Below are 72,089 nucleotides of genomic sequence, written 5' to 3' on the forward strand. Positions count from 1 at the left end.
CTTGACTTTGTTGTCCTTAAGCCATTTTGCCACAACTTTGGAAGTATGCTTGGGGTCACTGTCCATTTGAAAGACCCATTTGCGACCAAGCTTTAACTTCCTGACGGATGTCTTGATGTTGCTTCAATATAGCCACATCATTTTCCTTCCTCGTGATGCCAACTATTTTGTGAAGTGCACCAGTCCCTCCTGCAGCAAAGCACCCCCACAACATGATGCTGCCACCCCCGTGCTTCACGGTTGGGATGTGTTCTTCGGCTTGCAAGCCTCCCCCTTTTTCCTCCAAACAAACAGTTCTATTTTTCTTTCATCAGACCAGAGGACATTTCTCCAAAAAGTACAATCTTTGTCCCCATGTGCAGTTGCAAACCGTGTTCGGGCTTTTTTGTGGCGGTTTTGGAGCAGTGGCTTCTTCCTTGCTGAGCGGCCTTTCAGGTTATGTCGATATAGGACTCGTTTTACTGTGGACATAGATCATTTTGTACCTGTTTTTACATCCACAGGTACACCTCCAATTGACTCAAATTATGTCAATTAGCCTATCAGAAGCTTCTAAAGCCATGACATAATTTTCTGGAATTTTCCAAGCTGTTTAAAGGCACAGTCAACTTAGTGTATGTAAACTTCTGACCCACTGGAATTGTTATGCAGTGAATTATAAGTGAAATAATCTGTCTGTAAACAATTGTTGGAATAATTACTTGTGTCATGCACAAGTAGATGTCCTAACCGACTTGCCAAAACTATAGTTTGTTATTAACAAGAAATGTGTGGAGTGGTTGATAAACGAGGTTTAATGACTCCAACCTAAGTGTATGTAAACTTCCGACTTCAACTGTACATAAGTATTCACACCCATGAGTCAATACTTTGTAGAAGCACCTTTGCTGGCGATTACAGCTGTGAGTATTTTGGGATTAGTCTCTATTTCAAGTTGATTGTTGATCATTGCTAGACAGACATTTTTAAGTCTTGCCATAGATTTTCAAAGCCGATTTAGGCAACAACAAAAAATGTACTAGACCACTTATGAACATGCAATGTCATCTTTGTAAGCAACTCCACTGTAAATTTGGCCTTGTGTTTTAGGTTATTGTCCTGCTGCTCTGTGAATTTGTCTCCCAGTGTCTGTTGTAAAGCAGACTGAACCAGGTTTTCCTCTAGGACTTTGCCTGTGCTTATAGCTGTATTTCATTTATTATTATACACAATAACTCCCTAGTCCTTGCAGATGACAAGCATACCCATAACATGATGCAGCATGCACACCATGCTTGAAAATATGAAGAGTGGTACTCAGTGATGTATTGTGTTGGATTTGTCCCAAACATAACGCTTCGTATTCAGGACAAAAAGTGAATTTATTTGCAAGTTTTTGCAGTATTACTTAAGTGCCTTGTGCAAACAGGATGCATGTTTTTGAATATTTGTATTCTGTACAGGCTTCCTTCTTTTCACTGTCATTTAGGTTAGTATTGTGGAGTAACTACAATGTTGTTGATCCATCCTCAGTTTTCTTATATCACAACCATTAAACTCTGTAACCGTTTTAAATCCCCATTGGCCTCATGGTGAAATCCCTGAGCAGTTTCCTTCCTCTCCGGCAACTGACTTAGGAAGGATGCCTTTATCTTTGTCGTGACTGGTTGTATAGATACACCATCCAAAGCCTAATTAGTAACTTCACCATGCTCAAAGGGATATTCAGTGGCTGCTTTTTATTTTGTTTTATTTTTAACACATCTACCAATTGATGCCCTTCTTTGTGAGGCATTGAAAAACCTCCCTGGTCTTTGTGCTTGAATCTGTGCTTGAAATTCACTACTCGATTGAGGGAGCTTACATATAATTGTATGTGTGGGGTATAGAGATGGAGTAGTCATTCAGAAATCATGTTAACCACTATTACTGAACACAGAATAAGTCTATGCAACTTATTATGCAATTTGTTAAGCACATTTTTACTCCTGAAATTATTTAGGCTTGGCATAACAAAGTGGAATAATTATTGACTTAAAAAAAAAAAAAGATCTACAAACAAAATTCCTCTTTGGCAAGATGGGGTATTGTGTGTTGATCAGTGACAGAAAATGTCAATTTAATCCATTTTAAATTCAGGCTGTAACACAACATAATGTCTAAAAAGTAGAGTGGTGTGAACACATTCTGGAGGTGCTGTAAATAGCAGAAATAGGAAGTTGACGCTATAAGTAAGACGCTATGTCAGAGAGGAACAGGCTCCATTTTAAAAGTCCTGTTGAAGATGATACGTGTAGAACTTTTAGTTCTCTCTCTCCTAACAGTCTTATCAGGTAGGCTGCTTACTGTACTTTTCCATTTTGCTTGGTAGTGTTGAGGGCCACTCTAAATGTCTGTCGTTGTTGATATTGTCTGTCATCTTTGAGAAATTAGCTACAAGAGGCAGGATTGGGGTGAATTCCATTTCAATCTAGGATGTCAATTGAAATTATATTACTGGAATTTAAAGAAAATCTTTGAATTGGACTTTTAAATTATCTTCTGAATTTAAATGGGATTGACCTCAAACCCTGACGAGGGCACTTGCCATGATGTCATCCTTATCACTTTAAGAAATCTAATGGTGTGCAGTGGTGTAAAGTACTTAATTAAGTAAAAATACTTTAAAGTACTACTTAAATCGTTTTTTGGGGGTATCTGTACTGTACTTTAATATTTATATTTTTGACAACTTTAACTTTTACTCCACTACATTCCTTATGAAAATGAAATCATTTTATTCCATACATTTTCCCTGACACCCAAAAGTACTATTACATTTCAAATGCTTAGCAGGACAGAACATTATTCCTACTGCCTCTATAGTCAATTTGAGCAATTACATTAACTTTTTGTACTAAAGTATATTTAATTAAAACCAAATACTTTTAGACTTTTACTCAAGTAGAATTTAACTGGGTGACTATAGTTTTTCTCAATTGCGTTTAACGTACTGTATCTATAGCAGAACAGCAATGATCAACTGATCAAATACATGTATAGAACTTCTGATCAGTTTCTTGCCTTCGTACCTGACTTGCATATCTTAGACCACCTTTTCCAAAATATTAAATGCAAATGTCATAACTGAATACACAATTCACTGCTAAGTGTTTTGTTCACAGAACATAAACACATTGTTTTCATCAGAAGAGAAATGTCTGCAATTTTGTTCACTGTTTCCGTCAATCAGTAAATACTACAGCACGGAATTGTAAATCCTCTCATCAGCGTCAAACCATGTACAATATATGTAAAGATCTAGGCATGAAGAGATGCAGAGACTCAAGTTGTGTTACCTATATGTAACTTTGGGTTACTCCTAAGTGTCCAACATTGTGAGCTTCCATTATAGAGCTTTGCTTTGGTGTGGATCGAGGCCTCTGTTGTGTTGCTCCAGTCTATTCACCTCTCCTTTATTTCTATTGTGGATTGTGTTTCCGTATGCTAATGGAAAGTCTACAAAACTATGAGAAAACCAACCTTTGTTTTGAATACATGGAATTTAATTGTGATGATACCGATGAATGAATCCTGCACACAATGTTCTTATTTTAATACGTAACAAAAAAAATCTGTAATAATATTTGATTTGATGTGTATGAAATTGTTTGGTGATCTATGCATAAAATGGAGAAAAATTTCCCATAATGTTGCACCTTTGAATAGTTATACTTCCAATTTTGAACATCATGATTTAGTGACTGCAAAATGTTTTTATTGATCTAATGGGATTTTTAAAACATACTGTTTTGTCTGCTTGGACTCAAGAGATAAGTATGGTTGCATTCATCTTGTTGCAGGGAGTCGTGTTCTTTTGATGAATGTATTTGCAATTTTGAAGTATAATATAGTTTGGAGGAATGCATTTAGGTTTTGAGAAGGCAAATACATTTTGAAAAATGTGTTTCCTGTTTTTCAAAAGGCCACAGAGTTCTGTGTCTTGACAACATTGTTCTAGCTTTGATACAATGTGTTTAAGGTTAAGATACCAAATCCTCCATTTGATATGTATTGCGAAAGTCTCACCACATGATCGAAACAGAAAAAGGAAACTCAGAGAAAGTTCCAAATTTAAAAAACATGGTCATGTGAATGATGTCATATGTGTCCTAAATCTATACTTTTCTTGTTTCAATTAATGGACAGTTATCATAAAACCTGCTATGCAGTTTTTTCTGCTGATTAATAATTAATTTAGCTAATAATGTATATAGTAATTTATGTTGATACCATCAGAATATTGATGATTATTATTTTATATCCAAAGAGAAACATATACTGTTATATTACTATTATATAAATGATGTGTTTCATCTAGTTATTCCTGTAAACATTACCATCACCATCAGAACAGACATTCTAGTACAGTAACAGATTGGTTGTTATGTTTCAGTGGTGATGGGAGATACCATTGGTTACCTGGGAGAGTCTGTCACCTTATCCTCTGGAGCCAATCCATCCTGGCACATCACCAAGATAACGTGGTCCATATACAACAACGACACCTGGATCGCAACATTCAAGGGCAAAAATAGCAACACAGAATGGTTCAGGCAGTTTAAGAGTCGACTGAGTCTCAACACCTCGTCTGGTGACTTGGAGATCAGAGATGTTCAGAGAGGGGATGAACTGGTCTACTCTGTCCTCCTCACACACAGTCAGGGGGAGCAGCAGATCAGTAAGGTACCGCTCACTGTGACAGGTAAGGGTCTCAATCACAACTGTACCCTGTTTTAAAGGTGTACTCTGTAAGATCTATACAAGATTTGCCTCTAGGGGCGCAAAGTGAGCAAAAATGTCAAGGGTCCCCAAAAATGTAACTCATTGGACATAAATCACCCTCCACAGTTTGGGAATTTTACATTTTGTACATTTCACTAGTTTGCCAGCCTATTATAGGCAAAACTGTTCTTTAAAATAATTTCAGTGTTCATTTTTATCTCTACTTTATTCAAATTTGCTTGCCAGTTTTGTGTATATAAAATGTGTGATCTATTTACATGACCTTCCTTTGTTTCTCTTCAAATGTCCAGAGCGTCTCGTTGAGCCTAGTGTTCGAAAGGTCTTCAGCGTTTTGAAGGACGGACACTGTGTGATGGCTCTTCAGTGCTCCTCTTCGGTGAAGGACACCAGCTTTTCTTGGGAACCAGAGGCTTCGTTTGACGGCTCCTTCTGGAGGGGGAGTCCCAATGTCTCTGTTGTCTGGACGTCTTACAGCCCCAACAGAAATGTCACCTTCATCTGTACTGCCAGCAACGGGCTCACTAACGCATCTAAGGTTGTGAGGGAGATATGCCAAGGTACAGTCATTTCTAGGGCCAGGATTTATTTCAGTAACACATGACCTGACCAGGAAAAACTGGTTTATTCATCAACCTTTGGGCGGGGAATTCTTACGCCAGCCAGCTATGCAGTGAGACAGGAAGGAATTATTGTAGATGCTTGTCATGCTTGCGGTTGAATTTTTGAACAAAGTGAGTCCTTACTTGTGTTCTTACCTTGCTACCATACTATTTTTTCTCTCCCTATGTCTTCAGATGAACAGCCCAAGCCTGACGTGGTGGTGGAGGGGGAGAACCGCGTCCCCGGGATCGTAAAGTTGCTCTTAGGATTTCTGTTCGGATGTCTTTTAACATATATTTTCAGAGGTGAGTGGGAATTAAATGACAACACATTTTAATTTCTATCAAATTTCACAGTGCCTTGTGTATAAATATATGCTCCCTTAATTTAAATTCAAGCTGAAATGAAGACGTAATCTTTTGTGTACTAGGTGCAAAATAGAAGATATCACTGACTGCCTTGTTTTATGTCTATCATAGAGTCCCTCACATGCTTATCAACCAGGTTCAACAAGTAAGTAGCTTTTCTTTAGAATCTACTTCGCACTGGGCACAGACATCAATCAGTTGTCAACTAATGTGAATTCAACATGAAATCAACCCCCAAAAATCTGCATGTTATTGGATTTAGGTTCAAACTTAGGCGGGAAAAAAAGATGAAATGCCCTTACGTTGATGATTTTTTGCAAATCCAATCACTTTTCCACATTGATTCAATCTCCTCACACATACTGTTTTGGAAACAATGTTGATTCAACCAGTGTTTGACCAGTGTTTATGTACATCACATGTCTGTACCAAGGTGTGTTGGTGTTTTGGGGCGTTTTTACAGGAGTCAAAGCATCAACAAGGTGGGTCCTACACTTTCGGGAGTTGAAAAAGACTCCAGCCTACCTATAGAGAGGAGGTGAACATTGTAGCCGTCAACCCAAAACTCCAGCCTACCAATAGAGAGGAGCTGAACATCGAAGCAGTCAAACCAAAACTCCAGCCTACCTATAGAGAGGAGTTGAACATCATAGCTGTCAAACCAAAACTCCTGCCTACCTATAGAGAGGAGTTGTCAAACCAAAACTCCTGCCTACCTATAGAGAGGAGTTGAACATCGAAGCTGTCAAACCAAAACTCCAGCCTACCTATAGAGAGGAGTTGAACATCGAAGTAGTCAAACCAAAACTCCAGCCTCTGTCACATGATCTTTTTAGTTTTTTGCAAATTTTCAGGAAAGTTAGGAACCAATATGCACAGGCAGTTAGGAAAGCAAAGGCTAGCTTTTTCAGAATTTATTTTGCATCCTGTAGCATAAACTCCAAAAAGTTCTGGGACACTGCAAAGTCCATGGAGAATAAGAGCACCTCCTCCCTGCTGCCCATTGAGGCTAGGAAACACTGTCACCACCGATAAATCTACGATAATCGAGAATTTCAAGAAGCATTTTTCTACGGCTGGCTCCAGGTCATCTATACGTCTTTGCTCGGTGAATCCCCGCCTTATCTCAGCTCACTGGTCACAATAGCAGCACCCACCCGTAGCACGCGCTCCAGCAGGTATATTTCACTGGTCATCCCCAAAGCCAACTCCTGCTTTGGCCGCTTTTCCTTCCAGTTCTCTGCTGCCAATGACTGGAACAAATTGCAAAAATCCCTGAAGTTGGAGACTCATATCTCCCTCACTAACTTTAAGCATCAGCTGTCAGAGCAGCTTACAGATCATTGCACCTGTACATAGCCCATCTGTAAATAGCCCACCCAACTACCTCATCCCCATATTGTTATTTTTTCGTTGTTGCTCCTTTGTACACCAGTATTTCTACTTGCACATTCATCTTCTGCTCATCTATCACTCCAGTGTTGAATTGCTAAATTGTAATTATTTTGCCACTATGGCCTATTTATTGTCTTACCTCCCTAATCTTACTTCATTTGCACACACTGTATATAGACTTTTCTATTGTGTTATTGACTGTACATTTGCTAATTCCATGTGGAACTCTGTGTTGTTTCTGTCGCACTGTTTTGCTTTATCTTGGCCAGGTCTCAGTTGTAAATGACAACTTGTTCTCAACTGGCCTACCTGGTTAAATAAAGGTGAAATAAATAAAACATTTATAAAAATAAATATACACCTCTTCTGAAAGGCCCCAGAGTCTGCAACACCACTAAGCAAGGGGTACGACCAAGCAAGCGACACCATGAAGACCAAGGAGCTCTCCAAACAGGTCAGAGACAAGTTGTGGAGAAGTACAGATCAGGGTTGGGTTATAAAAAAAATCAGAAACTTTGAACATCCCACGGAGCACCATTGAATCCATTATTAAAAAATTGAAAGAATATGCCATCACAATAAACCTGCCAAGAGAGTACCACCCACCAAAACTCACGGACCAGGCAAGGAGGACATTAATCAGGAAAGCAAAGGCTAGCTTTTTCAATCAGAAATTTGCATCCTGTAGCACAAACTCCAAAAAGGGGAGACTCCCCAAACATATGGAAGAAGGTACTCTGGTCAGATGAGACTAAAATTTAGTTGTGCAAACCCAACACCTCTCATCACCCCGAGAGCACCATCCCCACAATGAAGCATGGTGGTGGCAGCATCATGCTGTGGGGATGTTTTTCATCGGCAGGGACTGGAAACTGGTCAGAATTGAAGGAATGATGGATGGTGCTAATTACAGGGAAATTCTTGAGGGAAACCTGTTATAGTCTTCCAGAGATTTGAGACTGGGACGGAGGTTCACCTTCCAGCATGACAATGACCTTAAGCATACTGCTAAAGCAACACTCGAGTGGTTTAAGGGGAAACATTTTAATGTCTTGGAATGGCCTAGTCCAAGCCCAGATCTCAATCCAATTGAGAATCTGTGGTATGAGTTAAAGATTGTTGTACACCAGCGGAACCCATCCAACTTGAAGGAGCTGGTGCAGTTTTGCCTTGAAGAATGGGCAAAAATCCCAGTGGCAAGATGTGCCAAGTTTATAGAGACATACCCCAAGAGACTTGCAGCTGTAATTTCTGCAAAAGGTGGCCCTACAAAGTAATGACTTTGGGGGGGGGGTGAATAGTTATGCACGCTCAAGTTTTCTTTTTTGTGTGTCTTATTTCTTGCTTATTTCACAATAATAAAAAAAATTGCATATTCAAAGGGTTAGGCATGTTGTGTAAATCAAATGATACAAACCCCCCAAAAAATCTATTTTAAGCAACAAAATACAAAAAATGCCAAGGGGGGTGATACTTTCGCAAGCCACTGTATGTTCCCCCACTCAAGCTACTGCCTACCCATACTAGCTCAATGCCTTATCATCTGATGCTGTTGAAGCCAATCGCCCAAGAATCTACCAGATCCTTTTGTTTTTGTGTTTGTTTTTTACAGTGACTTTGAGGTTCTTAAATGAAAGTGCAATATATAATACATATATTATTATTATTCACACACCTGAAAAATTGATTTTTTATTTCTGTTGTATTTCATGTGTTTCTATCACTTGAAGGTAGCTTTTCTCAAATACTGCACTTTTTTCTTTACTGTGAATCATTATGTGATTTATGCGTTATGATTGCTACAAATCGTTATATTTATTAGGATGTTCTCTCCCTTTTCTCAATATGTAAAGATGGTATTATTGTATTATTAAGGTCTATTCATTGTCTGATTTCACACAACAACAAAAGATAGTTTGTGAGTATATGATGAATTGATGTGAATATGGCCTATGTGATTTCTACAAAGCATGTCTGTGGAATGTAAAACGTTTTACTGTACAATAGGCACATCGAAACTAAAATACATACAAACATAAATAACTTGTTTTCAAACAGAAACACCGGTCATCTTTAAGAATATAGTTTTGAATTGCCATTAGTCGTTATTACACAAATATAAACAGTTAATGCAACAATAGAATGCAATAGAACCTAACAAAAAGTTATGTAACTCTGAATATCTTGAAAATAACAAGTTGTACCACACAATGACCATGAACAAGGTTGCAGTTCTGAACAAGTAAGAAAATAAAAACAGAGATGTGCAGGTTGTGATGAAATGAAACATCTGTTACAGAAGGTACACATGTAGGATGCAGAGGATGCAGAGGGTTCTATATCTATAGAACCCCAGCTTATGACCACATCCTGTTCAGCTCACAGTACTTCCTGGTAGGAAGAACAGGGGGTTTCTGGCTGGCGTCCAAATGTGATCTTGTCATACAGAGTCTGCGGCTAAATGTTAAAAGCAACCAAGAACAAACTGTTTCAGCATTATGAAATGTAGACAATTTCCAAGTAGACTACATAGTCTCCCTTTCACAGAGACTGTTTTATTTATGTTCAAAGATATCAGGTATGACCATTCATGTCTCGCTCTCACCATGTTCAGTATTGGGACAGCCAGATCTTCTACGGTCTCATAGATGGACATTACCTGACTGTTTGATCTTGTCTGGAATAAAAACAGCAAAAGGTACTTAAACCCATAAACAAAATGGATGAATATTGCACAAAAACATAAAAATACTGCTAAAAAATACACAGCAATCAACAATTACAGTACACAGTATAGTGTAATACAGTACACAAACATGGGTCGTTCCACGAAGAGTGCCTGGACATCAGAGACAGTCTCCATAGTTACCAGTTGATACATACAGTTGAAGTCGGAAGTTTGCATACACCTTAGCCAAATACATTTAAACTCAGTTTTTCACAATTCCTGACATTTAATCCTAGTACAAATTACCTGTCTTAGGTCAGTTAGGATCACCACTTTATTTTTAGAATGTGAAATGTCAGAATAATAATAGAGAGAATGATTTATTTCAGCTTTTATTTCTTTCATCACATTCCCTGTGGGTCAGAAGTTTATATGCACTCAATTAGTATTTGGTAGAATTGCCTTTAAATTGTTTAACTTGTGTCAAATATTTCGGGTAGCCTTCCACAAACTTCCCACAATAAGTTGGGTGAATTTTGGCCCATTCCTCCTGACAGAGCTGGTGTAACTGAGTCTGGTTTGTAGGCCTCCTTGCTCTCATTCACTTTTTCAGTTCTCCCCACAAATTTTCTATAGGTTTGAGGTCAGGGTTTTGTGATGGCCACTCCAATACCTTGACTTTGTTGTCCTTAAGCCATTTTGCCACAACTTTGGAAGTATGCTTGGGGGCATTGTCCATTTGGAAGACTAATTTGCGACCAAGCTTTAACTTCCTGACTGATGCCTTGAGATGTTGCTTCAATATATCCACATCATTTTCCTCCTTCATGATGCCATCCATTTTGTGAAGTGCACCAGTCCCTCCTGCAGCAAAGCACCCCCTCAACATGATGCTGCCACCCCCGTGCTTCACGGTTGGGATGGTGTTCTTCGGCTTGCAAGCCTCCCCCTTTTTCCTCCAAACATAACGATGGTCATTATGGCCAAACAGATCTTTGTCCCCATGTGCAGTTGCAAACCATAGTCTGGCTTTTTATGGCGGTTTTGGAGCAGTGGCTTCTTCCTTGCTGAGCGGTCATTCAGGTTATGTCAATATAGGACTCGTTTTACTGTGGATATAGATACTTTTGTACCTGTTTCCTCCAGCATCTTCACAAGGTCCTTTGCTGTTGTTCTGGGATTGATTTGCACTTTTCGCACCAAAGTACGTTCAACTCTAGGACACAGATTGCGTCTCCTTACTGAGCGGTATGACGGCTGCGTGGTCCCATGGTGTTTATACTTGCGTACTATTGTTTGTACAGATGAAGGTGGTACCTTCAGGCTTTTGGAAATTGCTCCCAAAAGATAAACCAAACTTGTGGAGGTCTACAATAGTTTTTCTGAGGTCTTGGCTGATTTCTTTTGATTTTCCCATGATGTCATGCAGTGAGTTTGAAGGTAGGCCTTGAAATACATCCACAGGTACACCTCTAATTGACTCAAATGATGTCATTTAGCCTATTAGAAGCTTCTAAAGTCATGACATCATTTTCTGGAATTTTCCAAGCTGTTTAAAGGCACAGTCAACTTAGTGTATGTAAACTTCTGACCCACTGGAATTGTGATACAGTGAATTATAAGTGAAATAATCTGTCTGTAAACAATTGTTGGAAAAATTACTTGTGTCATGCACAAAGTAGATGTCCTAACTGTCTTGCCAAAACTATAGTTTGTTAACAAGAAATTTGTGGAGTGGTTGAAAAAACAGTTTTAATGACTCCAACCTAAGTGTATGTAAACTTCCGACTTCAACTGTATAATCCAGAGGAACATCCCATTAATATTTTATGTAGAAATTGTAAATCTTAATTTTTAAAAGGCTGTCATATTACATGAAATACCCTTTAGACTATGTGGAGAATTCCATAAATCTGCATTTTTATATGAATACAAATTTGCTAAAGTGGCAAAATTGAAAATGTCCCTTCGTGCACCCTGTGACTTCTAGGAAGATTTCTTTTTTTCTTTTTTACGTTTACCCCCTTTTTCGTGATATCCAATTGGTAGCTACCGTCTTGTCTCATTGCTGCAACTCCCATACGGACTCTAGAGAAACGAAGGTCGAGAGCCATGCGTCCTCCAAAACACGACCCTGCCAAGCTTCACTGCTTCTTGACACACTGCTCGCTTAACCCGGAATCCAGCCGCAACAATGTGTTGGAGGAAACACAGTTAATATGCACTTACTATGGTATTTTTTTTTTTTTAAATACCTCTTGAGATTGGAAAACATGTTTTTCAGGGAGTTGAACATGCTTTTTATGACAGAATGTAAAAATGTTGTGAAATCTACAACTTTCTTTTGACCAAGATACGCTTTCTCAAAAGGCACTGAATTGGTAGAACTAGGGTTACAAAACTACCGGTAATTTACCAAAGCTTTCTGAATCTTCAGTAATTTTGGTAGTCAACAGAAAATATATGTCAATCGATGGTAAATTTGGTAATTTAAATTTGAATAACTTTAAAAAAGATATATTACATATAGTATTCCTTTTTATATATATATCTGTGTCCCAGTGGTGGAAAAAGTACCCAATTGTCATACTTGAGTAAAAGTAAAGATACCTTAGTAGAAAATGACTCAAGTAAAAGTGAAAGGCACCCAGTAAAATACTACGATAAAAAGTATTTGGTTTTAAATATACTTAAGTATGAAAGGTAATTGCTAAAATATCAAATTGCTAATTGCTAAAATATCAAAATTCAAAGTATTAATAATTTCAAATTCCTTATATTAAGCTAACCAGATGGCACAATTTTCTTGTTTTTTAAATTTACTGATAGCTTTGGGCACACTCCAACACTCAGACATAATTTACAAGCAAAGTATTTGTGTTTGGTGAGTCCCCCAAATCAGAGGCAGTAAGGATGACCAGGGATGTTCCCTTGATAAGTGCATGAATAGGACCATTTTCCTGTCCTGCTAAGTATTCAAAATGTAACGAGTACTTTTGGGTGTCAGGGATAATGTATGGAGTAAAAAGTACATTATTTTCTTTAGGAATGTAGCGGAATAAAAGTAAAAGTTGTCAAAAATATAAATAGTTAAGTAAAGTGCAGATACCCCAAAAAAACACTTAAGTAGTACTTTTAAGTACTTTACACCTCTGCTGTGTCCATATTGTCTGTGAGTTTCTAATGGATAGACCATATGGTTCAAGAGAAAATAGAGTAATTAATAAAAAAATAGCAATTAACTCTAACTCTTCTATTAACATTTTTCACAACAGACAACAGTATGACCCCATTATTTTTAAAGTGTGTAAAACAAATATAATGTCACGCCTGCTCCAGCTCCCCCTCTCTGGTGCTCGAGGGTGCCAGGCGGCCCATCATTACGCACACCTGTCACCATCGTTACTCGCTTCAGTGTTTCATGGGACTCCCCTGGACTTTATTACTTATTGATTGCCTCCCCTATATCTGTCACTTCCTCAGTTTCTTCCCGTGTCTGCATTTACTTCGTTCTGTTATTAATTAAATATTCACTCCTCACATATAAAGGATATTTCATGCTGAAACCCTCATATTAAACATCAATGTTATTCACTAAGTTGATGGTTTATATTTCAGATACATTTTTACAGCTTTGTGATTCGATTTTTATATTTTAAAATCATCTTATTTAATTATTTCATACCTTTTACATGTGATAAGGCCACACAGGGGGCCAGAGATAATTACAGACACATGTGAAAATCTGAAATACCCAAAAGGGGCACTAGTTACATAAATTACATAAAAATCTTGAAAGTGACCAAAATTCTGGTAGTTTACTGGTTAACTTCGAAAGTTTCCAGCAATATTCCCTCCCTTTGCAACTGTGGGTGGAACGACCCACATGGGCTTAGACACATTCAGATACATAATAACGGCAATGCATACTCACATCTTTTATTCTTGTGTCGTCAGTTAGATCAGCTGTGTATGACAAGAACAAAATATCAAACAATCAGATAGATACCAATACCATATCTACAAACATACCCAAGAATGAATAAATTACACACTTATGAGGTTCCACACTCTTTTTCCGATATCCATAATATTCCCAAGGCCAACATTTTGGGTTAAGGGATACTAAGAATACTTCCAGAGCCTTAAATGTCACTTTAAGTATAGATGAGACCCCTATGCTGTACATACCCGTGTTACAGCTCCCCCTGCAGTAATACACTGCCACAGCTACAGTGAGGATCAGCACCACAGCGACGCCTACTGGTACCACGATGTAGATCCTATACCACTTCATCCATGTATCATACTCTATAACACAGATGTGATTAGACTGGTGTTTCTGAAACCTGCTCATGGAGACCCAAAGGGGTCCACGTTTTATTTATTGCCCTAGACATGATTCCACTAATAAACTCATCATCGTACCTTAGTGGAATCACTCCTGTAGTGTTAGAGCATTAACCTAAATGTGCACCCCTTTGGGTCCCCAGGACAAGGATCAACACTGACCAGTGGTTCCTAACTCCAGTCCTCTAGTACCCCAACAGCACACATGTTATGTTGTAGCACCAGAAAAACAAGTCCTTAATTAACTAACTGAGGGCCTGATGATTAATAACGTTTCAGTGATACCCATCCCGGATCCGGGAGCATCCTCATCAAAAAAGCTGACTAGCAAAGCCTAGCCTAACGGGACAGGGATATCATATAATATAATTCAATATAAGTCCAATACAGAAAATGAAAGATAAACATCTTGTGAATCCAGCCATCATTTCCGATTTTTAAAATGTTTTACAGCGAAAACACAATATGTATTTCTATTAGCTAACCACAATAGCCAAAGACTCAACCGCATATTTTCACCATGTTTCTACCGCATAGGTACTTACCACAAAACCGACCAAATAGAGATATAATTAGTCACTAACCAAGAAACAACTTCATCAGATGACAGTCTTATAACATGTTATACAATACATTTATGTTTTGTTCGAAAAATTTGCATATTTGAGGTATAAATCATAGTTTTACATTGCAGCTACCATCACAAATAGCACCGAAGCAGCCAGAATAATTACAGAGAGCAACGTGAAATACCTAAATACTCATCATAAAACATTTATGAAAAATACATGGTGTACAGCAAATGAAAGATAAACATCTTGTGAATCCAGCCAATATTTCAGATTTTTTAAGTGTTTTACAGCGAAAACACAATATATATTTCTATTAGCTCACTACAGTAGCCAAACACACAACGCAATTTACTCCCCGCAAAAATAGCTTTCACAAAACCGACAGAATAGAGATAAAATGAATCACTAACCTTGAACAAATTCATCAGATGACAGTCTTATAACATCAGGTTATACAATACACTTATGTTTTGTTCGAAAATGTGCATATTTAGAGCTACAAATCCTGATTATACATTGTGAATACGTAGCATCGATTCACCAGAATCTCCAGAGATATTTTGGACACTCACCTAATCTGACCAAAGAACTCATAAACTTTACATAAAAATACTTGTTGTATGGCAAATGAAAGATACACTGGTTCTTAATGCAACCGCCGTGTTAGATTTAAAAAAATAACTTTACCATAACAAACAGCTTGCGTTATTGCGAGACAGCGCTCGCCAAAACGGCAGAGAATAGGAATCAACATTTTCCACAGAAATACGAAATAACATCATAAATTGTTCTTACTTTTGCTGAGCTTCCATCAGAATCTTGTACAAGGAGTCCTTGGTCCAGAATAAATCGTTGTTTGGTTTTAGAATGTCCTTTTCTTCTGTCGAATTCGCGCCACAATGCTAGCCAAGCTTGATAACGTTCCCACCCTCTCTTGACGCAAAGAATGGAAAACTCCAAAAGTCCCAATAAACGTTGAAAAAACATACTTTACGATGTTATTATCACATGTATAAAATAAAATCAGAGCTGGAGATATTCGCCGTGTAAACCGGACGCTTATCAGAAGACAATATCGAGGTGCTTCCTGCGCCTTGGTAGAGAAAGGAAATTCCTGACCTGCCACTCCAAAAGCTCTTGTTCGACCTCAGATCAAGCTAGACACCCCATTCCACCTTCCACTGTCTGTTGACATCTAGTGGAAAGAGTATGAAGTGCATGTATATCGATAAATATAAGCCAATTGAATAGGCAGGCCCTGAAACAGAGCCCCATTTTCAGAATTTTCACTTCCTGTCTGGAAATTTGCTGCCAAATGAGTTCTGTTTTACTCACAGATATAATTCAAACAGTTTTAGAAACTTGAGAGTGTTTTCTATCCAATAGTAATAATAATATGCATATTGTATGATCTAGAATAGAGTACGAGGCCGTTTAAATTGGGCACGATTTTTTCCAAAGTGAAAATAGCGCCCCCCTATTGACAAGAATTAATGACAAGTAGAATCATGTGTGCTTGTCACCGGAGCTTCAATAAAAATGTGTACTGTTGGGGGTACTGGAGGACTGGAGCTGGAAACCACTAGATTAGACTATGCAATATGCTAAAGCCTACAGAGTTCCATATTACATCTAACCAATGTCATCACATGTACTACATAATACTGTATATTATGTCTATCCAATGTTATCACATTTACCACATAATACTGTATATTATATCTACCCAATGTCATCACAAGTTCTACACAATACTGTATATTATATCTACCCAATGTCATCACATGTATTACATAATACTGTATATATTATCTACCCAATGTCATCACATGTATTACACAATACTGTATATTATATCTACCCAATGTCATCACATGTATTACATAATACTGTATATATTATCTACCCAATGTCATCACAAGTTCTACACAATACTGTATATTATATCTACCCAATGTCATCACAAGTTCTACACAATACTGTACATTATATCTACCCAATGTCATCACATGTATTACATAATACTGTATATTACATCTACCCAATGTTATTATTATGATATTTAGTTACCTGGGGTGGTATTACTACACTTTACTGTTGCCGAGGCAGATTTCTCACTGACTAGGTTGGAGGCGTTGCAGGTTACACTGATGTCTCCGTCTGCAGGTGACAGAGAGAAGTGTATCTGCTGGTCATCCCTGTACGTCTCATTCCCTCTCTCCCAGGTGTAGGAGAGGTTGGAGCCGACTGACACGTTGCACAGCAGCCACACTGAACAGGACTGGTTGGCAAATAGCGTGATCTCCTTCTGGATCTCCACCTTGGATATAGGCTCTGAGAGGGAGAGAGAGATAGAAACAGAGAGAGAAACAGAGAGAGAGAAAGAGAGATAATCATTCTAAATGGACCATACCTTCAGGAGAAAGATTATACAAGATAAAACCTTGAGAAAGCACAAAGCATTCTACCATGGACTTGAAGATGGATGGTCTTGGTTGGAATCTGGCTTCTGTTTGATGCGGCAGAAACTAGAAATTCCCCTGAGTCTTGCAGTGTCAGCTCTCTTATTATTAAACTGAAGTTACTGTCGTTCATCTCTAGCCTCCCCTCAAACTGTGATCTTGGTAAGGAAACGTACCCATCAAATTCTACAATGACCATTTTTTTATACTTCCACTCCATTGACTTGATAGCTTCCCTTTCTAAGCCCGAGGGCAGCTCCACTGAGTCCCCCACTGCTTTGTTGAACAGAGAAATACCCACACCTGAAACACACAAATACACAACATGACATTCTGACATTGATCAATGGTTACACTTTACACTACAGGGCTCTTATTACTGTGTAATTATTGTTAATGAAAGTAGAGTGTAGAAAGTATTGTAATTACTCATGTTACACTATACACAGTGTACCTACACAAATAATGACACAATAATAGACTGCAATGTAAAGTCTTACCCCATCACTGAATAGATAATAATGGATTTCATTATTTAATGGGTTTCATACTTTACTTTATTCAAGTCCACTCCTCCCCCACATTCAGCAGAACAGGATGAGATTACAGGAAAAGAGAAGTGGGGGTGGATCTTTATAAATATATGCTCCTCTGCTCACGTACAAATCAACTAAACTCAGCATAAAAATAAACTTCCCTTTTTCAGGACCCTGTCTTTCAAAGATAATTAGTAAAAATACAAATAACTTCACAGATCTTTAAACACTGTTTCCCATGCTTGTTCAATGAACCATAAACAATTAATGAACATGCACCTGTGGAACGGTTGTTAAGACACTAACAGCTTACAGACGGTAGGCAATTAAGGTCACAGTTATGAAAACGTAGGACACTAAAGAGGCCTTTCAATTCACTCTGAAAAACACCAAAAGAAAGATGCCCAAGGTTCCTGCTCATCTGCGTGAATGTGCGGATTTGCGTTTATCGTTGAAGGAATGAGCACTACACCGAGGCCTGTACTCTGGAGCGGGATCGATTTGGAGGTGGAGGGTCCGTCATGGTCTGGAGCGGTGTGTCACAGCATCATCAGACTGAGCTTGTTGTCATTGCAGGCAATCTCAATGCTGTGCGTTACAGGGAAGACATCCTACTCCCTCATGTGGTACCCTTCCTGCAGGCTCATCCTGACATGAACCTCCAGCATGACAATGCCACCAGCCATACTGCTCGTTCTGTGCGTGATTTCCTGCCAAACAGGAATGTCAGTGTTCTGCCATGGCCAGCGAAGAGCCAAACCCATTGAGCACGTCTGGGAGCTGTTGGATCAGAGGGTGAGGGCTAGGGCCATTCCCCTCAGAAATGTCCGGGAACTTGCAGGTTTCATTGTGGAAGAATGGGGTAACATCTCACAGCAAGAACTGGCAAATCTGATGCAGTCCATGAGGAGGAGATGCACTGCCGTACTTAATGCAGCTGGTGGCCACACCAGATGCTGACTGTTACTATTGATTTTGACCCCCCCTTTGTTCAGGGACATATTATTCAATTTCTGTTAGTCACATGTCTGTGTGAACTTGTTCAGTTTATGTCTCAGTTGTTGAATCTTGCTATGTTCATACAAATATTTACACTTGTTAAGTTTGCTGAAAATAAACGCAGTTGACAGTGAGAGGACGTTTCATTTTTGCTAAGTTTATGTGGAAATGCAAACACCACATGTAAGAGACTTTGGATCCTTGAAAAGCGCTACATAAATGCCAAAGTTTATTATTATTATTGTTATTATTAGAATTGTTATTATTATTTGAACTATTATTATTATTACATAATGTGTTTACACTGTAATTATGCACCAGAAATGCATCATACACTGCATGGGCAACATTATAAATACATGGCAGTCTACAATCAATCATATATTATTAACCTTTAAACAATGTTTTCTTTCATTAAGTAAGAATTAAAGAATACAGTTACAATGAAGCAAACTTTAGTATGTAGGACATAACAGCAGTTGTTCTTGTCCTGCTGTGTAACTTATTATGCAAGAGTTATTTGGTCACACTTTATTTGGATAGTCCCAAATACAGTGCATTCAGAAAAGTATTCAGACCCCTTGACTTATTCCACACTTGTTACGTTACAGCGTTATTCTAAAATGGATAAAAACATGTTTTTCCCCTCATCAAATCTACACAATACCCCATAATGACAAAACAAACAGGTTTTTATAAATGTGTATAAATTTATATATAAAAAAAAAAATATTACATTTGCATAGGTATTCAGACCCTTTACTCAGTACTTTGTTGAAGCACCTTTGGCAGCGATTACAGCCTCGATTCTTTTTGGTTTTGACTCTGAAATCTTGGCACACCTGTATTTGGGCATTTTCTCCCATTCTTCTCTGCAGATCCTCTCAAGCTCTGTCAGGTTGGATGGGGACAGCTATAAACAGGTCTCTCCAGAGATGTTCGATCGGGTTGAAGTCCGGGCTCTATCTGGGCCACTCAAGGACATTCAGAGACTTGTCCCCAAGCCACTCCTGCGTTGTCTTGGCTGTGTGCTTAGGGTTGTTGTCCTGTTAGAAGGCGAACCTTCGCCCAGGTCCGAGGTCCTGAGCGCTCTGGAGCAGGTTTTCATCAAGGATCTCTCTGTACTCTGATCTCTTTATACTTTGCTCTGTTCGTCTTTCCCTCGATCTTGACTAGTGTCCCAGTACTTGCCGCTGAAAAACATTCCCACAGCAGGATGCTGCCACCACCATGCTTCACCGTAGGGATGGTGCCACATTTCTTCCAGATGTGATGGTTGGCATTCAGGCCACAGAGCTCAATCTTGATTTCATCAGAACAGAGAATATTGTTTCTCATGCTCTGAGAGTCCTTTAGGTGTTTTTTGGCAGACTCCAAGAGGGTGTGCCTTTTACTGGGGAGTGGCTTCTGTCTGGCCACTCTACCATAAAGGCCTGATTGGTGAGGTGCTGCAGAGATGGGAGAAACTTCCAGAAGGACAACCATCTCCACAGAGGAACTCTGGAGCTCTGTCAGAATGACCATGGGGTTCTTTGTCACCTCCATGACCAAGGCCAGCTCTAGGAAGAGTTTTGGTGGTTGCAATCTTCCTCCATTTAAGAATGATCGAGGCCACTGTGTTCTTGGCGACCTTCAGTGCTGCAGACATTTTTTGGTACCATTCCCCAGATCTGTGTCTCGACACAATCCTGTCTCGGAGCTCTACGGACAATTCCTTCGACCTCATGGTTTGGTTTTTGCTCTGGCAACTGTGGGACCTTATGTAGACAGGTGTGTGCCTTTCCAAATTATGTCCAATCAATTTAATTTACCACAGGTGGACTCCAATGAAGTTGTAAAAACATCTCAAGGATGATCAATGGAAACAGGATGCACCTGAGCTAAATTTCGAGTCTCATGGCAAATGGTCTGAATACTTATGCAAGTAAGGAATCCGTTTCTTAATTTTTTATATATTTTTTTTTAAATTCTAAAAACCTGTCTTCACATTTTCATTATGAAGTATTGTGTGTAGATTGATGAGAATTTGTATTTATCTTTTCAATTTTAGAACAAGGCTGTAACTTAAGAAAATGTGGAAAAGGGGAAGGAGTCTGAATACATTCTGAATGCACTGTAGATGATCTACAGATGGTCATACTATCAACAAAATATAATTTGATAAGCATCTGCTTGCTAAGGTTAAGTTAAGGTTAGGTTTAAAATAATGTTTAGGGTAAAGGTTAAGGTTAGGATAAGGGTTAAAGTTAGTTAAAACCAACAAGGAAGTTAACCGTTTAATCCTAACTTTATCATGAAAGCAAGCAAATGTTATTGATACAAAACATGAGCAGCAGAAAGTAAAGATTCCATACAATACTAACCATAGTGGAGGACAGAGAGTAGGAGTATTCCCTGTTTGGAGAAGGAGGAGAGGGGTCCAACAGACATCTCTGTTAGGAGTTGTATGTCTGTTTCCTCTGGCTGTACGTCCTCCCTATCTCTCTGTGACTGACTGGTAGCAAGAGACCCACAAACACACACTGAGAAGAGTAGAGAAGAGATTTCCTTTGACGAGCGCTGCTGTTCTAGAATACTCCCGGTATGTTAGTTGAAAAGGAAGTCACACTCTATAGTCGTTCTCTGAAAATCCCCCTTCACTCAGCTTGAGAGTTAGACCATCAGGAGTGGGTGTGTTTGGGGTCTGTTACTGAGCTGATCAGTCTGATGGTATCAGAACAGTGTCTGTGTGTATTTTCATGTAGGTGTTGCATGCCTGCAGAAGGGTTTGCATGAGTTATCTTCCATGCTCATTGTTCAGTGTGGCTGAGTTACATGAAAAACTCGGCAACTTGTGTGTTTTTGGGAGGAAGTGGGTCCCAGCTTACTGACAAAGGTCCCCTTCTACGTTTCAGGTAACATCTTGTGTCACTTCCTGTCTGGTGATATCCGTGACACACACACACAGACACACTGTCAGACAGTCAGTCTGTCTGTCTGAATGTAGAAAGTATTCAGACCCCTTGACCTTTTCCACATTTAGTTACATTACAGCCTTATTCTAAAATGGATTAAATACATGTTTGACATTTCTCTTCTAGTCTATCTATAATAGTATATAATATTCTATTCCGTTTCATTACCAGGGCTATTCCAATGTAATGCCAGACATTCAATTATAGAGTTTTGTTATCAGATATGTGGTTGAAACTGAAATGTTGCCACCCCAGCACTTTTCCTGGTTTGTTAAAGAGGAAGTGATACACAGTACCAGAACTGACCAGCTCATCAGAACTGCTGCAGAGAGGATATGACATTAGAAAACTGTCCTTTTCAGACACACCCTTCCCTAAAAAGTCATTATGAAAATCTCAATGTGTCTTCAGCTGATGGGGTACAGCAGGTGAACTAAGCTCATGAGGCATTTCTAAGTTATATTCTTCAAGATTCAATGGGTATATGTGCACTTTTGTATACCTTTTAGCCAGTAGTTGTGAAAGTATCGCTCATGAGCCAAAAGTGGTCCTTGAAATTGCGTATTACGTCACATATGTGCAGATTGCTCTCTCTCTCACTCTGCTATGGGTGCATGATGTACCTCTTGCTAGATGTCACTCATATGGCAAGGGGCTGAAGCTCATTGGTTGAACTCAAATTGCTAGGGGGCTGGCCCAGGTGGGGGAAACTAAGGGAAAATGGTGCAGCACAGCTTCCAGAAAAACCCCATACTTCCTTGCTAATTAGGGTAAGACAGTACTTCTGCTCAAACTACATAATACACTACAGTATATTTACAAAAATATGTGGACACCCCTTCAAATGAGTGGATTTGACTGTTTCAGCCACACCCGTTGCTGACAGGTCTATAAAATCAAGCACACAACCATGCAATCGCCATACCCAAACATTGGCAGTAAATGGCCTTACTGAAGAGCTCAGTGACTTTCAACGTGGCACCGTCATAGGATGCCACCTTTCCAACAAGTCATTTAGAAAGACTTCTGCCCTGCTAAAACTGCCCCGGTCAACTGTAAGTGCTGTTACTGTGAAGTGGAAACGTCTAGGAGCAACAACGGTTCAGTCGTGAAGTGGTAGGCCACATAACCTCACAGAACGGGACCGCCGAGTGCTGAAGCACATAGTGCATGAAAATCGTGTGTCATCGGTTGCAACACTCACTACCGAGTTCCAAACTACCTCTGGAAGCAACATCAGCACAATAACTTTTAATCTGGAGCTTCATGAAATGGGTTGCCATGGCAGAGCATCCGCACACAAGCTTAAGATCCCCACGCGTATTGCCAAGCATCATCTGGAATCGTGTAAAGCTTACTGCCGTTGGACGCTGGATCAGTGGAAACATTCTCTGGAGTGATGAATCAGTCTTCACCATCTGGCAGTCCGACGGACAAATCTGGGTTTGGCGGATGCAAGAAAAACGCTACCTGCCCCAATGCATAGTGCCAACTGTAAAGTTGGGTGGAGGAGGAATAATGGTTGGGGCTGTTTTTCATGGTTCGGGCTAGGCCCTTTAGTTACAGTGAAGGGAAATCTTAACGCTACAGCATACAATAACATTCTAGACAATTCTGTGCTTCCAACTTTGTGGCAACAGTTTGGGGAAGGCCCTTTCCTGTTTCAGCATGACAATGCGCCCGTGCACAAAGCGAGGTCCATACAGAAATGTTTTGTCGAGATCGGTGTGTAAGAACTTGACTGGCCTGCACAGAGCCCTGACCTCAACCCCATCAAACACCTTTGGGATGAATTAGAACGCCGACTGTGAGCCAGGCCTAATCGGCCAACATCAGTGCCCGGCCTCACTAATGCTCTTGTGGCTGAATGGAGACAAGTCCCGGCAGCAATGTTCCAACATCTAGTGGAAAGCCTTCCCAGAAGAGTGGAGGAGCAAAGGGGGGACCAAGTCCATATTAATGCCTATGATTATGGAATGAGATGTTCAACGATGTTCAGGTGTCCACATGCTTTTGGTCATGTAGTGTACTTTGTAGTCTCCAAATTTCCAGAGCATGTCTTTAATTTAAAAGTCACAAAATGGATGTACCAATCACAGATTGACCCTTTCACTCACACGTTGACGAGCCCAATAACTTGATTAGGCTGAAGGGAGGGCTGGACAAAGCAGGTTGTATGGAAGAGTTGACAATGATGACAACATCCACTCATTCTATCTTGTGGATGAAAAACTTAAGTTTATTAAAAAAGCGCAATGCAAAGATATTCAAAAAGTACAGTTGAATAGAAAAAAAACATGTATAATACTGATAATATTCTGTAAAATTCATAAAGAAATATGTTATTATATCATGGAATGACAGAAATAATGAATCAAAGATAATACATTTCAGACATTGACAACATAAACAATAAATACAAAGTATGATGGTGTCACTATGGAAGCCATGGATGATCGCTCCCATATGTTTTGTACATTTAATCATATTTAGTGGTTTTTAAAGGTCCAATGCAGCCACTTTTATCTCAATCAAATCATTTCTGGGTAACAAGTAAGAATCTTACTGTGATTGTGGTAAAAAATTTAAAAAAATAGTTTCTAAGCAAAGAGGAATTTGTCAAACGAGAGTGATGCTATGAATGTCTGGTAGGGGTCTGAGTGGGAAGGGGAAAACTGAATATTAGGTAGGTGTTCCTAATGTCTGGTATACTCAGTGTATATAAAACATAGGAAAATCACATTTGACTGCATTGGGCCTTTAAGTTTATTTGTATTGCCATTTTTCTATCAGCTTTTTGATTGGTAATTTAGAATCCATAATTAATTGGTCATCAATAATGATTTTAAAAAGTTCGAATTTGCCAGTTTTGGCTCAATTGCTAACTAACAAGCTAGCTTGGAGACTGTTTGGCTGTGAATGGACTAGAATGCCACAACACTGGAGAGAAGCAGAAGAAGTGAGAGGACTGCATGAGGAGATGGCTGGGACTAGTGGATAAGCTACTCTGACTGATAATGTTATTCTTCTAGTGGGAGTTACATAGAGTTAGTGGAGAGGAGTGGCTAGCCAGCTAAGCTAAGCATCACCAGGCCAGAGCACAGAGGACATGAGGGGACAGCATGGTGCGCTGCTGAGGCTACGGACCCTGACTGTCTTTCTATTCTGACCGGCTCCCTCCTCTGTTCATAGTATCATCAGACCATCAATGCTTCATCAGACCTCTGTGTCATCAGATCTGCTTCCCTGATCATCCATCATCCCTTCCAGTTCCATTACTCTCAAAATGTATAGTTATTTTTTTACATTTTATACAATTACTGTAGCTGCAGATAAGATCCATCATCTTTACACCATATCATTGTTTAAAAAGCTGTTGCAGTTATACACAATTAAACCATGATTCAATCAAATATATATGTTGTTATATATACATATAAATCCTTATGTGTATGTGTGAGTGCGCTTGCGTGTGTGTGTGTGTGCATAATCCATATTCCCAGGTTTATCCTGCTCCTCCTCTGAACATATCACCACACAATGTTATGTATCCCTCCATCTCCCTCAAGGACCTGTAACATATCACCACACAAAGTTATGTATCCCTCCATCTCCCTCAAGGACCTGTAACATATCACCACACAAAGTTATGTATCCCTCCATCTCCCTCAAGGACCTGTAACATATCACCACACAAAGTTATGTATCCCTCCATCTCTGTCAAGGACCTGTAACATATCACCACAAAGTTATTTATCCCTCCTACTCCCTCAAGGACCTGTAACATATCACCACACAAAGTTATTTATCCCTCCATCTCCCTCAAGGACCTGTAACATATCACCACACAAAGTTATTTATCCCTCCATCTCCCTCAAGGACCTGTAACATATCACCACACAAAGTGATTTATCCCTCCATCTCCCTCAAGGACCTGTAACATATCACCACACAAAGTTATTTATCCCTCCATCTCCCTCAAGGACCTGTAACATATCACCACACAAAGTGATTTATCCCTCCATCTCCCTCAAGGACCTGTAACATATCACCACACAAAGTGATTTATCTCTCCATCTCCCTCAAGGACCTGTAACATATCACCACACAAAGTTATTTATCCCTCCATCTCCCTCAAGGACCTGTAACATATCACCACACAAAGTTATTTATCCCTCCATCTCCCTCAAGGACCTGTAACATATCACCACACAAAGTTATTTATCCCTCCATCACCCTCAAGGACCTGTAACATATCACCACACAAAGTTATTTATCCCTCCATCTCCCTCAAGGACATGTAACATATCACCACACAAAGTTATTTATCCCTCCATCTCCCTCAAGGACCTGTAACATATCACCACACAAAGTTATTTATCCCTCCATCTCCCTCAAGGACATGTAACATATCACCACACAAAGTTATTTATCCCTCCATCTCCCTCAAGGGCCTGTAACATATCACCACACAAAGTTATTTATCTCTCCATCTCCCTCAAGGACCTGTAACATATCACCACACAAAGTTATTTATCCCTCCATCTCCCTCAAGGACCTGCATGCAGTAAAACAAACTCCTAAGAATAAAACATAGAGACATACTTTAAATAGATACATTAGAATTTGACATCAGAACATTAGTTCCATATTTATATTTGAATACATTCAGTTGGACAACTGACTAGGTATCCCCCTTTCCCTTTCTGTTATATAATTTTAGTATCAATAATATATGGCTATTAGTCTTACCGGGGCATGAGCGTGGCTTCAATCGAGAATAGACTGAATCTGTCTCTGGCGGGGTTGCTCTTTCTATAGAGGACAGGGTTATATACATAATAATATACACTTATATACAGAATAATATACAGATATATACATAATAATATGCAGAATATTACAATGATATATACAGAGTAATATATAGAAATATATACAGAATAATATACAGAATAATATGCAGAATAATATACAGTTATATACAGAACACTGTACAGAATAATATACAGAATAATATGCAGAATAATATACAGATATATACAGAATAATATGCAGAATAATATAGCAGTCATGGACATAATAATATATAGAATCATATATCAGTTATATACAGAACACTGTACAGAATAATATACAGATATATACAGAATAATATGCAGAATAATATAGCAGTTATGGACATAATAATATATAGAATCATATATCAGTTATATACAGAACACTGTACAGAATAATATAACAGTTATATACAGAATGCTGATTGGCTGACATCCGTGGTATATATCAGACCGTATACCACGGGTATGACAAAACATGTATCTTTACTGCTCAAACTACGTTGGTAAGCAGTTTATAATAGCAATGAGGCACCTCAGGGGTTTGTGGTATATGGCCAATATACCACGGCTAACGGCTGTATCGAGGCACTCCGCGTTGCGTTGTGCTTAAGAACAGCCCCCTCCGGATTTATTGCTTAAATATGGAGAACAATATAAGAATTATATACAGAATAATATAACAGTTATATACATAATGATATACAGAATAACATAACAGTTATATACAGAATAACATACATAATAATATACAGAATAATATAACCGTTAGATACATAATAATAAACATAATAACATAACAGTTATATACAGAATAATATAACAGTTAGATACATAATAATAAACATAATAACATAACAGTTATATACAGAATAACATAACCGTTAGATACATAATAATAAACATAATAACATAACAGTTATATACAGAATAACATACATAATAATATACAGAATAATATAACCGTTAGATACATAATAATAAACATAATAACATAACAGTTATATACAGAATAATATAACAGTTAGATACATAATAATAAACATAATAACATAACAGTTATATACAGAATAACATAACCGTTAGATACATAATAATAAACATAATAACATAACAGTTATATACAGAATAACATACATAATAATATACAGAATAATATAACGGTTATAAACATAATAATATACAGAATAATGTAACAGTTATATACAGAATAATATAACCGTTAGATACATAATAATAAACATAATAACATAACAGTTATATACAGAATAATATAACAGTTATAAACATAATAATATACAGAATAATGTAACAGTTATATACAGAATAATATAACAGTTATAAACATAATAATGTAACAGTTATATACAGAATAATATAACAGTTATATACAGAATAATATACAGAATAATGTAACAGTTATATACAGAATAACATACAGAATAATATCCAGCTTTTCAATATGGGGTCAAAGAGTTACGAGGTTCTGATAGGGGGAATATGGAGGGAGGGATGTCCAGTCTTACCTCTCTTCTTCTTGGCTTTGTTCTTCTTTTGGAGGTCAACCTCAGCATAGGTCACATCAACAGGTCCAGCTGCTGCTGACAATGGACATTTCCAGTCAACAAATGAAGGAATTAGCTTAATGCATATTCTGCTTTCCAATTGGCCGGCCTGTATCTTCAGACAATTGAGTTGCAAAATAACATTTGGTTTGAGAGTGCAAATCCAAACGTATGTTAACATCAACACTATAATCCATAGTTCATCACACTGATGATAAAAAGGTAACGTGATCAGAAACATTTATCACCAGTTTGTTAGAACATACTTAGATATAGTTTCATACACGTTTAATAGATTGTTGATTTAATCTTACCGGGGGCTGTGTATGGCTTCACTAGAGAATAGACAGATTCTGTCTCAGATGGGGTTGCTGTTTCTATAGGGGTGAGGATAACACATCAGAATAATATAACAGTTATATACAGGATAATATAAATAATAGTGTACAGTTATTTACGGAATAGTATAGTTATATACAGACTAATATACAGTTATATACAGAATAATATACAGTTCTATACAGTTATATATGGAATAATATACAGTTATATATGGAATAATATACAGTTACACACAGAGTAATATAGAGTTATATATGGAATAATATACAGAGTAATATACAGTTCTATACAGTTATATATGGACTAACATACAGTTATATATGGAATAATATAGAGTTACATACAGAGTAATATGAAGTTATATACAGATTAATATCTAGAATAATAAACTGAATAATACAGTTATATACAGAATAATATCTAGAATAATAAACAGAATAATATACAGTTAAGTACAGAATAATTTATACAATTATTCAATATGGGGTCAAAGAGATATGAGGTTCTGATAAGGGGAATATGGAGGGAGGGATGTCCAGACTTACTTCTCTTCTTCTTGGCTTTGTTCTTCTTTTGGAGGACAACATCAGCATAGGTCACATCAACAGGTCCAGCTGCTGCTGACAATGGACATTTCCAGTCAACAAATGAAGGACTTAGATTATTGCATATTCTGCCTCTTCGTCCCAAACTCAGAAATGATGAATTAAGGTTTTAATGACTGCCAACCTGTAGAATGGGTCTTACCTGTGGCTTTCCCTGTCTTCACCTCAGAGTAGACTGGATTTTCTTCAGGATAATTTCTCTTTTCTGAGGAGAAGGAGGAAGAGCAGAGAATTTGTAAATATATATTTATGTACACACATCTACATGAAATGTAGATTACAGTTTTGTAGTGAATTGCCATGAAAAAAAATTACAGAACAGTCTCAAGAGCCAATTGTTGCAGAATATACAAGGATAGGCAGCAACAAGAACCATCAGTATTTCAGTTCTCAAATCATAGCGACATTTTCTCACACAACTCTTTTCAGTACAATTACATTAGATGATTTTTCCCTCTGGGATACACTGCTACATTTGTCACAGTTGAGAGTCACCTTTCTTTTTCTTGTCCAACTTTTTCAGTTGAATCTGGGCGTAGGTCACATGACTTGGTCCAGCAGCAGAAGCTTCAGCAGAATCTGTGACATAATACACAAACACCTCAACTTAGTCAAACTACATGTCATATTAAATGAAGAGCAGCAGACTACTACACATTCATACTGAAAACATTACATTACACTACCATTATCATTGTTGTCTGAGGGATTGATCGTATCGTAGATGTTAGCATCACCTGTTGGTCAAAGAAGAAAGATATTTTGTTTTGGTTTTTAGGTTGGTTATCCTAAGCTTGACTAGGGATCAATTGAGATCAATGGGATCAATTCCATTTAAATACCAGTCAATTCAGGAAGTATAATGAATTTGGTTTACTTTCTGAATTGACCGGAATTTAAATGATTTTGTCCCCAAAGCTGGTTGTTATAAAAAGTGCATGTTGATGAGTCAGTGTATGAGTTTACAGAGAGAAGACTGGTAGAGGTCTGGGCTGATAGACTGACCATGCTGCTGATGTGTATACCCAGTATCAGGAGCCTGGCCCTGGGTAGACCCTTGGTCCTGTTGGGGGTCCTGGTTGGTTCTCTGGGGCTGAGGGGGCCTACAGGGAGAGAGAAGCACAGAGAAGATGTTATACTGTATGTATCAATATGGTTGAGAGACAGGTGTACTCACCAGAATATTCTGTTGAAACAGGAAGCTGTAATGACAAACACATTGTGTTATGAACTGAACTTTCTTCAACTATTTTTATTTTTATTTAGACATTTTTATCCTAAACATAATAATATTAAATGATACATTTAAAAAGTCTCACCTTTTCTGTTCTGATATCTCACCAGCAGGACCAGGAGAATGACCAGTAAAACACCAGCAACAACCAGACCCACAACCACTCCTACTAGGACTGATGTAGAGGGTCCAGGAGATACGACTGGAGAGAGAACAGCACAACACCATCAGACTCTGAGGTGGAAAATAAATAAAGTAGTTAAATTCCTGTATGCATCTGAGACTGGAGAGAGAACAGCACTACACCATCAGACTTGGAGGTGGAAAATAAATAAAGTCGTTCAATTCCTGTATGTATCTGAGACTGGAGAGAGAACAGGACAGATTCTGAGAGAGATTATATAGGTTTACAGTATAGACATAAAAAGAAAGCAGGCTGGCCCGTCTTTTGACAATTTAGTTGACAGATCATATTTTCTAGGGGAGTGGAAATCCCAAACTACATTAACATCAACACTTAAATCACATGTTTTTCACACAGATAATAAAAAGGTAACTAAGTTGTGATCATAAATGTTTTGTCACCTCTCACTGTCACCCAGCTCTCTGGTGATTCTCCTTCATCAGATTTACACTTATAGAATCCTTCATCTGACTTGGATACTGTAGGGATGGTCATCTCTCCTGTGGTCTCATTCTTGATGAGTTCTCCATCTTTGTAGAAATCAGTCTTGGGTTTAGGATTTGTTTCCTGATATCTAAATGTACAGGTCAGATTCACAGAGTCTCCTTCAGTCACGGGATGGACAGGGCTCTCCAGGATCACATCACCATCTGTGTAACATAATATAAATAATACTGTAAACCTGGAGTCATCACTCACAATACATCAACATCTTATGAGCTTGTATTATATTTTATGACATGCAATCATTCAGTTACAGAATGAATTATAACATTGTGCCATGAAATATAAAAATGTTAGTGAATGTTGTACAATAGACGTACCGTTCACTGTGATGTTGACAGCATTACTGTACTCTCCTGATCCAGACTCACACCAGAACACTCCACTGTCCCCTGTGTTCAATGATGTGATGGTGCAGGTGGATTCTGTTATTGATCTCCAGGTAGATGGACACTCTGACGTCCATGCTGTCTCTGTGTATCTCTTCAGTCTCCATCCAGTAGAGTTCCCCTTCAGCTCACAGCTCAGTGAGAGAGACTTTGATCTAAAGTGTTGAGTTATGTTGGGATTTACTGTAAGAGACACTGAAGGCTGCAGATCTGACACAAAGAGAGACAGAGTCAAACCTATAGTTATATAGACACATGAGGGTGACTTAAATATGATTCAATACAGTTTCAATGCAGTTAGTTACCTGCTGACCAGAGAAACTGAGGTTCACTGTAGAGTGTATCATAGACTGGGTCTCCTCTCCCAGCTCTACACACATATCCTCCTGTGGGAGTAGGACCAGCAGGGATCAGAGTGTAGGAGTCTTCACTAGTCCCATTGTCAGATAGGGGCTGTAGAGAGTAAGACTTGTCTGATAGGGAGGGTAATCCAGCTCTGTTGGGAACAGTCCTGTACCAGGAGAACCTCCAGTCTGCAGACGTCTTGTCAACTTCACACCTCAGAGACACTGAGTCTCCAGGGTTCAGCCACTGAGGAGAGATACTCAGGACAGCCTTGGGTTGATCTGTGATTTGATAGAGGACAGGTTTCAACCTTTCAGTCTTAGAAAGTATTCTAGTGAACCCAATTTATTTTATACATGATTAGATAGACTTACCAGACACAGTCAGTTTTACAGCCTCACTGGTCTTGGAGAACGTGCTTCCCTTTACACCCTCACAGGTATATGAACCACTGTTAGACCTGTAGACAGGACTGATTCTGTACTCAGACTTTGTGTTTAAGGGGAGCAATAACTGACTATTCTTATACATTCTGTAGTCCCAGTCAGAGTCTCCTTCTCCCTGTATGTCACATCTCATAGTAACAGTCTCTCTAATGAATATCTGGGTCCAGTTGGGTTGGAGGGTCAGAACAGCAACAGGTCTCTCTGCACAGACACAACACAGACAACTAACTGAATTAACAGTTGCAATATAGCTTCAAGTTAGCTATCATTGTTGTGATACAGTAAACAGACAAAATATTATACCATAGATTACTGTCTATCCACAATAGCATCCATTTATCATAAAACTGTTTTAGACTCACCAGTAATGTTTATCTGGACTGGGTCACTGTACAGGGTGTAGTAGACTGGGTCTCCTCTCCCAGCTCTGCACCAGTACTGTCCTCCATCAGAGACACTGACCCGGCTGAGTATGTAGGAGTATACAGAGGTTGTGGTTACTGGTGTAGAGTCTGGTCTGTGTCTGTACCAGTAAAACGTCCATCCAGAAGACTCTACAGTACAGCTCAGTGTCACCCTGTCTCCTGTGAATATGTTCTCTTTGTCTGAAGTCAGTGTGGTCTTTGGCTGATAATCTGTTGGTATTTCAATGAGTTTGAATGGTAAGATAACAATAACAACAACAACAACAACAACAACAACAACTAAAAGACTCACTATTCACAGTAACAGTGACATCATCACTGATGGATGAAGATGTGGGTCTGGATCTTCTCTCTCCCTGACACCAGTAGAGACCCTGGTCAGACTCAGTAACTCTACTGATGGTGAGGGTGTCTCCTGTTATAGTGTGTCTGACAGACTGGGACACTACATTATAATTCCTGTCTTTGTACCACTGATAGCTCCATCTACTGTCAGACCCTACTGAACACATCAGAGTAACTGTCTCTTCAGGGAACACAGGGTTTGGATCTACAGTTCAGTTGAGCACAGTGCAATAGAGTAGGGAAGAGTTCAGTTGAGCATAGTGCAATAGAGTAGGGAAGAGTTCAGTAGAGTATAGTACAATAGAGTTGGGAAGAGTTCAGTAGAGTATAGTACAATAGAGTTGGGAAGAGTTCAGTTGAGCATAGTGCAATAGAGTAGGGAAGAGTTCAGTAGAGTATAGTACAATAGAGTAGGGAAGAGTTCAGTAGAGTACAGTACAATAGAGTTGGGAAGAGTTCAGTTGAGCATAGTGCAATAGAGTAGGGAAGAGTTCAGTAGAGTATAGTACAATAGAGTAGGGAAGAGTTCAGTAGAGTATAGTACAATAGAGTTGGGAAGAGTTCAGTAGAGTATAGTACAATAGAGTAGGGAAGAGTTCAGTAGAGTATAGTACAATAGAGTTGGGAAGAGTTCAGTAGAGTACAGTACAATAGAGTAGGGAAGAGTTCAGTTGAGCATAGTGCAATAGAGTAGGGAAGAGTTCAGTAGAGTATAGTACAATAGAGTTGGGAAGAGTTCAGTAGAGTATAGTACAATAGAGTTGGGAAGAGTTCAGTAGAGTATAGTACAATAGAGTAGGGAAGAGTTCAGTAGAGTATAGTACAATAGAGTTGGGAAGAGTTCAGTAGAGTATAGTACAATAGAGTAGGGAAGAGTTCAGTAGAGTATAGTACAATAGAGTTGGGAAGAGTTCAGTAGAGTACAGTACAATAGAGTAGGGAAGAGTTCAGTTGAGCATAGTGCAATAGAGTAGGGAAGAGTTCAGTAGAGTACAGTACAATAGAGTTGGGAAGAGTTCAGTAGAGTACAGTACAATAGAGTAGGGAAGAGTTCAGTTGAGCATAGTGCAATAGAGTAGGGAAGAGTTCAGTAGAGTATAGTACAATAGAGTAGGGAAGAGTTCAGTAGAGTACAGTACAATAGAGTTGGGAAGAGTTCAGTTGAGCATAGTGCAATAGAGTAGGGAAGAGTTCAGTAGAGCATAGTGCAATAGAGTAGGGAAGAGTTCAGTAGAGCATAGTGCAATAGAGTAGGGAAGAGTTCAGTAGAGTATAGTACAATAGAGTTGGGAAGAGTTCAGTAGAGTATAGTACAATAGAGTAGGGAAGAGTTCAGTAGAGTACAGTACAATAGAGTAGGGAAGAGTTCAGTTGAGCATAGTGCAATAGAGTAGGGAAGAGTTCAGTAGAGTATAGTACAATAGAGTTGGGAAGAGTTCAGTAGAGTACAGTACAATAGAGTTGGGAAGAGTTCAGTAGAGTACAGTACAATAGAGTAGGGAAGAGTTCAGTAGAGTACAGTACAATAGAGTAGGGTACAGTTCAGTTGAGCACAGTACATTCGGGGCGGTAGGAAGACCAGTGTTTAGAGCGTTGGACAAGTAATCGAAAGGTTGCAAGATCGAATCCCCGAGCTGACAAGGTAAAATTATGTCGTTCTGCCCCTGAACAAGGCAGATAACCCACTGTTCCTAGACCGTCATTGAAAATACTATTTTTTTCTTAACTGACTTGCCTAGTTAAATAAAGATAAAATAAAAAAATAACAATAGAGTAGGGAACAGTTCAGTAGAGCACAGAACAATATAGTAGAGTACAGTTCAGTAGAGTTCAGTACAATAGAGTAGGGCACAGTTCAGTAGAGTAGGGTACAGTTCAGTAGAGTAGGGTACAGTTCAGTAGAGTAGGGTACAGTTGAGTAGAGCGCAGTACAAAGGAGTAGGGCACAGTACAGAAGAGTAGGGTACAGTACAGTAGAACACAGTACAGTGGAGTAGGGTACAGTTCAGTAGAGTACAGTTCAGTTGAGCACACTCAAATAAAGTAGGGTACAGTTCAGTTGAGCACAGTGCAACACATTCAACTAGAGTACAGTAGAGTACAGTTCAGTAGGGTACAGTTCAGTAGAGTACAATAGAGTAGGGTACAGTTCAGAAGAGTACAGTAGAGTAGGGTACAGTTCAGTAGAGTACAGTAAAATAGAGTAGGGTACAGTTGAGTAGAGCGCAGTACAAAGGAGTAGGGCACAGTACAGAAGAGTAGGGTACAGTACAGTAGAACATAGCACAATAGAGTAGGGTACAGTACAGCACAGTAGAGTAGGGTACAGTACAGTAGAACACAGCACAATAGAGTAGGGTACAGTTCAGTACCCTAGAGTACAGTGTAGTAGAGTAGAGCACAGTGCAATAGAGTAGGGTGTAGTAGAGTAGAGCACAGTGCAATAGAGTACGGTGTAGTAGAGTAGAGCACAGTGCAATAGAGTAGGGTGTAGTAGAGTAGAGCACAGTGTAATAGAGTAGGGTGTAGTAGAGTAGAGCACAGTGCAATAGAGTAGGGTGTAGTAGAGTAGAGCACAGTACAATAGAGTAGGGTGTAGTAGAGTAGAGCACAGTACAATAGAGTAGGGTGTAGTAGAGTAGAGCACAGTACAATAGAGTAGGGTGTAGTAGAGTAGAGCACAGTGTAATAGAGTAGGGTGTAGTAGAGTAGAGCACAGTGTAATAGAGTAGGGTGTAGTAGAGTAGAGCACAGTACAATAGAGTAGGGTGTAGTAGAGTAGAGCAATAGAGTACGGTGTAGTAGAGTAGAGCACAGTACAATAGAGTAGGGTGTAGTAGAGTAGAGCACAGTACAATAGAGTAGGGTGTAGTAGAGTAGAGCAATAGAGTACGGTGTAGTAGAGTAGAGCACAGTGCAATAGAGTAGGGTGTAGTAGAGTAGAGCACAGTACAATAGAGTAGGGTGTAGTAGAGTAGAGCACAGTACAATAGAGTAGGGTGTAGTAGAGTAGAGCACAGTACAATAGAGTAGGGTGTAGTAGAGTAGAGCACAGTACAATAGAGTAGGGTGTAGTAGAGTAGAGCACAGTACAATAGAGTAGGGTGTAGTAGAGTAGAGCACAGTGTAATAGAGTACGGTGTAGTAGAGTAGAGCACAGTGTAATAGAGTAGGGTGTAGTAGAGTAGAGCACAGTACAATAGAGTAGGGTGTAGTAGAGTAGAGCACAGTACAATAGAGTAGGGTGTAGTAGAGTAGAGCACAGTGCAATAGAGTAGGGTGTAGTAGAGTAGAGCACAGTACAATAGAGTAGGGTGTAGTAGAGTAGAGCACAGTACAATAGAGTAGGGTGTAGTAGAGTAGAGCACAGTGCAATAGAGTAGGGTGTAGTAGAGTAGAGCACAGTACAATAGAGTAGGGTGTAGTAGAGTAGAGCACAGTGCAATAGAGTAGGGTGTAGTAGAGTAGAGCACAGTGCAATAGAGTAGGGTGTAGTAGAGTAGAGCACAGTGCAATAGAGTAGGGTGTAGTAGAGTAGAGCACAGTACAATAGAGTAGGGTGTAGTAGAGTAGAGCACAGTACAATAGAGTAGGGTGTAGTAGAGTAGAGCACAGTGCAATAGAGTAGGGTGTAGTAGAGTAGAGCACAGTGCAATAGAGTAGGGTGTAGTAGAGTAGAGCACAGTGCAATAGAGTAGGGTGTAGTAGAGTAGAGCACAGTGCAATAGAGTAGGGTGTAGTAGAGTAGAGCACAGTACAATAGAGTAGGGTGTAGTAGAGTAGAGCACAGTGCAATAGAGTAGGGTGTAGTAGAGTAGAGCACAGTGCAATAGAGTAGGGTGTAGTAGAGTAGAGCACAGTGCAATAGAGTAGGGTGTAGTAGAGTAGAGCACAGTGCAATAGAGTAGGGTGTAGTAGAGTAGAGCACAGTGCAATAGAGTAGGGTGTAGTAGAGTAGAGCACAGTACAATAGAGTAGGGTGTAGTAGAGTAGAGCACAGTACAATAGAGTAGGGTGTAGTAGAGTAGAGCACAGTGCAATAGAGTAGGGTGTAGTAGAGTAGAGCACAGTGCAATAGAGTAGGGTGTAGTAGAGTAGAGCAATAGAGTAGGGTGTAGTAGAGTAGAGCAATAGAGTAGGGTGTAGTAGAGTAGAGCACAGTGCAATAGAGTAGGGTGTAGTAGAGTAGAGCACAGTGCAATAGAGTAGGGTGTAGTAGAGTAGAGCACAGTGCAATAGAGTAGGGTGTAGTAGAGTAGAGCACAGTGCAATAGAGTAGGGTGTAGTAGAGTAGAGCACAGTACAATAGAGTAGGGTGTAGTAGAGTAGAGCACAGTGCAATAGAGTAGGGTGTAGTAGAGTAGAGCACAGTGCAATAGAGTAGGGTGTAGTAGAGTAGAGCACAGTACAATAGAGTAGGGTGTAGTAGAGTAGAGCACAGTGCAATAGAGTAGGGTGTAGTAGAGTAGAGCACAGTGCAATAGAGTAGGGTGTAGTAGAGTAGAGCAATAGAGTAGGGTGTAGTAGAGTAGAGCACAGTGCAATAGAGTAGGGTGTAGTAGAGTAGAGCACAGTGCAATAGAGTAGGGTGTAGTAGAGTAGAGCACAGTGCAATAGAGTAGGGTGTAGTAGAGTAGAGCACAGTGCAATAGAGTAGGGTGTAGTAGAGTAGAGCACAGTGCAATAGAGTAGGGTGTAGTAGAGTAGAGCACAGTGCAATAGAGTAGGGTGTAGTAGAGTAGAGCACAGTGCAATAGAGTAGGGTGTAGTAGAGTAGAGCACAGTGCAATAGAGTAGGGTGTAGTAGAGTAGAGCACAGTGTAATAGAGTAGGGTGTAGTAGAGTAGAGCACAGTGTAATAGAGTAGGGTGTAGTAGAGTAGAGCACAGTACAATAGAGTAGGGTGTAGTAGAGTAGAGCACAGTGCAATAGAGTAGGGTGTAGTAGAGTAGAGCACAGTGCAATAGAGTAGGGTGTAGTAGAGTAGAGCACAGTGCAATAGAGTAGGGTGTAGTAGAGTAGAGCACAGTGCAATAGAGTAGGGTGTAGTAGAGTAGAGCACAGTGCAATAGAGTAGGGTGTAGTAGAGTAGAGCACAGTGCAATAGAGTAGGGTGTAGTAGAGTAGAGCACAGTGCAATAGAGTAGGGTGTAGTAGAGTAGAGCACAGTGCAATAGAGTAGGGTGTAGTAGAGTAGAGCACAGTGCAATAGAGTAGGGTGTAGTAGAGTAGAGCACAGTGTAATAGAGTAGGGTGTAGTAGAGTAGAGCACAGTACAATAGAGTAGGGTGTAGTAGAGTAGAGCACAGTACAATAGAGTAGGGTGTAGTAGAGTAGAGCACAGTGCAATAGAGTAGGGTGTAGTAGAGTAGAGCACAGTGCAATAGAGTAGGGTGTAGTAGAGTAGAGCACAGTGCAATAGAGTAGGGTGTAGTAGAGTAGAGCACAGTGCAATAGAGTAGGGTGTAGTAGAGTAGAGCACAGTGCAATAGAGTAGGGTGTAGTAGAGTAGAGCACAGTGTAATAGAGTAGGGTGTAGTAGAGTAGAGCACAGTGTAATAGAGTAGGGTGTAGTAGAGTAGAGCACAGTACAATAGAGTAGGGTGTAGTAGAGTAGAGCACAGTACAATAGAGTAGGGTGTAGTAGAGTAGAGCACAGTGCAATAGAGTAGGGTGTAGTAGAGTAGAGCACAGTGCAATAGAGTAGGGTGTAGTAGAGTAGAGCACAGTACAATAGAGTAGGGTGTAGTAGAGTAGAGCACAGTGCAATAGAGTAGGGTGTAGTAGAGTAGAGCACAGTGCAATAGAGTAGGGTGTAGTAGAGTAGAGCACAGTGTAATAGAGTAGGGTGTAGTAGAGTAGAGCACAGTGCAATAGAGTAGGGTGTAGTAGAGTAGAGCACAGTGTAATAGAGTAGGGTGTAGTAGAGTAGAGCACAGTGTAATAGAGTAGGGTGTAGTAGAGTAGAGCACAGTACAATAGAGTAGGGTGTAGTAGAGTAGAGCACAGTGTAATAGAGTAGGGTGTAGTAGAGTAGAGCACAGTGCAATAGAGTAGGGTGTAGTAGAGTAGAGCACAGTGTAATAGAGTAGGGTGTAGTAGAGTAGAGCACAGTGCAATAGAGTAGGGTGTAGTAGAGTAGAGCACAGTGTAATAGAGTAGGGTGTAGTAGAGTAGAGCACAGTGCAATAGAGTAGGGTGTAGTAGAGTAGAGCACAGTGTAATAGAGTAGGGTGTAGTAGAGTAGAGCACAGTACAATAGAGTAGGGTGTAGTAGAGTAGAGCACAGTGTAATAGAGTAGGGTGTAGTAGAGTAGAGCACAGTACAATAGAGTAGGGTGTAGTAGAGTAGAGCACAGTGCAATAGAGTAGGGTGTAGTAGAGTAGAGTACAGTACAGTCGAGCAGGGTACAGTAAAGTACAGTAGAATAGGGTACCATACAGTAGAGCACTGTACAATAGAGTAGGTTACAGTTCAGCAGAACACAGAACAGTCGTGGCCAAAAGTTTTGAGAATGACACAAATATTTATTTCCACAAAGTTTGCTACTTCAGTGTCTTTAGATATTTTTGTCAGATGTTACTATGGAATACTGAAGTATAATTACAAGCATTTCATAAGTGTCAAAGGCTTATATTGACAATTACATAAAGTTGATTTAAAGTGTCAATATTTGCAGTGTTGACCCTTCTTTTTCAAAACCTCTGCAATCCGCCCTGGCATGCTGTCAATTCACTTCTGGGCCACATCCTGACTGATGGCAGCCCATTCTTGCATAATCAATGCTTGGAGTTTGTCAGAATTTGTGGGTTTTTGTTTGTCCACCCGCCTCTTGAGGATTGACCACAAGTTCTCAATGGGATTAAGGTCTGGGGAGTTTCCTGGCCATGGACCCAAAATATCGATGTTTTGTTCCCCGAGCCACTTAGTTATCACTTTTGCCTTATGGCAAGGTGCTCCATCATGCTGGAAAAGGCATTGTTCGTCACCAAACTGTTCCTGGATGGTTTGGAGAAGTTGCTCTCGGAGGATGTTTTGGTACCATTCTTTATTCATGGCTGTGTTCTTAGGCAAAATTGTGAGTGAGCCCACTCCCTTGGCTGAGAAGCAACCCCACACATGATTGGTCTCAGGATGCTTTTTCTGTTGGCATGACACAGGACTGATGGTAGAGCTCACCTTGTCTTCTCCGGACAAGCTTTTTCCGGATGCCCCAAGCAATCGGAAAGGGGATTCATCAGAGAAAATGACTTTACCCCAGTCCTCAGCAGTCCAATCCCTGTACCTTTTGCAGAATATCAGTCTGTCCCTGATGTTTTTCCTGGAGAGAAGTGGCTACTTTGCTGCCCTTTTTGACACCAGGCTATCCTCCAAAAGTCTTTGCCTCACTGTGCGTGCAGATGCACACCTGCTTGCTGCCATTCCTGAGCAAGCTCTGTACTGGTGGTGCCCCGATCCCGCAGCTGAATCAACTTTAGGAGACGGTCCTGGCGCTTGCTGGACTTTCTTGTGCGCCCTGAAGCCTTCTTCACAACAATTGAACCGTTCTTGATGATCCAATAAATGGTTGATTTATCCTTGCCTGTGAAGCCCTTTTGTGCAAAGCAATGATGACGGCACGTGTTTCCTTGCAGGTAACCATGGCTGACAGAGGAAGAACAATGCTTCCAAGCACCACCCTCCTTTTGAAGCTTCCAGTCTGTTATTCAGTACAGTACAGTAGAGCAGGGTGCAGTACAGTAGAGTAGGGTACAGTACAGTAGAGTACAGTAGAGTAGGGTACAGTACAGTAGAGTAGGGTACAGTTCAGTGGAGCAAAGTGCAATAGAGCAGGGAACAGTTCAGTAGAACAAAGTAGAATACATTCAACTAGAGAACAGTATAGTTCAGTAGAGCACAGTACAATAGAGTAGGGTACAGTACAGTAGAGCACAGTACAATAGAGTAGTGTACAGTTCAGTAGAGCACAGTTAAGTAGAGTAGGGTACAGTAGCGAACAGTACAATACAGTAGGGTAGAGTTCAGTAGAGCATAGTACAGAAGGGTACAGTTCAGTACAGTACAAAAGAGCAGGGTACAGTTCAGTTGAGCACAGTTCAATAGAGTAGGGTACAGTAGAGTAGAACACAGTACAATATATTCAAGTAGAGTACAGAGGAGTAGGGTACAGTTCAGTAGAGCCCAGAACAACAGAGTATGGTAGAGTTCAGTAGAGCACACCACAATAGAGTAGGGTACAGTTCAGTAGGGGACAGTACAATAGAGTACAGTGAAATAGAATAGGGTAGGGTACAGTAGAGTAGAACACAATACAATATATTCAAGTAGAGTACAGAGGAGTAGGGTACAGTTCAGTAGAGTACAGTACAGTAGAGTAGGGTACAGTTCAGTAGAGTACAGTACAGTAGAGTAGGGTACAGTTCAGTAGAGTACAGTACAGTAGAGTAGGGTACAGTTCAGTTGAGCACAGTACAATAGAGTAGGGTACAGTTCAGTAGAGTACAGTACCATAGAGTAGGGTACAGTTCAGTTGAGCACAGTACAGTAGAGTAGGGTACAGTTCAGTAGAGTACAGTACCATAGAGTAGGGTACAGTTCAGTTGAGCACAGTACAATAGAGTAGGGTACAGTTCAGTCGAGTACAGTACAGTAGCGCAGGGTACAGGTCAGTAGGGTACAGTACAATAGAGTAGGGTACAGGTCAGTAGGGTACAGTTCAGTAGAACACAGTACAATAGAGTAGGGTACAGTTCAGTAGAACACAGTACAATAGAGCACAGTACAGTACAGTAGAGTACAGTACAAAAGTATACAGTTCATTTGAGCACAGTACAATGGAGTAGGGTACAGTTCAGTAGAACACAGCACAACAATGTAGGGTACAGTTCAGCAGAACACAGTACAGTAGAGTAGGGTACAGTACAGTATAGTATAGTACAATAGAGTAGGGTACAGTACAGTAGAGTATAGTACAGTAGAGTAGGGTACAATTCAGCAGAACACAGTACAGTAGAGTAGGGTACAGTACAGTATAGTACAATAGAGTAGGGTACAGTTCAGCAGAACACAGTACAGTAGAGTATGTTAGAGTACAGTAGAGTATAGTACAATAGAGTAGGGTACAGTTCAGTGGAGCACAGTACAATAGAGTAGGGTACAGTTCAGTAGAACACAGTACAATAGATTAGGGTCCAGTTCAATAGAACACAGTACAATACGTTCAACAAGAGTACAATAGAGTAGTGTACAGTTCAGTAGAACACAGTACAGTAGATTAGGGTACAGTTCAGTAGAACACAGTACAATAGAGCAGGGAACAGTTCAGTAGAACACAGTAGAATACATTCAACTAGAGAACAGTATAGTTCAGTAGAGCACAGAACCATAGAGTAGGGTACAGTTCAGTTGAGCACAGTACAATAGAGTAGGGTACAGTTCAGTCGAGTACAGTACAGTAGCGCAGGGTACAGTTCAGTAGAACACAGTACAATAGAGTAGGGTACAGTTCAGTAGAACACAGTACAATAGAGCACAGTACAGTAGAGTACAGTACAAAAGTATACAGTTCATTTGAGCACAGTACAATGGAGTAGGGTACAGTTCAGTAGAGAAGGGTACAGTAGAGTAGTGTACAGTACAATAGAGTAGGGTACAGTTCAGTAGAACACAGTACAATAGAGTAGGGTACAGTTCAGTAGAACACAGTACAATAGAGAACAGTACAGTACAGTAGAGTACAGTACAAAAGTATACAGTTCATTTGAGCACAGTACAATGGAGTAGGGTACAGTTCAGTAGAGTAGGGTACAGTAGAGTAGTGTACAGTACAATAGAGTAGGGTACAGTTCAGTTGAGCACAGTACAATAGAGTAGGGTACAGTACAGTACAATAGTGTAGGGTACAGTACAGTAGAGTACAGTTCAGTAGAGCACAGTACAGTAGAGTAGTGTGCAGTACAGTACAACAGAGCAGGGTACAGTACAGTAGAGTACAGTAGAGTAGGGTAGAGTACAGTACAGTACAGTAGAGTAGGGTAGAGTACAGTTCAGTAGAGCACTGTAGATTAGGGTACAGTACAGTAGAGTCCAGTTCAGTTGAGCACAGTGCAAAATAGTAGGGTACAGTACAGTTGAGTACAGTAGAGAAGGGTACAGTACAGTAGTAGTAACAGACACCATAATGGCACAGATACAAAGATGAAACCTCTATATAAATGTTTTCCTTTATGTTCAAACATCAAGTTTAGGAGTCAGTGTACAGGACAGACTCCTCTCCATAGAAAGTATGTGTATAAACAATTACTCTGTACTAAACTAATTTAACAATATGTTTGTTATTGCTTTGGAGTTTGGAGACTTCACAGAACAACACTGTCCCAACACTGTCCCAACACTTTAACTAAGAATTCTGACACAATATAAATAGTGGCCATCTTTATGACAAAAACACAAAGTAACTCACCTTTTACAGTGAGAGTAATAGCAGTACTAGGTTGTGAAGATGTGGGTCTAGACACTCTGTTCCCTTCACACCAGTACTGACCCTGGTCAGACTCAGCAGCTCTACTGATGGTGAAGGTGTCTCCTGTTATAGCGTTTCTGACAGACTGGGACACTACATTATAATTCCAGTCTTTGTACCGCTGATAGTTCCAGATACTGTCATACCTCACTGAACACATCAGAGTGACTTTCTCTCCAGTGTATGCAGGGTTTGGCTTCACAGTCAGAGTAGTTTTGGGAAGGGCTGTGAAAATAAACACAAAACATCTGGATACCTGCCTGGTAATTCAGCTGATGCTGAAACATTGTGATAAAAGTATATTTTACATATGTTGACTCCATTCAGTTATAATTTACATACATTTATATAAAGACAAATGCAGTCAGAGCAACAATCTTTCCAAAGTATGATCTAACTTCAGTAAGTAGTACTGTAACTATTATTTTAGACATATAAACTATATATGCAAAAGTATGTGGACACCCTTTCAAATTAGTGGATTCGGCTTTTTCAGCCACACCCGTTGCTGACATGTGTATAAAATCAAGCACACAGCCATGCAATCTCCATTGACAAACATTGGCAGTAGAATGGCCTTACTGAAGAGCTCAGTGACTTTCAACGTGACATCGTCATAGGATGCCACCTGTCTAACAAGTCAGTTTGTCAATGTTGATTGTATGAATCTGGAACATGTTGTTTGATTTAATTACTTATGCATCAGATTAATTATGTTGTTAGATGTTTATCACTTTTCCTATCATTATTTTGGCAAAATAGCAGGTGTTTCGGTGTAAGGTTTCAAAAATAGAGGTAAAAAGAGAACCCTAGAAGGATAAAACTAATTTTACTATAAACATTGCCATTGACGGCTTCCACCATTTAAAAGTAATCAACTAGGTGGGGATTCCTATGGTTTGGGAGTGATCAGCCAATGATCAGAGAATATTGTCTTCCTCCAATTGGGTTGCCCCATAGAGAAAGATAGAGGACTCTAGTGCCCAAAAGCATGTTTTAGCATGGGCAGCACTATTGAGGACTTTCACAATTTTTAAGTATTCAACTGGGTTGGACTTCCTATGGGTTAAGAAAGGATCACATAATTCCATTCAGGTCATCAAGGGGATCGCCAATTAATTATAATTGTGAGTAAACATTCCATAACTGCAAGTGGCAGTAAATCGCCAACCTTGACTATCTACCATTTCAAACAACACACGAGGTGGCAGTGTGAACCCTTTCTGTTGGTTTACCAACTCATAGAAATAGTAGAAGAAGACAATTGACAATTTCTAAATGGAGATGGCCTCAATGAAGCTGCCCATGCTCTCACATATGCCATGATGGGACATACAGGTAGACAATGATGCAATGTCTATCTAAGTCCATGTGTTGCCTATGGTTTGTAAATTAAGTTTTAGACCAGAACATTGGTCCCACTATCCAGAACCAGTGAATTGAGACCATAACAAGATAAAGACCAAATGTATGTGTTCTTGAGTGGTCTCATGACCAAGACCACTAGATCCTGAGTGGTCTCAAGACCAAGACCACTAGATCCTGAGTGGTCTCAAGACCAAGACCACTAGATCCTGAGTGGTCTCAAGACCAAGACTACTAGATCCCGAGTGGTCTCAAGACCAAGACCACTAGATCCTGTGTGGTCTCAAGACCAAGACCACTAGATCCCGAGTGATCTCAAGACCAAGACCACTAGATCCTGAGTGATCTCAAGACCAAGACCACTAGATCCTCAGTGATCTAAAGACCAAGACCACTAGATCCTGAGTGATCTCAAGACCAAGACCACTAGATCCCGAGTGATCTCAAGACCACTAGATCCCGAGTGATCTCAAGACCAAGACCACTAGATCCTGAGTGGTCTCAAAACAAAGACCACTAGATCCTGAGCCCATGGGCCCTTTCTTAAATTATAAGAAACTCAAGTAGAGTAAACTTGAGTACAGTACAGTAGAACACAGTACAGTACAGGGTACGGTTCAGTTGAGCACAGTACAGTAGAGTAGGGTACAGTACAGTAGAGTATAGTACAATAGAGTAGGGTACAGTACAGTAGAGTACAGTACAATAGAGTAGGGTACAGTACAGTAGAGTACAGTACAATAGAGTAGGGTACAGTTCAGTAGAGTACAGTAGAGTAGGGTACAGTACAGTAGAGTATAGTACAGTAGAGTAGGGTACAATTCAGCAGAACACAGTACAGTCGAGTAGGGTACAGTACAGTAGAGTATAGTACAATAGAGTAGGGTACAGTTCAGTAGAACACAGCACAACAAAGTAGGGTACAGTTCAGTTGAGCACAGTACTGTAGAGTAGGGTACAGTACAGTAGAGCATAGTACAATAGAGTAGGGTACAGTTCAGTAGAACACAGCACAACAAAGTAGGGTACAGTTCAGCAGAACACAGTACAGTAGAGTAGGGTACAGTACAGTATAGTATAGTACAATAGAGTAAGGTACAGTACAGTAGAGTATAGTACAGTAGAGTAGGGTACAATTCAGCAGAACACAGTACAGTAGGGTACAGTACAGTAGACTATAGTACAATAGAGTAGGGTACAGTTCAGCAGAACACAGTACAGTAGAGTATGTTAGAGTACAGTAGAGTATAGTACAATAGACTAGGGTACAGTTCAGTGGAGCACAGTACAATAGAGTAGGGTACAGTTCAGTAGAACACAGTACAATAGAGTAGGGTCCAGTTCAATAGAACACAGTACAGTAGATTAGGGTACAGTTCAGTAGAACGCAGTACAATAGAGTAGGGTACAGTTCAGTAGAGTACAGTACAGTAGCGCAGGGTACAGTTCAGTAGAACACAGTACAATAGAGTAGGGTACAGGTGAGTAGGGTACAGTACAATAGAGTAGGGTACAGGTCAGTAGGGTACGGTACAATAGAGTAGGGTACAGTACAGTACAATAGAGTAGGGAACAGTTCAGTAGAACACAGTACAATAGAGTAGGGTCCAGTTCAGTAGAGCACAGTACAATAGAGTAGTGTACAGGTCAGTAGGGTACGGTACAATAGAGTAGGGTACAGTACAGTACAGTAGAGTACAGTACAAAAGTATACAGCTCAGTTGAGCACAATACAATAGAGTAGGGTACAGTTCAGTAGAGTAGGGTACAGTTCAGTTGAGCACAGTACAATAGAGTAGGGTACAGTACAGTACAGTACAATAGAGTAGGGTACAGTACAGTAGAGTACAGTTCAGTTGAGCACAGTGCAATAGAGTATGGAATAGTTCAGTAGAGCACAGTACAGTAGAGTAGTGTGCAGTACAGTACAATAGAGCATGGTACAGTACAGTAGAGTAGAGTAGGGTAGAGTGCAGCACAGTACAGTACAGTACAGTACAGTAGAGTAGGGTAGAGTACAGTACAGTACAGTACAGTACAGTAGAGTAGGGTAGAGTACAGTACAGTACAGTACAGTACAGTACAGTACAGTAGAGTAGGGTAGAGTACAGTACAGTAGAGCACTGTAGAGTAGGGTACAGTACAGTAGAGTACAGTTCAGTTGAGCACAGTGCAAAAGAGTAGGGTACAGTACAGTTGAGTACAGTAGAGAAGGGTACAGTACAGTAGTAGTAACAGACACCATAATGGCACAGATACAAAGATGAAACCTCTATATAAATGTTTTCCTTTATGTTCAAACATCAAGTTTAGGAGTCAGTGTACAGGACAGACTCCTCTCCATAGAAAGTATGTGTATAAACAATTACTCTGTACTAAACTAATTTAACAATATGTTTGTTATTTCTTTGGAGTTTGGAGACTTCACAGAACAACACTGTCCCAACACTGTCCCAACACTTTAACTAAGAATTCTGACACAATATAAATAGTGGCCATCTTTATGACAAAAACACAAAGTAACTCACCTTTTACAGTGAGAGTAATAGCAGTACTAGGTTGTGAAGATGTGGGTCTAGACACTCTGTTCCCTTCACACCAGTACGGACCCTGGTCAGACACAGCAGCTCTACTGATGGTGAAGGTGTCTCCTGTTATAGTGTGTCTGACAGACTGGGACACTACATTATAATTCCAGTCTTTGTACCACTGATAGTTCCAGATACTGTCATACCTCACTGAACACATCAGAGTGACTTTCTCTCCAGTGTATGCAGGGTTTGGCTTCACAGTCAGAGTAGTTTTGGGAAGAGCTGTGAAAATAAACACAAAACATCTGGATACCTGCCTGGTAATTCAGCTGATGCTGTAACATTGTGATAAAAGTATATTTTACATATGTTGACTCCATTCAGTTATAATTTACATACATTTATATAAAGACAAATGCAGTCAGAGCAACAATCTTTCCAAAGTATGATCTGACTTCAGTAAGTAGTACGGTAACTATTATTTTAGACATATAAACTATTTTTGCAAAAGTATGTGGACACCCTTTCAAATTAGTGGATTCGGCTTTTTCAGCCACACCCGTTGCTGACATGTGTATAAAATCAAGCACACAGCCATGCAATCTCCATTGACAAACATTGGCAGTAGAATGGCCTTACTGAAGAACTCAGTGACTTTCAACGCGATACCGTCATAGGATGCCACCTGTCTAACAAGTCAGTTTGTCAATGTTGATTGTATGAATCTGGAACATGTTGTTTGATTTAATTACTTATGCATCAGATTAATTATGTTGTTAGATGTTTATCACTTTTCCTATCATTATTTTGGCAAAATAGCAGTTGATTTGGTGTAAGGTTTCAAAAATAGAGGTAAAAAGAGAACCCTAGAAGGATAAAACTAATTTTACTATAAACATTGCCATCGACGGCTTCCACCATTTAAAAGTAATCAACTAGGTGGGGATTCCTATGGTTTGGGAGTGATCAGCCAATGATCAGAGAATATTGTCTTCCTCCAATTGGGTTGCCTCATAGAGAAAGATAGAGGACTCCAGTTCCCAAAAGCATGTTTTAGCATGGGCAGCACTATTGAGGGCTTTCACAATTTTTAAGTATTCAACTGGGTTGGACTTCCTATGGGTTAAGAAAGGATCACATAATTCCATTCAGGTCGTCAAGGGGATAGCCAATTAATTATAATTGTGAGTAAACATTCCATAACTGCAGGTGGCAGTAAATCGCCAACCTTGACTATTTACCATTTCAAACAACACACTAGGTGGCAGTGTGAACCCTTTCTGTTGGTTTACCAACTCATAGAAATAGTAGAAGAAGACAATTGACAATTTCTAAATGGAGATGGCCTCAATGAAGCTGCCCATGCTCTCACAGATGCCATAATGGGACATATAGGTAGACAATGATGCAATGTCTATCTAAGTCCATGTGTTGCCTATGGTTTGTAAATTAAGTTTTAGACCAGAACATTGGTCCTACTATCCAGAACCAGTGAATTGAGACCATAACAAGATAAAGACCAAATGTATGTGTTCTTGAGTGGTTTCATGACCAAGCCAACTAGATCCTGAGTGGTCTCAAGACCAAGACCACTAGATCCTGAGTGGTCTCAAGACCAAGACCACTAGATCCTGAGTGGTCTCAAGACCAAGACAGCTAGATCCTGAGTGGTCTCAAGACCAAGACAGCTAGATCCTGAGTGGTCTCAAGACCAAGACCACTAGATCCTGAGTGATCTCAAGACCAAGACCACTAGATCCTCAGTGATCTCAAGACCAAGACCACTAGATCCTGAGTGATCTCAAGACCAAGACCACTAGATCCCGAGTTGTCTCAAGACCAAGACCACTAGATCCTGAGTGGTCTCAAGACCAAGACCACTAGATCCTGAGTGGTCTCAAGACCAAGACCACTAGATCCTGAGTGGTCTCAAGACCAAGACCACTAGATCCTGAGTGGTCTCAAGACCAAGACCACTAGATCCTGAGTGGTCTCAAGACCAAGACCACTAGATCCTGTGTGGTCTCAAGACCAAGACCACTAGATCCTGAGCCCATGGGCCCTTTCTTAAATTATAAGAAACTCAAGTAGAGTAAACTTGAGTACAGTACAGTAGAACACAGTACAGTACAGGGTATGGTTCAGTTGAGCACAGTACAGTAGAGTAGGGTACAGTACAGTAGAGTATAGTACAATAGAGTAGGGTACAGTTCAGCAGAACACAGTACAACAGAGTAGGGTACAGTACAGTAGAGCACAGTACAATAGAGTAGGGTACAGTTCAGCAGAAAACAGTACAACAGAGTAGGGTACAGTTCAGTAGAGCACAGTACAATAGAGTAGGGTACAGTACAGTACTGTACAGTAGAGTAGGGTACAGTACATTAGAGTACAGTTCAGTTGAGCACAGTGCAATAGAGTAGCGTACAGGTCAGTGGAGCACAGTTCAAGAAATTCAAGTAGAGTACAGCAGAGAAGGGAACAGTTCAGTAGAACACAGTACAATAGAGTATGGTCCAGTTCAATAGAACACAGTACAATACGTTCAACAAGAGTACAATAGAGTAGGGTACAGTTCAGTAGAACACAGTACAGTAGATTAGGGTACAGTTCAGTAGAGCACAGTACAATAGAGTAGGGTACAGTTCAGTAGAGTACAGTACAGTAGCGCAGGGTACAGTTCAGTAGAGCACAGTACAATAGAGTAGGGTACAGGTCAGTAGGGTACGGTACAATAGAGTAGGGTACAGTACAGTAGAGTACAATAGAGTAGGGTACAGTTCAGTAGAACACAGTACAATAGAGTAGGGTCCAGTTCAGTAGAGCACAGTACAATAGAGTAGCGTACAGGTCAGTAGGGTACGGTACAATAGAGTAGGGTACAGTACAGTACAGTACAAAAGTATACAGTTCAGTTGAGCACAATACAATAGAGTAGGGTACAGTACAGTAGAGTACAGTACAAACATATACAGTTCAGTTGAGCACAGTACAATAGAGTAGGGTACAGTACAGTACTGTACAATAGAGTAGGGTACAGTACAGTAGAGTACAGTTCAGTTGAGCACAGTGCAATAGAGTATGGAATAGTTCAGTAGAGCACAGTACAGTAGAGTAGTGTGCAGTACAGTACAATAGAGCAGGGTACAGTACAGTAGAGTACAGTAGAGTAGGGTACAGTACAGTAGAGTACAGTAGAGTAGGGTAGAGTACAGTACAGTACAGTACAGTAGAGTAGGGTACAGTAGAGTAGAGCACTGTAGAGTAGGGTACAGTACAGTAGAGTACAGTAGAGAAGGGTACAGTACAGTAGTAGTAACAGACACCATAATGGCACAGATACAAAGATGAAACCTCTATAGAAATGTTTTCCTTTATGTTCAAACATGAAGTTTAGGAGTCAGTGAACAGGACAGACTCCTCTCCATAGAAATATGTGTATAAACAATGACTCTGTACTAAACTAATTTAACAATATGTTTGTTATTGCTTAACAGAACAACAGAAAATGTTTCACTGTCCCAATCATTTTAGAGCTCACTGTAACTAAGAATTCTGACATGCAGACTATGATTGACTCAATATAAATAGTCAACAACATCAATAAAGCACAACAAAGTAACTCACATTTTACAGTGAGAGTGACAGGATCACTTGGTTGTGAAGATGTGGGTCTAGACACTCTGTTCCCTTCACACCAGTACTGACCCTGGTCAGACACATCAGCTCTACTGATGTGAGAGACTCCAATGTTACTGTAACCAGACTGGGATACTACATTATCAGTCCTGTCTTTGTACCACTGATAGTTCCAGATACTGTCAGACCCTACTGAACACATCAGAGTAACTGTCTCTCCAGGGAACACAGGGTTTGGCTCTACAGTCAGTGTAGCTTTGGGCAGAGCTGAGGAAACATGTCACAGTTTAGACATAATACCTAAACTGGATACATGAGTAGCTGTTTCAAATTACACTGTTATAGTGATACTGACTATAGTGAACTTACCAGTGACACTGATGGTGATGTCATCACTGGGTTGTGACCTCTGGGGCTGATCTGTCCTCAGCCCCTCACATCTGTACTGACCAGCCTGACCAGTCAGAGTGATGGGGATGGTGATATCTATGGCTTTACTGGTCTGACTGGGAAGGTATCGGTTGTTTTTGTACCAGTAGTACATCCAGTCTGTGTAGCCTGGTATGTCACACTGCAGACTGACTGTCTCTCCAGAGTAGAGGAGACCCTGAGGAGAGACACTCACTGAGGCCACAGGCAGAGCTGTGGAAAGACACATGAAGTTAGTTGAGTCATACATAGAATCTGCTCTATCATGATTAAATGTAGTTAGTTGAGTCATACATAGAATCTGCTCTATCATGATTACATGTAGTTAGTTGATTCATACATAGAATCTGCTCTATCATGATTAAATGTAGTTAGTTGAGTCATACATAGAATCTGCTCTATCATGATTAAATGTAGTTAGTTGATTCATACATAAAATCTGCTCCATCATGATTAAATGTAGTTAGTTGATTCATACATAGAATCTGCTGTATCATGATTAAATGTAGTTAGTTGATTCATACATAGAATCTGCTGTATCATGATTAAATGTAGTTAGTTGATTCATACATAGAATCTGCTCTATCATGATTAAATGTAGTTAGTTGATTCATACATAGAATCTGCTCCATCATGATTAAATGTAGTTAGTTGATTCATACATAGAATCTGCTCTATCATGATTAAATGTAGTTAGTTGATTCATACATAGAATCTGCTCTATCATGATTAAATGTAGTTAGTTGAGTCATACATAGAATCTGCTCTATCATGATTAAATTTAGTTAGTTGATTCATAAATAGAATCTGCTCTATCATGATTAAATGTAGTTAGTTGATTCATACATAGAATCTGCTCTATCATGATTAAATGTAGTTAGTTGTTTCATACTTAAAATATGCTCTATCATGATTAAATGTAGTTAGTTGATTCATACATAGAATCTGCTCTATCATGATTAAATGTAGTTAGTTGATTCATACATAGAATCTGCTCTATCATGATTAAATGTAGTTAGTTGATTCATACATAGAATCTGCTCTATCATGATTAAATGTAGTTAGTTGAGTCATACATAGAATCTGCTCTATCATGATTAAATGTAGTTAGTTGATTCATACATAGAATCTGCTCTATCATGATTAAATGTAGTTAGTTGTTTCATACATAGAATCTGCTCTATCATGATTAAATGTAGATAGTTGATTCATACATAGAATCTGCTCTATCATGATTAAATGTAGTTAGTTGTTTCAGACATAGAATCTGCTCTATCATGATTAAATGTAGTTAGTTGATTCATACATAGAATCTGCTCTATCATGATTAAATGTAGTTAGTTGATTCATACATAGAATCTGCTCTAACATGATTAAATGTAGTTAGTTGAGTCATACATAGAATCTGCTCTATCATGATTAAATGTAGTTAGAGCACCAATCTTTCCAAAATATGATCACCATACTTCTTTAATTAAATAAGTCTTTGTTTTTCTATCATAACTATGAATACTGACACACAGACCATGATTGACTTAATATAAATAGTGTGTATCTGTATGACACTACTCACCATTGACAGTGATAGTGACAGGGTCACTGATGGATGAAGAAGTGGGTCTGGACTCTCTCTCTCCCTGACACCAGTAGGGACCCTCATTCACTGTTGCTCCATTGATGGTGAGAGTGTCTCCTGTTATAGTGTGTCTGGCAGACTGGGGTAGTACATAATCATTACTGTCTTTGTACCACTGATAGTTCCAGATACTGTCAGACCCTACTGAACACGTCAGAGTAACTGTCTCTCCAGGGAACACAGGGTTTGGCTTCACAGTCAGTGTAGCTTTGGGCAGAGCTGCAGAAACACACAACATACATTTTTAAAACAACTAAACAGCATCCTTAAAATGGGGCCCATATTCAAGTGGTTATAAGAATGGAGGCACAGATGTGAATGAGAGATTAGAAGATGTACGTGTCACTGTCAGTCTGACTGCATCACTCCGTTTAGAATCCTGCTGCTGATGTGAACCCAGACATCTGTAGTCACCACTGTGGGAAAACTCAGCTACACTGACAATACATTCATGTTCTTTCTGTGGACATTGATCTGGACTGGGTGTTAACTATCTGTACTCCCAGTCAGTGACTCTTCCCCCCTGTATGTCACATCTGAGAGTGACAGACTCTCCACTGAATATCTGGGAGCTGTTGGGGTGTATGGTCAGAACAGCCTTTGCCGCTCCTGCACAAAATCAAACCAGGATGATACAATTGCCTTACACATGTTATTTTGAGACACTAAAAACACAAAATATGTCCAGACAAAAGCAGCTTTAAAAATCCCAAATAAAGAAATAGGAAGAAGCATTTAGAGATGGAGGCTTGATGAAGAGAACAAATATCTACCATCAGCATCTTCAGAGTGTCCAGAGTTGATGTGTGTATTCAGCACTACAACAAAGAAAGTCACATTGCACCAATATTAGCTTTAAATAAATAACAACATGCCATATTCAGGTACTGATTACCAAATACTTTATACTTACTGTACTTTATTTTAAAGGTGCAATCTGCAATTTCCACATAGATTTTAGCACTTTTAAATGAATAATAGCCATTCATTCTGAAAGAGTATCACTTTTAATTGCTTCATTAGGAAAAAACACATGATTCCACATCAAATCAAATGTTTTGGAACACTACACATATCAAATCAAATTATATCTGTCACATGCACCAAATACAACAGGTGTTTCACCTTACAGTGAAATGCTTACTTACAAGCCCTTAACCAACAATGCAGTTGTCCCACCCTGACCATAGAGAGCCCTTGGTTCTCTATGGTGTAGTAGGTCAGGGTGTGACTAGGGGGTGTTCTAGTTTATATTTTCTATGTTGGAGTTTTGTATGGCTCCCAATTAGTATTTAGGTAGCTGTTTTTCCCACCTGTGTTTGTGGGATACTGTTTGTTTGTGTATGTGCTTGTTGCACTACGGTTCGTTTGCTTGGTCATTGTTTTTGTTTTACAAGTTTCACTTAAATAAAGATGTGGATCTCAAGACACGCTGCACCTTGGTCCGTCCATCAAAACGAACGTGACAGCAGTTCAAGAAAGAGTTAAGAAAATATTTACTCAATTAACTAAAGTAATAAATAGTCAAATAAAAAGTAACACAATAAAAATAACGATAATGAGGCTATATACAGGGGCTATGGGTACCAAGTCAATATGCGGGGGAATGGTAGTAGAGTTATTTTGTACATGTAGGTAGGGGTAAAGTGACTATGCATAGATAACAAACATTGAGTAGCAGCAGTGTAAAAACAATGGTAGGGAAGGCATGTCAATGTAAATTGTCTGGATTCCAATTTCATTAATTGTTCAGCAGTCTTATGGCTTGGGGGTAGAAGCTGTTAAGCAGCCTTTTGGACCTAGACCTGGCGCTCCGGTACGGCTTGCCTTGCGGTAGCAGAGAGAATAGTCTATGACTTGGGTGACTGGAGTCTTTGACAATTTTTTGGGCCTTCCTCTGACACCGCATAGTATATAAACTCAGCAAAAAAAGAAACATCCCTTTTTCAGGACACTGTCTTTCAAATTACAGATCTTCATTGTAAAGGGTTTAAACACTGTTTCCCATGCTTGTTTAAGGAACCATAAACAATTAATGAACATGCACCTGTGGAACGGTCGTTAAGACACTAACAGCTTACAGACGGTAGGCAATTATGGTCACAGTAATGAAAACTTAGGACACAAAAGAGGCCTGTCTACTGACTCTGAAAAACACCAAAAGAACGATGCCCAAGGTTAATGCTCATCTGCGGGAACGTGCCTTAGGCATGATGCAAGGAGGCATGAGGACTGCAGATGTGGTGCAGTCATGAGTGAACAGGGAGTACAGGAGGAGACTGAGCACGCACCCCTGAGGGGCGCCTGTGTCGAGGATCAGCGTGGCAGATGTGTTGTTACCTACGCTTACCACCTGAGGGCAGCCCGTCAGGAAGTCCAGGATTCAGTTGTAGAGGGAGGTGTTTAGTCCCAGGGTCCTTAGCTTAGTGATGGTCTTTGAGGGCACTGTGGTGTTGAACACTGAGCTGTAGTCAATGAATAGCATTCTCACATAGGTGTTCCTTTTGTCCAGGTGGGAAAGGGCAGCATGGAGTGCAATAGAGATTGCATCATCTGTGGATCTATTAGGGCGGTATGCAAATTGGAGTGGTTTCTGGGATAATGGCGTTGATGTGAGCCATGACCAGCCTTTCAAATCACTTCATGGCTACAGACTACTGAGTGCTACTGATCGGTAGTCATTTAGGCAGGTTACCTTAGTGTTCTTGGGTGCAGGGACTATGGTGGTCTGCTTAAAACATGTTGGTTTTTCAGACTCGGACAGGGAGAGTTTGAAAATGTCATGAAGACACTTGCCAGTTGTTCAGCGTATGCTCGCAGTACACGTCCTGGTAATCCGTCTGGCCCTGTGGCCTTGTGAATGTTGACCTGTTTTAAAGTCTTACTCACATCGGCTGCGGAGAGCGAGATCACACAGTGTTCCGGAACAGCTAGTGCTGTCATGCATGTGTCAGTGTTGTTTGCCTCGAATCAAGTGTAGAAGTAGATTAGCTCGTCTGGTAGGCTCGTGTCACTGGGCAGCCGGTGTAGTACGATTCGATCTTAGTCCTGTATTGACGCCTGCCTGTTTGATGGTTCGTCGGAGGGCATAGCGGGATTTCTCATACGCTTCCGGGTTAGAGTCCTGCTCCTTGAAAGCGGCAGCTATAGCCTTTAACTCAGTGCGGATGTTGCCTGTAATCCATGGCTTCCGGTTGGGGATATGTACGTATGGTCACTGTGGGGATGACGTCATTGATGCACTTATTGATGAAGCCAATGACTGATGTGGTGTTCTCTGCAATGCCATCTGAGGAATCCCGGTACATTTTCCAGTCTGTGCTAGCAAAACAGTCCTGTAGCTTAGCATCTGCTTCATCTGACCACTTCTTTATTGATCGAGTCACTGGTATTTGCTTTTACGCAGGAGAAGGATCAGAAGGATAGAATTATGGTCAGATTTGCCAAATGGAGGGAGAGGGAGAGCTTTGTATGCATCTCTGTGTGTGGAGTAAAGGTGGTCTAGAGTTTTCTTTCCCTCTGGTTGCACATTTAACATGCTGATAGAAATTTGGTAAGATGCATTTAAGTGTCCCTGCATTAAAGTCCCCATCCACTAGGAGCTTCGCCTCTGGGTGAGCGTTTTCCTGTTTGCTTATGGCGGAATGCAGCTCATTGAGTACGGTCTTAGTGCCAGCATCAGTCTGTGGTGGTATGTAGACGTCTACGAAAAATACAGATGAAAACTCTCTAGGTAGATAGTGTGGTCTACAGTTAATCATGAGATACTCTACCCCGGGCGAGCAAAACCTTGAGACTTGCTTAGATATCGCAAACCAGATGTTATTTACAAAAATACATAGTTTGCCATCCCTTGTCTTACCAGACGCTTCTGTTCTATCCTGCCAATACAGCGTATAACCAGCCAGCTGTACTGTATGTTGATTATGTCGTCGTTCAGCCATGACTCCGTGAAGCATAAGATATTACAGTTTTGAATGTCCTGCTGGTAGTTTAATCTTCCGCTTAGATCATCGATTTATTTTCCAACGTTTGCACGTTTGCTAGCAGAATGGAAGGCAGTGGGGGTTTATTCGATAGCCTAAGAATTCTTAGAAGGTAGCCTGCCCTCCGGCCCCTTTTTCTCTGCCCTCTCTTCAAGCAAATGATGGGGATCTGGGCCTGTTCCTGGGAAAGCAGTATGTCATTCACATCGGGCTCGTCGGACTCAAAGGAAAAAAAGGAGTACGCCAGTTCGTGGTGAGTAATTGCAGTTTTGATGTCCAGAAGATATTTTCAGTCATAAGAAACCGTAGCAGCAACATTATCTACAAAATAAGTTTAAAAATAAGTTACAAACAACGCAAAGAAACAAACAAAAAACCCAATTGGTTAGGAAGACGTAAAATGTCAGCCTTCTTCTCCGGTGCCATCTTGTGTCATGGCTCACATCAACACCATCATCCGGGAAACGCTAGACCCACTCCAATTCGCCTGTTCCCGGGAACAGGCACAACACTGCCAGGTCTCTGACCTGGCACCACACTGCCAGGTCTCTGACCTCCTCCCTATACGCTTTGCCTATTTGATTGTTCGTCTGAGGGCATAGCGAGATTTCTTATAAGTGTCCGGATTAGTGTACCCCTCCATGAAAGCGGCAGCTCTAGCCTTTAGCTCAGTGCGGATGTTCGCTGTAATCCATGGCTTCAGGTTGGGATATGTACGTACGGTCACTGTGGGGACGACGTCGTCGATGCACTTATTGATGAAGATGGTGACTGAGGAGGTATACTCCTCAATGTCATTGGTCATCTGACCACTTCCGTATTGAGCGAGTCACTAGTACTTCCTGCTTTAGTTTCTGCTTGTAAGCAGGAGTCAGGAGGATAGAATTATGGTCAGATTTGCCAAATGGAGGGCGAGGGAGAGCTTTGTATGCGTCTCTGTGTGTGGAGTAAAGGTGGTCTAGAGTTTTTTCCCTCTGGTTGCACATGTGACATGCTGGTAAAAATTTGGTAAAACTGATTTAAGTTTGCCTGCATTAATGTCCCCGGCCACTAGGTGCACCGCTTCTGGATGCGCATTGTCTTGTTTGCTTATGGCCTTATACAGCTCGTTGAGTACGGTCTTAGTGCCAGCATCGGTTTGTGGTGGTAAATTGATGGCTACGAATGATATAGATGAGAACTCTCTTGGTAGATAGTGTGGTCTACAGATTATCATGAGGCACTCTACCCCAGGCGAGCAAAACCTCAAGACTTCTTTGATATTAGAAATCGTGCCCCAGCAGTTATTTACAAACGGACACACACCCCCGCCCCTCGTCTTACCAGACATAGCTTCTCTGATGATATTTCATGTGAAGTTTCAGATGTGGATATTTTTAACACTACATTTCACAGGTGATGCCCTAAAATTTGTTGTTAGGATGTCCCCGAAACGTCTCACAGTGTTTTTAACTTTCATATTTGACACACATTGACATGATTACATTGTGATTGTTTATTTATACTGTAATTATTATTCAAGATATCCTCTTGTCCAAGAAAGAGATAGTAACTTAACTAAATGACTACCAGCCCATTGCACTCACTTCCATCATTATGAAATACTTTGAGGGGCTTGTCAAAGACTACATCACATCCTCCCTCCCCGACACACTCGACCCTCTCCAATTCCCCTACTGCCCCGACAGATCCACGGACAACACAATCGCCATTTCACTGCACACAGCCCTCAGCCACCTGGACAAGAGGAATGCATATGTGAGGATGCTGTTCATCGACTACAGCTCGGTTGTCAATACCATAGTGCCCTCTAAGCTCACCAGAAAACTCACAGCCCTGGGACTGAACTCCTCCCTTTGCAACTGGGTCCTGGACTTCCTGACGGGCAGCCCTCAGGTGGTGAAGATAGGCAACATTACCTCATCAACACGGATTCTCAACACAAGGGTATATATATATATTGAAAGACAGGGTCCTGAAAAATATATATTTTTTTGCTGAGTTTACTATTTAGTCATTTAAGTATACTGCAAATGAACGATATCCTTTCAGTTGAGCATACTAGCGTAGCACTATTCCTGTCTACTGGAAGTTGATGCTGGAAGTCGGAGCATTCAGAGTGCACACTGGCAGAGGAATAGGGTTGATCCGAGCGTTCTGACCATCACAATGGCAGTCAAGCAAGCACACATCACAAGCTAACTGGCTAGCTACTTCCAGGCACAAATGAGAGAACACTTTACTCTGACAATTTTACTCACCACAGCAGAGCTGGTTAGGCTGTTTTCATGTTATCCAGAGAGTTGGTGACTGTAACTGTGTTGCTGGCAACAATTTAATGAAGCTTTTTTGCCGACGTTTACTGACACCGGTCACATTCAACGTGTGTTGAGCGTTCACAAATTCATCAATTGTTCTGCGCTCTGGCACACTCAGACCAGAGTGCTCTAAAATTAGAGTAGATAGCCTGAGCGAATGTATGTTCATTGAGAACGCACAAAGACTATAACACTTAGCTAAGAATGATATCAATAAATGTTGGGTAGTTAGGTAGATAGCATATAGGCAAGTTTGTTGTATTAGTAGCCAACTTACTAGGTAGCTAGCTAACATACTGTTACCTACTGTTGACTAACCCCATTCTGAACAAATTTGCGAGGCTACATTCAAATGAGACTGCAATGAAAACTAATGGGACTGTAGCGAATGTGTTGACTTCAAAATCTGGGGTGTGTTTCTATCCAAGCGTTGATTGACATGGTATTGGCCCGATAGTATTGGAGAAAAGTTGACGTTAAATTGTGACGTTTCATAACGTAATGTACAGCGCGCATAATACAACTCGTTAAAAACAAGTAAGGGACAGGGTAAGGGGGGGATACCTAGTCAATTTTCTTTTTCACTCTGTTTAAAAAAATTAAAAAATATTAATTAATTATTATTATTATATATATTTTTTTTTAATTATTATTATTTTTATTAACAACAAATCAATACATAAAGCAAATGAGGGAACACAAGCATACATAGATTACAAACAATGGACAATCGAGCTAGGGGGTATAATATCACATTACAATTACACAAGGACCTTAAGGGACATACATATACTTACAATTCTAACAGTTTTTTTGTTAGTAGAGTATTTAACTGTCTTAAAATACAGTTCAATTTATTTTTGTAGGGTACGAAAATGTGGTTTTCTGTTTGTAAATTTACATTTGTGTATATGAAATTTGGCCAAAAGAATAATGAAATTAATTACATAAAAATGTTTCAGCTTATTTATATTGTATGCAAAGAATCCAAACAGTACATCTCTCCACAATAGTATAAAATCTTCATAAATGTGTTCAATTATACTGATGTCTTGCCACAGTTTTCTTACAAAATTCTAGCCCCTTGGGTGCTGCCATAGAGTTACATTAGAAGTGCCCATCCAAGAAGCCTCAAGGTCATTGGACACAGATAAAATGACGTCAAATCATGTACAGTAGCTTTGATTGGACTTATCCTTTCAAAATCTTAGGTAGCAGTCATCATCATGAATCAAGTTTTATTTTTTTTATTTTTTATTTTTTTTACCTTTATTTAACCAGGTAGGCTAGTTGAGAACAAGTTCTCATTTGCAACTGCGACCTGGCCAAGATTAAGCATAGCAATTCGACACATACAACAACACAGAGTTACACATGGAATAAACAAAACATAGTCAATAATACAGCGTAACAAAAGAAAACAAAATGTCTATATACAGTGAGTGCAAATGAGGTAAGATAAGGCAATAAGGAGTTAAGGCAATAAATAGACCATGGTGGCTAAGTAATTACAATATAGCAATTGAAACACTGGAATGGTAGATGTGCAGAAGATGAATGTGCAAGTAGAGATACTTGGGTGCAAAGGAGCAAGATAAATAAATAAATACTGTATGGGGATAAGGTAGGTGGATAGATGGGCTGTTTACAGATGGCCTATGTACAGGTACAGTGATCTGTGAGCTGCTCTGACAGCTGGTGCTTAAAGCTAGTGAGGGAGATATGAGTCTCCAACTTCATATTTTTTGCAGTTCATTCCAGTTATTGGCAGCAGAGAACTGGAAGGAAAGATGACCAAAGGAGGAATTGGCTTTGGGAGTGACACGTGAGATATACCTGCTGGAGCGCGTGCTACGAGTGGGTGCTGCTATGGTGACCAGTGAGCTGAGGTAAGGCGGGGCTTTACCTAGCAGAGACTTGTAGATAACCTGTAGCCAGTGGGTTTGGCGACGAGTATGAAGCGAGGGCCAACCAACGAGAGCGTACAGATCACAATGGTGGGTAGTGTATGGGGCTTTGGTTACAAAACGGATGGCACTGTGATAGACTGCATCCAGTTTGTTGAGTAGAGTGTTGGAGGCTATTTTATAGATGACATCACCTAAGTCGAGGATCGGTAGGATGGTCAGTTTTACGAGGGTATGTTTGGCAGCATGAGTGAAGGATGCTTTGTTGCGAAATAGGAAACCTATTCTAGATTTAATTTTGGATTGGAGCTGCTTAATGTGAGTCTGGAAGGAGAGTTTACAGTCTAACCAGACACCTAGGTATTTGTAGTTGTCCACGTATTCTAAGTCAGAGCCGTCCATAGTAGTGATGCTGGACGGGCGAGCAGGTGCGGTCAGGGATCGGTTGATTAGCATGCATTTAGTTTTCCCTGCGTTTAAGAGCAGTTGGAGGCCACGGAAGGAGAGTTGTATGGCATTGAAGCTCGTCTGGAGGTTAGTTAACACAGTGTCCAAAGAGGGGCCAGAAGTATACAGAATGGTGTCGTCTGCGTAGAGGTTTAACAGAGAATCACCAGCAGCAAGAGCAACATCATTGATGTATACAGAGAAGAGAGTTGGCCTGAGGATTGAACCCTGTGGCACCTCCATAGAGACTGCCAGAGGTCTGGACAACAGGCCCTCCGATTTTACACACTGAACTCTATCAGAGAAGTACTTGGTAAACCAGGTGAGGTAGTCATTTGAGAAACCAAGGCTGTCGAGTCTGCCAATAAGAATGTGGTGATTGACAGAGTCGAAAGCCTTGGCCAGGTCGATGAATACGGCTGCACAGTAATTTCTCTTACATTTACATTTACATTTTAGTCATTTAGCAGACGCTCTTATCCAGAGCGACTTACAGTAGAGTGCATACATTTTTTTTATTACATTTTTACATACTGAGACAAGGATATCCCTACCGGCCAAGAGCAGACGCTCTTATCCAGAGCAACTTACAGTAGAGTGCATACATTTTATTACATTTTTATTTTATTTTTTTATTTTTTTTACATACTGAGACAAGGATATCCCTACCGGCCAAACCCTCCCTACCGGCCAAACCCTCCCTAACCCGGACGACGCTATGCCAATTGTGCGTCGCCCCACGGGTCTCCCGGTTGCGGCCGGCTGCGACAGAGCCTGGGCGCGAACCCAGAGACTCTGGTGGCGCAGCTAGCACTGCGATGCAGTGCCCTAGACCACTGCGCCACCCGGGAGATACACCTCTTATCGATGGCGGTTATGATGTCGTTTAGGACCTTGAGCGTGGCTGAGGTGCACCCATGACCAGCTCTGAAACCAGATTGCATAGTGGAGAAGATACGGTGGGATTCTAAATGATCGGTAATCTGTTTGTTAACTTGGCTTTCGAAGACCTTAGAAAGACAGGGTAGGATAGATTTAGGTCTGTAGCAGTTTGGGTCTAGAGTGTCACCCCCTTTGAAGAGGTGGATGACCGCGGCAGCTTTCCAATCTTTGGGAATCTCAGACGATACGAAAGAGAGGTTGAACAGGCTAGTAATAGTGGTTGCACCAATTTCGGCAGATAATGTTAGAAAGAGAGGGTCCAGATTGTCTAGCCCGGGTGATTTGTTGGGTCTAGATTTTGCAGCTCTTTCAGAACATCAGCTATCTGGATTTGGGTAAAGGATAAATGGTGGGGACATTGGCGGGTTGCTGTGGAGGGTGCCGGGCAGTTGACCGGGGTAGGGGTAGCCAGGTGGAACGCATGGCCAGCCGTAGAGAAATGCTCTCAAAAGTTGACAATCTACTGGCCAATCCTTTTTAATCCTTGTCATATGAAGAGAAATAATGAAGAGAAATTATAGATAAAACGTATCGGTGCTCATCGGCCGTTGGAGATAAACATTACACAACAGGTTGGAAATTGCAAATTCAACAATGAGTGGTTTGGAAGGAATCAGTGGCTAACTGTAAGCATTGCAAAGCAATCACTAGCCTGCTATTCAGTGTAGTGGCTGTGTGGTCCCAAGTCTAAGATTAAGGGTGTCTTTTCCTAGTTTAAAATTATAAACAATCAACATTGGCCATGCTGTCAATGAAGCATGATTTGTGCCTTGATCAAAGGAACTGTTAACTCAGAACTGCAAAATCTGACTTTAGGGAGTTCAAGACAACTGGGAAATCTGGAAAAACGAGCTACGACTGGGAATATACGTTTTGAACTTTCATCCAACTCGGGCCTTTTTCTAGAGCTACGACTTGAACATCACTTATGTCATCATGATTCAACCTTTTTCTTTCCAGAGTTCCCAGTTATCTTGAAAGGACCATAAATCCAGAGAATGCCAGACTTTAATGACAAAATTTGTTCACGAAGGACCGCCGCGCCACCTTCCTGTTCAAGTGAACACAGCACAACAAGGTGAGTCCAAAAATGTATTGTATGCTGCTGCATAAATAATGTAATATGACAGGGATATATGTATACTGTAGCTAAGAAAGTAATACTTAAGTGTATGTTGTGTAGTAAGCTGTTAGAAGAACATGTGCCTCGCCCTAATAATGTGGTCCATATTCACCTCTTAATTTCGTCTACTGTTGTGACTTGGTGGTGCACATGTAGCCTATAACCTGTTTTTGAGAAATGTAATCATCGAATATTGTAAGAGCTTTCATTGTCTGCTTATATGCCCCCTTTATATATCCTACGGTTCTGACTTGGTGTACAGGGAGAACACTGTAAGAACGGCTCATGTTCTGAATTCTGTCACTGTTTTATGTAGGCCCTAACAGTTTGTGGGCTATGTTTGTCACCGTTATAGTGCAATTAATGTATTGTTTAGTGTTGTGTTGTGAAGTGGCTTTGCTGGCATGCATTCCACTTTTTTTTGCCCCACCAAGATTTACATGCTTAAATTGCGACTGGTAATAGTAGACAGTAATTAGTGTGCATCAGGTGCCAGGTGACTCGTGCTCACCAGATTAATTGGTGTCAAAGAGGTGACATCAAACAAGCACTTGAAGCAAAATAACTCACGTGGACCGAATCCCCACAAAGTGGGGCTGGTTCAGTTAGTAGGCACAAAGCAACTCAATGCAAGGTGAACTAAATACAAGAGCTAAAATAGCTATACCCAGACGGTGGTTAGCTAGCTTTCATTAGCCATGAGGACTAGGAGTGTGGCTTAAGCTCAGCACAGGCCGGTACTCAGTAAAACCTTACAAAACTCACTGGACTTGTTCGAGAGCATCCTAAGAATGTTTGTTTTCCACTGGGTACAGGGGCCCATAATAACTTTGGGGGAAAAGCATTGCTTAACCGGGTTTTGCGTGTGCAATTCGATGATTAGCCGTGAGCTTTTGGTGTTAGCTAGCTAGTGTTCACCTAGTTGGCTAATAGCCTAGCTAGATAGTACCACGTTAGCTGAAGACAACCTTATGAATAGCATTGTTAGTCTCCAGTCTTGATAGGCTCTTTTGTCCATAGCACCATGAGGTATAGCTTGTCAACGCTCAATAATCTCTTAGTACAGTTTACTATAACTGTAGAGACGGAACTCTCAACCATTTACAATAATCACAACTTGATACTAGAACACATCCAACAAATATAGCATTTTGCATTCATTGTCATTGACAGCACATTTAGCAACCACTGAGTTAGAGCTACTCTTTAGTTCCTGAGTGGTGACCTGGTTAAATGCTCACCACACCATCTGCTATACAAGCTCAGGTTCTCACAGAGATGCTACTTCAATATAGGGTGGTCATTCACCCCCACCTCATATACAGATATATGATCTTAATATAAACTATATTGTCACAGCAAAATAATCCTGCAGTAACCGGATTTAAACGTTTAGTCCAAAATGTTGCTTGATTGATTGGTGGTTAGGCTATTAGCTGCGCAAAAGTAGGCTACATGAAAAGTGCTATACTGTTAATTCAACCATGTGTTGGTTTTCAGTTAATTTATGTAAATCAAAAAGCTAATCTGCATTTCCTGTGGTTAACGACAATTCTTAGCAACAAAAGAGTGACCAAATTAAGATCCTACATCTGTAGACCTACACCAAATTTGCTGCTATCCCACTTTAGTGCAATTTACAAAGTATTTGCACTGTTTTATCAATAGGGTACAAAATACACTAAAAAGCTAAAACATGAAACTGTCTTAATTTACATGAATGTCTTATTCCTTTTTTCCATCAAAGGCTTAGTAAATCAGGTAATTAGTGTTCATACACAAACACACTCACTCAGTACTTACAGAGTAACACACAGAGCAAGGTGTGCTCCATTCTGTCCTGATGATGATCTCTGAACTACAGTTCTTCTGACAAACCCCTCTACTTCCTATATGATGACAGATGGATTAGTTCACGTCTCTTTACCGTCACACAGAGAAATGGAGAGAAGCATTCTACAGAAATGTACGAAGACTGTGAGAAAAAAGAGTAACAGTTGCTGGCAAGATTATTTTCTGACCAACTTATGATTAGCTACATGACCTCACTCTGGTTACTTCCTCTTTACTGGAATAAAGGAGGGTGAAATGAGAATAGATACCTGAGATGAGATCAGAGCTTGTAGTTTGATATCAGAATGTGTAGATGGTTGTTTCATCTCTACACCCACAATGCACGCACAGACAGACTGACTGACTGACTGACTGACTGACTGACTGACTGACTGACTGACTGACTGACTGACTGACTGACTGACTGACTGACTGACTGACTGACTGACTGACTGACTGACTGACTGACTGACTGACTGACTGACTGACTGACTGACTGACTGACTGACTGACTGACTGACTGACTGACTGACTGACTGACTGACTGACTGACTGACTATAGGCCTCCCTTCAAGCCTAGGGTGCTAACCTCAGTTGTTCCACTGAGCCCAAATAGACATCTTCACCCCTGCCTCCTTCCCCCTCCTCACCCCCTCTCTTCACACACACTACTGCTCAGTAATAGCATGTGTAAAAACCAGTCAGCTAGGAGTTCCAAAGCTGTAACTGGGTACATGAATCAAAACATTTTAGAATTTTCCCATTTATTCCAACAGTTTACCTCTAAGTATATGAAAGTGTATTTTTGTAGAGTGTAGAGTGTGTGACACACGTGCAACATGTGAAGGAGCAAACCTAAATAGAGAGAGAAAGGTTACAGGGGAAAAGCAGTCAGACTTCACCTTTAGTGGGTATAGCCAGGTAAACATCTGGGGTTTCTTATCGCCCCCTTCAGGGACAGGCCTGTAACTACTCCACATTCTAGTGGATCACAACGTAGAAACTAATATGGTCATTGGTCACATGGCAACAACATAACCCCTCAGTCTACTGGTTCTGCCCTCTTAGTCCTTCCTCTCTCTATCTCATCATAATAGTACAGACATGGAACACTTCTGTATGGGTTCATATCAGTAGAAGTCTATCTGAATGTGCTTTACAGAAGACTGACAGCAATATGGTGCATAGAGATTTTGTTAGAAAGTGTTGCTTTACATAATAAGTTGTTTCAACTCAGAAAAACAGAGTAAAATTAATATGTCCTTAAATCAAGTTATATTTCAAAGCAATACAATGATGAGGTGAATCATCACTTTTATTTGATATATGAGAATTCACACAAAATATAACACACCTTCTCCCATTTTAAGTTCCATGGTGGAACACTCATCTGGATCCTATAACAACTTCTGAAATGATATTACAAAAGACTTACATGTTGAAAATGTTTTACAAAATACTTTACACTATTTCAAAATGAATATAAGTCAAAAGTAAGTGGAGTTTAAAGGTAGACTCAGCAATTTGATGTAGATGTAGAAAGTAAACTGCATAGTGGTTCAATTTCCATAACAACTAAGAGTGTTGAAGCATGAGGCTCAACTTCTCCTCTGTTTTGGTCCTGTGACTTCCAGACTGTGAACAGAGTGAAATGAACCCGTGCATATGTGCAGATACTGTGTGTGACTGTGAGAGAGTGAAGTCTTGCATCTCGCTCATCTCAATATCTGCAGTGCTACTTGTGGCAACATGATTTTGCTGATTCTATCTTTATTATAAAACTAAGCATTAAAGCTGCATTATGTAAATATACATTTTTAATAACAAACTATAGTTACGTGTTCTATCTTAACTGTTATAGTAGGTTGACCAACCAAGTATAAACACATCTTTAGGTTTTAAAATACGAATTAAAAATGGAAATGATTCACATGTAGTTTATGTCCACCTGCATGTAAAAAGAGACACTATGCTCTTGTTTAATTAAACTGAAATAAAGGGAGGTAAGTCTAATATTTGAAAAAAAAACACTAAATGACAATGCTGCCATTGGACTCTGGAGCAGTTGAAATGAGTGCTCTGGAGGGATGAATCACACTTCACCATCTGGCTGTCCGATGGGCGTTTCTGGATTCTGGATACTAGAGAACACTACCTCCCCGAATGCATAGCGCCACTGTAAAGTTTGGTGGAGGAGGAATAATGGTCGGGGGCTGTTTTTTGTTGTTCGTGCTAGGCCCTTTAGTTCCAGTGAAGATACAATGACATTCTAGACAATTCTGTGCTTACATCTTTGTGGCAACAGTTTGGGGAAGGACCTTTGCTGTTTCAACATGACAATGCCCCGTGCACAAAGCAAGGTCAATACAGAAATGGTTTGTCGAGATCGTGGTGGAAGAACTTGACTGGCCTGCACAGAGCCCTGACCTCAACGTTGGAAGCAAAGGTGGGGACCAACTCCACATTAATTCCCATGATTTTGGAATGAGATGGTCGACGAGCAGGTGTCCACATACTTTTGGTCATGTAGTGTATGACCACCATGTTGCTTCAATTATTACATGAAATGAGAATGAGATAATGGAGGAATCTGAACAGGAATCTGTTCTTGCTATCATACAGAAAATCTGATTTAGACAACAATTTTTATTTGTTATTTTATTTCACATTTATTTAACCAGGTAGGCCAGTTGAGAACAAGTTCTCATTTACAACTGCGACCTGGCCAAGATAAAGCAAAGCAATGCGACAAAAACAACAACACAGAGTTACACATGGGATAAACAAATGTACAGTCAATAACACAATAGAAAATCTGTATACAGTGTATGCAAATTAAGTAGGGAGGTAAGGCAATAAATAGGCTATAGTGGCGAAGTAATTACAATTCAGCAATTAACACTGGAGTGATAGATGTGCAGATGAGGGTGTACAATTAGAAATACAGGTGTGCAAAAGAGCAGAAAAAGCCAAAAACAAATATGGGGATGAGGTAGGTAGTTGGTTGGATGAGCTATTTACAGATGGGCTGTGTACAGCTGCAGCGATCAGCTGCAGTGATCGGTAAACATACAGTGGTTCTTCCTTTAAAAGTTGCAGTGTACTGCGGCACAGCTTGCATGGTGCCGCAGAATTCTATGGCACGTTATTTAAGTGCCAACCACTGGTGCCATTAATGCTAGTTAGTGGTAGTTTGACCACGAGAGGGCATCTTTAAGAAGCATTTGATAGCCTTCAATAGTGGCTGTACTAGAGAATTTGAAACCTTTTTTTTTAAGAACATAGTATATGGGACTGATTTTAAGAAATTTTGGTGAAATTTCATAATATTATGGTGTTTGTATTCCAAGAAAACTAAAAACCCTTTGGGTTTCCGTTGTGATGGAACGGATAATATGGCACTGTACAACCTGACGTCAGGAGTAGGCTACAGTACTGGACTATTTAGCTAAAGAATCCCGTGTCGTGCGGGCACGCGGGAGACGGGGGTTCAATTCCCTGACGGGGTGGAAGGAGTAGGCTGTCCTTGTAAATAAGATTTTTTTCTTAACTGACTTGCCTAGTTAAATAAAGGTTTCACTATGAGCATAACATTTCTACACCCTAATTGTATAATTGTAGTCTAACCAATACCCAAACGGAGATTCAGTCAAAATAAAAATATAATTGATTTATCAAGACCAGTCCCTATGCTTGTCTCAGTGTAACAGTTTTCTTCCAGGGGTGAAGGAGAGGACCAAAGTGCAGCGCGGCTAGTATTAAACATGTTTAATAAAGAACAAGTGAAACACTACAAACAACAATACAAAATAACAAATGTGCAAAAACCGAGACAGACCTATCTGGTGCAGACAATCACAGAGACAGGAAACAAACACCCACAAAATCCCAACACAAAACAAGCCTCCTATATATGATTCTCAATCAGGGACAACGATTACCATCTGCCTCTGATTGAGAACCATATTAGGCTGGACATAGAAACAGACAAACTAGACACACAACATAGAATTCCCACCCAGCTCACGTCCTGACCAACACTAAACAAGCAAAACACATAATAACTCTGGTCAGGACGTTACAGTACCCCCCTCCTGAGGTACTCCGAACGCACCCCTACAACTCAAGAGGAGGGTCTGGGTGGGCATCTGTCCGCGGTGGCGGCTCCGGCGGTGGACGAGGACACCACTCCACCACTGTCTTTGTCCCCCTCCTTAGCGTCCTTTGAGTGGCGACCCTCGCCCACGACCTTGGCCTAAGAATCCTCCCCAAGGCCCCCACATGATTTTGGAGGTAGCTCAGGACAGAGAGGTAGCTCAGGACAGAGAGGTAGCTCAGGACAGAGAGGTAGCTCAGGACAGAGAGGTAGCTCAGGACAGAGAGGTAGCTCAGGACAGAGAGGCAGCTCCGGACTGAGCGGCAGCTCCGGACTGAGCGGCAGCTCCGGACTGTAGGGCAGCTCCGGACTGTAGGGCAGCTCATGACTGTAGGGCAGCTCTGGACGCTCATGGCTGGCTGACGGCTCCGGCAGATCCTGTCTGGTTGGCGGCTCCGGCAGATCCTGTCTGGTTGGCGGCTCCGGCAGATCCTGTCTGGTTGGCGGCTCCGGCAGATCCTGTCTGGTTGGCGGCTCTGGCAGATCCTGTCTGGTTGGCGGCTCTGGCAGATCCTGTCTGGTTGGCGGCCCTGGCAGATCCTGACTGACGAATGGCTCTAGCGGCTCCTGACTGACGAACGGCTCTGACGGCTGGGGACAGACGGGCGGCTCTAACGGCTCGGGGGAGACGGATGGCTCAGACGGCGCTGGGGAGACGGATGGCTCAGACGGCGCTGGGGAGACGGATGGCTCAGATGGCGCTGGGGAGACGGATGGCTCAGATGGCGCTGGGGAGACGGATGGCTCCGATGGCGCTTGGCAGACGGCCGGCTCAGACGGCGTTGGGCAGACGGACGGTTCAGACGGTGTTGGGCAGACGGGCAGTTCAGGCGCCGCTGGGCAGACGGGCAGTTCAGGCACCGCTGGGCAGACGGCAGACTCTGGCCGGCTGAGACGCACTATAGGCCTGATGCGTGGTGACGGAACTGGAGGTACCGGGCTGAGGGCACGCACCTCAGGGCGAGTGCGGGGAGCAGGAACAGGGCACACTGGACTCTCGAGGCGCACTATAGGCCTGGTGCGTGGTACCGGAACTGGAGGTACCGGGCTGAGGGCACGCACCTCAGGGCGAGTGCGGGGAGAAGGAACAGTGCGTACAGGGCTCTGGAGATGCACAGGAGGCTTGGTGCGTGGTGCCGGAACTGGAGGCACTGGGCTGGAGACACGCACCATAGGGAGAGTGCGTGGAGGAGGAACAGGGCTCTGGAGATGCACTGGAAGCCTGGTGCGTGGTGTAGGCACTGGTGGTACTGGGCTGGGGCGGGAAGGTGGCGCCGGATATACCGGACCGTGAAGGAGGACACGCGCTCTTGAGCACCGAGCCTCCCCAACCCTACCAGGTTGAATGGTCCCCGTAGCCCTGCCAGTGCGGCGAGGTGGAATAGCCCGCACTGGGCTATGCAGGCGAACCGGGGACACCACCTGTAAGGCTGGTGCCATGTACGCCGGCCCGAGGAGACGTACTGGAGGCCAGATATGTTGGGCCGGCTTCATGGCACCCGGCTCGATGCCCAACCTAGCCCTACCAGTGCGGCAAGGTGGAATAGCCCGCACTGGGCTAAGCACGCGTACTGGGGACACCGTGCGCTCCACCGCATAACACGGTGTCTGACCAGTACGACGCCCTCTCACTCCACGGTAAGCCCGGGGAGTTGGCTCAGGTATCCAACCCGGCTTCGCCACACTCCCCTTTAGCCCCCCCCCCCCAAGACATTTTTGGGTGAGCCTCTCGGGCTTCTGTGCTAGTCGCGTACCCTCATACCTCCGGTTCCTCTCTCCGGTTGCCTCTGCTCTCCTCGCTGCCTCCAGCTGTTCCCATGGGAGGCGATCCTTTCCAGCCAGGATCTCCTCCCATGTGTAGCAACCCTTGCCGTTTAAGACATCTTCCCATGTCCATTCCTCTGTCTGTCTCTGCTGCTGTCGCTGCCCGTTGCCACGCTGCTTGGTCCGGGTTTGGTGGGTGTTTCTGTAACGGTTTTCTTCCAGGGGTGAAGGAGAGGACCAAAGTGTAGCGCGGCTAGTGTTAAACATGTTTAATAAAGAACAAGTGAAACACTACAAACAACAATACAAAATAACAAATGTGCAAAAACCGAGACAGACCTATCTGGTGCAGACAATCACAGAGACAGGAAACAAACACCCACAAAATCCCAACACAAAACAAGCCTCCTATATATGATTCTCAATCAGGGACAACGATTACCATCTGCCTCTGATTGAGAACCATATTAGGCTGGACATAGAAACAGACAAACTAGACACACAACATAGAATTCCCACCCAGCTCACGTCCTGACCAACACTAAACAAGCAAAACACATAATAACTCTGGTCAGGACGTTACACTCAGAGAAGGGCGAA

At 40.8% G+C, this 72,089-nt stretch overlaps 3 protein-coding genes and 1 long non-coding RNA gene across 5 annotated transcripts; 1 reads left to right on the forward strand and 3 right to left on the reverse strand.

Annotated features, from left to right (window-relative positions):
* Positions 1–2,241: 2,241 nt before the first annotated feature.
* On the forward strand, positions 2,242–6,683 carry LOC120030426. Of its 2 annotated transcripts, none has more exons than XM_038975825.1 (6): positions 2,242–2,312; positions 4,415–4,723; positions 5,055–5,321; positions 5,559–5,669; positions 5,844–5,877; positions 6,166–6,683. In XM_038975825.1, exons 1-6 carry the CDS (start codon positions 2,264–2,266, stop codon positions 6,272–6,274), a joined length of 879 nt encoding a protein of 292 aa, XP_038831753.1. In that variant the 5' UTR covers positions 2,242–2,263; the 3' UTR covers positions 6,275–6,683. The 2 variants fall into 2 exon arrangements, with proteins under 2 accessions (XP_038831753.1, XP_038831754.1); XM_038975826.1 differs by having other exon boundaries at positions 6,196–6,683.
* Positions 6,684–8,731: 2,048 nt separating this feature from the next.
* LOC120030700 (SLAM family member 8-like) lies at positions 8,732–21,344 on the reverse strand. The gene is made up of 7 exons (XM_038976150.1): positions 21,078–21,344; positions 17,186–17,482; positions 16,788–17,051; positions 13,987–14,106; positions 13,730–13,761; positions 9,733–9,804; positions 8,732–9,584 (listed from the first exon to the last, which is right to left on the reverse strand). The coding sequence occupies exons 1-7, from the start codon at positions 21,142–21,144 to the stop codon at positions 9,507–9,509; spliced, it is 930 nt and encodes a 309-aa protein (XP_038832078.1). The 5' UTR covers positions 21,145–21,344; the 3' UTR covers positions 8,732–9,506.
* A 6,688-nt stretch (positions 21,345–28,032) lies between these two features.
* Positions 28,033–29,036, reverse strand: LOC120030713. The gene is made up of 3 exons (XR_005473670.1): positions 28,959–29,036; positions 28,386–28,448; positions 28,033–28,104 (listed from the first exon to the last, which is right to left on the reverse strand). It is a non-coding gene; the product is annotated as an uncharacterized LOC120030713 (long non-coding RNA).
* Positions 29,037–29,496: 460 nt separating this feature from the next.
* LOC120030475 (basement membrane-specific heparan sulfate proteoglycan core protein-like) lies at positions 29,497–58,329 on the reverse strand. The gene is made up of 16 exons (XM_038975888.1): positions 58,323–58,329; positions 53,548–53,622; positions 52,951–53,232; positions 51,318–51,590; positions 50,937–51,215; positions 47,307–47,591; positions 43,354–43,638; positions 32,838–33,095; positions 32,483–32,755; positions 32,049–32,321; positions 31,635–31,955; positions 31,261–31,539; positions 30,838–31,086; positions 30,338–30,454; positions 30,044–30,121; positions 29,497–29,597 (listed from the first exon to the last, which is right to left on the reverse strand). The coding sequence occupies exons 1-16, from the start codon at positions 58,327–58,329 to the stop codon at positions 29,497–29,499; spliced, it is 3,435 nt and encodes a 1,144-aa protein (XP_038831816.1).
* Positions 58,330–72,089: the final 13,760 nt, after the last annotated feature.

The sequence above is a fragment of the Salvelinus namaycush genome, chromosome 36, assembly GCF_016432855.1.
Source record: "Salvelinus namaycush isolate Seneca chromosome 36, SaNama_1.0, whole genome shotgun sequence".
NCBI lineage: Eukaryota > Metazoa > Chordata > Actinopteri > Salmoniformes > Salmonidae > Salvelinus > Salvelinus namaycush.

Excerpts from the sequence above, each read along its gene's own strand:
- LOC120030475 (XM_038975888.1), bottom strand. Across the intron at positions 53,233-53,547 it reads AGAGTCTGTCACTCTCAGAT|CTCTGCCCAAAGCTACACTG; the intron begins GTGACATACAGG and ends GTGTTTCTGCAG. Across the intron at positions 51,216-51,317 it reads CATCACCATCAGTGTCACTG|CTCTGCCCAAAGCTACACTG; the intron begins GTAAGTTCACTA and ends ATGTTTCCTCAG.
- LOC120030700 (XM_038976150.1), bottom strand. The coding sequence starts at position 21,144 with ATGTCTGTTGGACCCCTCTCCTCCTTCTCCAAACAGGGAATACTCCTA. Across the intron at positions 17,483-21,077 it reads ACTCTCTGTCCTCCACTATG|GTGTGGGTATTTCTCTGTTC; the intron begins GTTAGTATTGTA and ends TGTGTGTTTCAG. Across the intron at positions 9,805-13,729 it reads ACGACACAAGAATAAAAGAT|ACAAGATCAAACAGTCAGGT; the intron begins GTGAGTATGCAT and ends TTTTTATTCCAG.
- LOC120030426 (XM_038975825.1), top strand. The coding sequence starts at position 2,264 with ATGATACGTGTAGAACTTTTAGTTCTCTCTCTCCTAACAGTCTTATCA. Across the intron at positions 5,322-5,558 it reads TGTGAGGGAGATATGCCAAG|ATGAACAGCCCAAGCCTGAC; the intron begins GTACAGTCATTT and ends CTATGTCTTCAG. Across the intron at positions 5,878-6,165 it reads TTATCAACCAGGTTCAACAA|GTGTGTTGGTGTTTTGGGGC; the intron begins GTAAGTAGCTTT and ends GTCTGTACCAAG.